This window comes from Mytilus trossulus, chromosome 10 (assembly GCF_036588685.1).
Source record: "Mytilus trossulus isolate FHL-02 chromosome 10, PNRI_Mtr1.1.1.hap1, whole genome shotgun sequence".
NCBI classification, from domain to species: domain Eukaryota; kingdom Metazoa; phylum Mollusca; class Bivalvia; order Mytilida; family Mytilidae; genus Mytilus; species Mytilus trossulus.
In genome coordinates this window covers 74,577,950-74,650,038 of record NC_086382.1, presented here as the reverse complement: position 1 = coordinate 74,650,038, position 72,089 = coordinate 74,577,950, and the positions used below count along the sequence as shown (strand labels likewise).

The following is a 72,089-nucleotide window of genomic DNA, read 5'->3' as shown; positions in this document are numbered from 1 at the left end:
ATGGAAATTGAATGGAAGAATATGGGCAAACAGGGGTATATGTCCGGACCAGTGAGAATACGTTTATTTTTAGTTGGGATTTTCCATCTGACCTATGACGCAATTGGGGTTACACTCAGAATTTATGATGGTAACGTATTTATAGCTATAAAACCAATGTGTTTTTAGACAAAGCAGACGATGACAATAACATCATACCATTATACGATCCCCAATTTTTTTTGGGGTCGTTAAAAATGGTGATAATGCCATAATGCCATGATATTTTTTGAACTTTTTTGAAAGTACTAGTAACTTATCCTAGCCATGTAAGTTAACATTTGATAAATAAACTATCAATCTGAATGAATTCTCAAATAAGCTCTTGATCAAAATCAATTTAACTGACTGATTTAAAACAAAATGGATAAAGAATGTACTGTAATTGTGTAATTATTTCATCAATTAAAAAGTGCTTTTAATTCTGGTGACTAGTTACAATGTTTAAAGTCCAAAAAAAAATGACAAAATATCAGATTTTGATTGCTCATTAGTATTTGTTCATAAATTACCAATAAACAAATAAAACTATAAAATGTCAAGATATATGTAAATGTTTTAGTTTGTTTTCTATTTTGACCTCCAACAATAATTTACAGGAAACCCAATATCTCAATAATTTCAATATTTTAAAATTTTAAATAACTTAGATAATTTTAAATCAATATATCAGTAGTACTAATTATAAAACTCTGGCTTTCATAGCAACATTTTGTGTGATAAGAGTAAATTTTGACCTCCCACAATAGTTTACAGGCAACACCATATCTACATGATCTAGGAACTTACTTAGATAATTTTAAATCAATATATCAGTTCTAAATTATAAAACTTTCATATCAACATTTTCTGCAAGAGTAAACTTTAAATGGTACAGAAATAATCAATTGTACCGCTGTCATTAATAATATCAACAATCATGACAATCAAATAATTGAGTTTGTCAATAAACAATTAAAAATCAATAACATACTAGAGGAAAGATATAAGTTAATTGTCAAATGATTGTGTGTGATGTACAGTGATGTACTGTGAGTGAGTGAGTGAGGGTAAAGTCAAGGTTTTATACTATTAACAACACAAAAACAGGTAAATAATTGTGTGTGATGTACAAGGATTGAGTCAAGGCTTAACACTCAAATAAATAATTGTGTGTGATGTACAAGGATTGAGTCAAGGCTTAACACTCAAATAAATAATTGTGTGTGATGTACAAGGATTGAGTCAAGGCTTAACACTCATATACTCCCAATGCTCATTTTAGCATACCAGTAGGCATAATTTAAATTGCAAATGCTAATTCCTTTTCATGACATGCTCTATGCTGATTTTAGCATACACCATGTATCAGTAAGCATTATATTTGTCAATGCTAGCACTAATTTTAGCAATATCAGTAAGCATTATATTTTTCAATGCTAGCACTAATTTAAGCAATATCAGTAAGCATTATATTTTTCAATGCTAGCACTAATTTCAGCAATATCAGTAAGCATTATATTTGTCAATGCTAGCACTAATTTTAGCATACACCATGTACCAGTAGGCATTATATTTGTCAATGCTAGCACTAATTTTAGCATACACCACGTACCAGTAGGCATTATATTTGTCAATGCTAGCACTAATTTTAGCATACGTCATGTACCAGTAGGCATTATATTTGTCAATGCTAGCACTAATTTTAGCATACACCATGTACCAGTAGGCATTATATTTGTCAATGCTAGCACTTGTTTTAGCATACACCATGTACCAGTAGGCATTATATTTGTCAATGCTAGCACTAATTTTAGCATACACCATGTACCAGTAGGCATTATATTTGTCAATGCTAGCACTTGTTTTAGCACACACCATGTACCAGGAAGCATTATATGTGTCAATGCTAGCACTAATTTTAGCAATATCAGCATCTTTCTTTAACATTGGTGTCCAGTCAGTGGGATTTTCAGTCAAATGTTTACATAAAACAGGAATTAGGATGAGCTCAGAGCAAATTATATTTGTTATGTTCTACGATGCTCATTTTATATTTGTTAATATTTTAAAAATCCTAAAAGCTCTGTATATAATAGACGACAATAATGATATATATACAAATGTTGATATGAGCATTATGACATGGAGGTATATTTTCTTCATATATATCATTGATGGCGATCCGATGGATACATCTGTTGTAGGGTTGTCACTGACTCAGACGTACTTATATATATATATATATGCATAATTATTTTTCTTATCCAATCAACTTAACCTAATACTTACAATAGCTTCTGGTCTGAGCTTCACATTTTTTAATTCTACTTTTCCTACAAAGCATAACAATGAAATATTAAGCACATCAAATTTTTTTTTCAATTTTTTTTTTCAAAATTTGGATGTTTAGGAGACAAACAGATGTCCAAGAAAGTAGAATTATACCTTTAATATGAATAAAATTTAATATGAATAAAAGGAGACAAAAACATTGAAACATGAGAAACAAAACACATCAATCATGATAATGTGTTCCACAGAAAACGAAACCCGTCAAAAATTTATAAACATGGGAGACAAAAGTCAGTAGTATGAAAATGGTCTATTGTCATAAACCTTCATCATGTTCATTGTAAACTGTTTTATTCTACTTTAGATTGACATACATGTACTGTAATTTTGAAAATTGAATTGTTTCATATTTTTCATGCCATGTTCTTTTTAGCTGACAAAACTGAATGATTTTTAAGCCCTACATAAGATAGTTCATGTTAAATTTTTTGGTCAAGGTAGTTTTTGATGAAGCTGAAGTCCAATCAACTTGTAACTTAGTACACAAGTTGCTTATGATATGATCTTTCTGACATGTCTAATTTTAAAGCCAAATAAGACTTTTGACCCTAATTCCACGATCCACTGAACATAGAAAATTAAAGTTTTTGGTCAAGGTAGTTTTTGATGAAGTTGAAGTCCAATCATCTTGAAACTTAGAACACATGTTCTCTATGACATGTATGATATGATCTTCCTAATTTTAATGTCAAATTATATTTTGTACCCAATTTCACGGTCCATTGAACATGCAAAATGATAGTGTGAGTGGGGCATCCATGTACTTTGTTGAAGCCCATACAGTTGCCTATAGTTGTTTACATACACTTCATTTGAACTCTGGTGGATAGTTGTCTCATTGGCAATAATACCACATCTCCTTATTTTTATATCGTTACATACCTTGCAAAAGACTATACTCTATTTCATCTTTGTTATAATGTAAATATTTTCCTAAATAGGTTTTAATGATCTCATCTAGTTTTTTCTTGATCATGTTGAAGCTAAAGGTCCCTTGACCCAATATATTAAGTTGTCAACATGGTCACTGATAAATAAAATAAATATATATCATTATATGTTTATCAACATGTATAATTTATAATTTTGAATGTAACATGGCTTCTGATTGGCTGATGTTGTTTTGTTATCAGCTCATAGACATAATTTAGTTATGTGACCGTCACATGATGTCATCAGTGTTTTTTTATGCCAATTATGGTATGTATACTCAGGTTTCAAATGGAATTTAGCATTAACAGTGATTAAATTATAAGAAATAACTGTAATATTTTATCTGTCTGTTGGAAATAACATAAAAAATATGGTGGACACCTTAAAATAACCCGCTACAAGAGTTATTCAGTGTGTAAGTGTAATACCACCACTGATTTTCCCCTATTAGTCTATGTTAAATTTGCACTTTTCAAAAAATTGTGCAGAATTTATCTTTGTTTCAAATAAAGAAATACTTGGCATGAGTAGAGTTTTATCCTGTCCAGTTCTAGAAAATTTTGCACATAATATTTCATTGCATATAAGAAAATAACCATCATTGGAAGTTAACCAATCAAATTTATCCCCTTATTCTATCTGTGCACAAGGTTTAGTCACCATGTAACCTCAAGATTACAAAATTTTCTATAGAAATCAAAAATAAAAAATAATGGTGTTTTGAAATACCCAAGATATATGTTTATGACACAGAAATAGTTTTACTACAATAAAATGTAGGATAAATAACCTACAACGGTCAAATTCAAGGGAATATTTTTTTCGACCTACTTTCGTATACAACCGGATGTGACATACCATGATTTGGTGGTATTACACCTGTACCACGTTTTAGATGTTATTTCTTCATAGACAGAAAAAATATTACAGTCATTCCTTAAATACATACATTAAATACAATCGTAAATTTCAGAACTTAAAAGAAAATCATGATAATATATGCAATTATTTTGTGTGCGCCACAAAATATTATTTAATTCACATTTTGTGTGAATTTCAAATTTTCAAATGATTTTAGAAGCCTTTAGTTTAAAGGTTAATTATTTGTTTTCTGTTTAACAATTGTTTAATGTTACGTATTATGAAATAATCTTGTTTTGTTCTACAATGTATGTCAGTCAAATCTAGTTCATAAATAAACAGGAGCATATCATACATGTATGCTATATAAAGATTGCATCATATTATTTATATTATAAACAAACATTATTTATAAACAAACATTGCATAAGTTCCAAATGTTTGAAGTATTTGTTATCTCATTTGTATACAAATCACTGCAATTTTATCATTTATAAACAATTCTACTGTTTATTCGTTATTTGTAATCATACACTGTTGACAGATAGATATGACTTGTATGCATTTATGGAGTTTTGATAGTAAAATGCAAAATTAAGTTAATACAAATGGCAATGATGTGCAGATGTAGCATAGGCAAAACTTTCAAAGCCAAATTATGGAAATGCCAATGCTATGATACAAATGCAAACTTGTATTAATTGTTTAATTTCATTTTATTTTTCTCTTGAAAGATCAGATTAACTTTGCCAATTAATTGTAATGATCAAATGATGTAAGAGCAAAACAATCCTAGAAATTTATCCAAATATTATATACATAAATAACATGAAAAATATTTAATTTTCTTGACTGCTGCTGAACTGCTTGTAAACATCGAAAAGATGGACATTATGAAAGGCATGCATTACATAGTATATTTTAAGTCTGATGAAATTTGCAAGTTGGAGTACTTAGGGACGACATTAAAAGTTCAATGTACATAATGTAGGATAAAAAACTTAATTGACATAGTTTTTTCACTGACCCCCCTCTTAACTTAATTTGGGAAAAATTGATTGACCATTCAGGGATAATATACGTGTAACACTCAGAAACGTGTCCTTCCCCCCAAACGTGTCCGATACTCCCAAACGTGTCTACATCGACGTCACTGAATTGCAAAGCATGTCTAGTTGTAAAAAGGGCGTCAAAGCGTGTCATTTTTATTATTTAAACGCCTTAACGTGTCCATTTTTTAATAAACATCCAAACGTGCCCAGTCCGTCAAACGTGCCCAATCCCCCAAACTTGTCCTATAATATAAAGGGAACTTAAAGATTGTTACACTGATTTTCCATAAAAATAAAACTGTCCTTTTCCGCTCCAAAAAAAAATATAATTTAATTCCGAGTTACGATTAGTGTAGATACCTAACAATATTCTTCTGCATCTCATTATATAACTTATCCAAAGTATGTTGTCGTCCTGTCCATGCATGAAATATTTGCCACTGGACGTAATGTCTCTTGTTTGCGTGTATTTAAGTGATGCTCGAAACTAAAAGTTCATGATAAAAAACCTTACTACCAGTTTATAATTTGTAAAGCTTTTTTTCCATTTTTTTGAGAGAATCAAATAGTTTCTTAGTGAAGTTTTTGAAAAAAATCGGTCTTTACTGGCTCTTTAGATTTTTAAGTTTAACTAAGGTTTATCCCGAATAATCGTAAACAAATTTAGCCCCAATCCTAAATCCCCGGTATGATAATAAAACTTATGGATAGTATTTATTGTTAATATGATATCGTTCAAATAATGCATGAAATATTTGGCACTGGACTTATGACTTGTTTGTTACGTCTTCACTTTAGTAGTGATGCTGGAAATCTAAAATTTATTTAAATACCTGAAAACCAGTTTATGATTTGAATATCTTTTAAAATATCAGAACTGTTGAAAAAAAAAGGAAGTCAATCAATTCTTTTAAAATCCTACCGTGCAGTATTCGCGGATTACAGCTGATTTCCTAATGCTTGCAAAGTAAAACTTTGTTTGGCTTGCTTGCTTTGTTTGTGTTATTGTTAAAGCAAGCTTTGTAAATAAGACTGACATCTTTAAACAATATGTATAGGCATAGTTTAACCTGAATATATCATATTTGAACTTATTTGGTGTTATCCTATTGTAAACGCTTAATCCAACTGAACTAGAATTGTTTGTACATGTATGTGCGCTCTAAACGAGCATAATACTTGCAACTGGAATATAAGCAATTTCAGTCAAAAGTTGATTTATATGTTACAGATTAAATTTGCAATAACAACCGGCATTGAACCAACTAATACTAATAAATGATCATTTCATCAATTGTGTCCCCCATTATAGAATTGCCGTAAACGTTATTGATTTTATTCATGTATTAGCGCTAAAAGACGTGAGACGTCCTGGACACGTTTTGGCGAATAACAATTATCAGACACGTTTGGGGGTTATAAAATCAGACACGTTTAGGGAATATTGGATATTACGGACACGTTTAGGGAGAATAGACACGTTTGGGGGAATCGGACACGTTTGGGGGACAGGACACATTTGGGAGTGTTACATACGTAAAATCGATTTTGGTTTAACAAAACTTGCAGCAATGTTGACCCCCACCCCCAACCTATTTGATTTAAGTTTTTTAACCTACATCCATCTTTTGATGTCGTCCCTTAATTAAAAGGTAAAATAATGTACTTGGCCATGGCCTGGGGTCAAATGTTTAATTTGACATTCCTATTAAAAAACAGAAGGTTTAAACTTTACATTGACATGTTCATAATGTAGTGTTATATGTTTCTGAAGCTCCCAAATGTGGGGGTGGGGCAGGGGAGTTCTATGCAATAGGTTGTGGGGGAAAGCAGCTGGAAGAGATCACTGAATTCAAGATGCATTATGTAAGACAAGGTTAAAACCATCAAACATTAGATTAATTAATATATGATGGAAATGACTACATGCATATTATTTTCCTCTTCTCAATTAATGCGCTGCAAAATACTTGTACATGTATGACTGCAACAAGTAATTAAAATTGTTAATCCATGGTCACACATTCATGATGTTACTGCCTTTCTTATTAGAACCACCCAATTTCATATGGAATCCATAATTGCCACTGTGTGACAGCCACGTTTATTCAGGTGTGTAACTTTAAAACTTTTATTATGAATAAACCAGATGCTCCGCAGGGCGTAGCTTTATATGACCGCAGAGGTTGAACCCTGAACGGTTGGGGCAAGTATGGACACAACATTCAAGCTGGATTCAGCTCTAAATTTGGATTGTGATTAAATAGTTGACACAGCATAGGTTTCTGACACAGAATGAATGTGTTCTAATGAACTTAAAAATTTTGTTTTCTCTTAGAGCAATTCACTATGCTGTTGAATATTAATCCTCTCAAAAAAATGTTTGAAGAAATTTTCTTTTTATTTATGAAATTTCAAATGAGAAAAATTTAACCCAATTTTTTCAATCACATCCCCCTTTCCCTTATTCCAAAACTAATCTCAAATAAAATTTCTAATGGAGTTTGCAACAATAACTACTCATTTAAATACATCATAAAATATTAAGATGTAAAAAAACTGCTTGTTATCACTGAATGGTAAAGATTATTTTAATTTATCAGTTGGTAGTAAAAAGTGAATATACATTGTATATTGTATATTACAAAGATTTAAGTTGATTCTGGACAAAGAAAGATAACTCCAATTAAAAAAAATTCTTGCTATTGCACAATATTGTGCAATAAGATATTTCTTGCTTACTATCCTGAACAAAGAAAGATAACTCTAATTTAAAAAAAATTGCTATTTCACAATATTGTGCAATTAGATATTTCTTGCCATTGCACAACACAGTGCAATTGAAAAAGACTTGCTATTGAACAATACTTAATATAATAATTTTAGATCCTGATTTGGACCAACTTGAAAACTGGGCCCATAATCAAAAATCTAAGTACATGTTTGGATTCAGCATATCAAAGAACCCCAAGATTTCAATTTTTGTTAAAATCAAACTAAGTTTAATTTTGGACCCTTTGGACTTTAATGTAGACCAATTTGAAAACAGGACCAAAAATGAAGAATCTACATACACAGTTAGATTTGGCATATCAAAGAACCCCATTTATTCAATTTTTTATGAAATCAAACAAAGTTTAATTTTGGACCCCGATTTGGACCAACTTGAAAACTGGGCCAATAATCAAGAATCTAAGTACATTTTTAGATTCAGCATATCAAAGAACCCAACCGATTCATTTTTTGTCAAAATCAAACTAAGTTTAATTTTGGACCCTTTGGACCTTAATGTAGACCAATTGGAAAACGGGACCAAAAGTTAAGAATCTACATACACAGTTCGATTTTGCATATCGAAGAAAACCCCAATTATTCAATTTTGATGAAATCAAACAAAGTTTAATTTTGGACCCTGTGGGCCCCTTATTCCTAAACTGTTGGGACCAAAACTCCCAAAATCAATACCAACCTTCCTTTTATGGTCATAAACCTTGTGTTTAAATTTCATAGATTTCTATTTACTTATACTAACGTTATGGTGCGAAAACCAAGAAAAATGCTTATTTGGGTCCCTTTTTGGCCCCTTATTCCTAAACTGTGGGGACCTAAACTCCCAAAATCAATACCAACCTTTCTTTTGTGGTCATAAACATTGTGTTTAAATTTCATTGATTTCTATTTTCTTAAACTAAAGTTATTGTGTGAAAACCAAGAATAATGCTTATTTTGGCCCTTTTTTGGCCCCTAATTCCTAAACTGTTGGAACCAAAACTCCCATAAACAATCCCAACCTTTCTTTTGTGGTCATAAACCTTATGTCAAAATTTCATAGTTTTCTATTAACTTAAACTAAAGTTATAGTGCGAAAACCAAGAAAATGCTTATTTGGGCCCTTTTTGGCCCCTTATTCCTTAAATGTTGGGATCAAAACTCCCAAAATCAATACCAACCTTCCTTTTGAGGTCATAAACCTTGTGTTGAAATTTCATAGATTTCTATTCACTTTTACTAAAGTTAGAGTGCGAAAACTAAAAGTATTCGGACGACGACGACGCCAAAATGATAGCAATATACGACGAAAATTTTTTCAAATTTTGCGGTCGTATAAAAAAGTAATTCTTATTGCAAATTTTACCATTACATTGTCACATGTTGGAGGGACCTAATGAGAGTACCTTCATGACCAATAACGGTAAAAAATCTTGCCAAATGGCGTTAACAGTAATTTTTGGTGGGTGACATTAAAGTGAGACAATAAAATAATTGACTAATCATGTAGATTTATAGCTGCGGAACCCTAGCTCATAATGTCCTTTATGTTATTTTTTTACTATTTGCGGACCATAGATCCTTTATGTTATTTTTTTACTATTTGCGGACCATATATGATGGTCCGCAAATAGTAAAAAAATAACATAAGGGCCTATGAGCTACGGTTCCGCAGCTAGTAGATTTAAACAAATCAAGTTGAATTCCTCCAAAAAATAACTGTTTAAAATGGTTAAATATATTTGAGGCATCTGATGAATCACAATAAAGATATTTTGACAATAATCACAATAAAATTTAAAACCCTTTAGACATTAATGGTAGATGGAAATAATGGTTTATAATGACTGATGTTAACGGGTTTTCCTACACTCATGGAGCATCAGTTATGGATCCAAGGTGGGGGGAAAAGGGGGGTCTAGTACTTGGAATCCTCCTTTATTGGCAATCAATTCTTTTGAATGGGAAAATATGCAAATGGTTAGAACCCCCTTTTATAAAAATTTGGATCAATCCTAGATCCCACTGAGAATGTAGATGAATATGTAGCAACCTGAACCATGAGCTCAGTCCAATGACAGTCTAAATACTGTCCCTGGTTAGTCTGGAAACCAAACAGACATTTATAATGATTTTATAGATTATGCAAAATGAGCCAAAACATATGGAGATTTTTAAATGATAACATAACCCTTTTATACTGTTACCTGCATTAACCTAAACGTTGATAAGGTGCTTCTTTTCATAACACTCAAAACGAAACCACACAATCATCTGCTAAATTTGGCAAACGTCACGTGATAAATCGGAAATCAAGTTACGCCACCTATTGATTTTTTTGCTTTTAGTGTGCAAGGTAAAGTCAAGTTAATATTGCTTTTATTCAATTAAGAAACGATGCATCGCATACATTACTAAGACTATAAGGACATATTTATACTAAGTTTAGGAATTTTCAATTCTAAAGATATGCCAATCGACTAAACGAGAGAAGTTTGCACATAACAGATATGGAATGCTAAATTTAGGGGAGACAACCACGTAAACAAATGCACGTGTTCATTTGTAAACATGCACATCTAATATTGTGTTACATTACATGTTATAAAATATTAATATTTACATTTATTTCTTTAACTATTTTTCATAGTTATATATATATGTATGCCCCTTGAGGGTACCTCTTATGGAAATAAAAGATATTCTATTCTATTCTATTCATTCACAGGCACTTGTCTCAAAAAAAAATTTCCTATATACCTTAATATAACACAAGGTACTTAACTGATTTTTTTGAAAAATGACACCTAGCTTGTTGCCAAAGCTTGAGACGAATGCAAAAAAACATCCTGTTGACCGACTTCTGAGGCCTGCTTCTAAAGATCCCGACAACAATGATAGTCGTGTCATATACCAATGTGTAGATAAATCAATAGATTTACGGCATATTAAGTTTTAAGTAGATTTGACAATCGAGCAATAAAAAAATAATGGGAATTCGGGACTGGGTGTCATTTTTCAAAAAAAATTATTAAGTACCTTGTGTTATATTAAGGTATATAGGAATTTTTTTTTTTGAGACAAGTGCCTGTGTATTCATTCTATTTCTATTAGAACATTGAAATGTAAAATAGGGTATTTTACATTTCATTTACATTTGTAAATTGTGTGTTTGATTATAAAACTGGCCTTTTGCCACGAAAAATAATGATGATAATGATAAATTATTTATGTACTCAAAACAAAAGTAGGCACATATTTTTGTAATCCAAAAGTAAATACATAATATGACCAATTTTATCATATCAGAAGAGGCAGTGTCCGTGTGACCAAGCATGTGGGGAGTTCAGTGTCCAAATTATCATTTGCACACTATGTGTACTCTTTTCACACTTATATAGATTTGATCTTATTTCTTGCTTTCACACTGTTAAATGTCTTGTTTTTCAATTTCAGTATAGATTTTTTTATTTAATTTGCCTTTACATTAAATTTATAATTTTTCATCATGATTATTTTTCAGGGACTTTACAGTTTTTTAGTGTACATCTCTAATTTGCTATGTTTGTTATGTATTTTTAACTACTGACTAACTGTACATGCATGACATTTATGTATGAATAAAAACAAATTAAAAATTATTTGCCATTACAATATCTTCATCAAAGCCACAAAATCTACCAATTATAGATAATTCCTGTGTATTGTATATTTTGTGTTTGACATTCCCTATCAGATGGCATTTTATTATAAAACCAAATGTGGGTTTGTGTAGCCTATGAAGGCCAATTTGGCTTCTTCATGTTCTTGTCCCTGCATGCAGGGTCGCATGCAGGGTCTATAGGGATATTTTTCCGAAATCATGAAGTTTGTTTTCTTGTTCATGTGCTGTTTGAATTGTTATATATTTTTTTTTTATTTTGCCTGCATGTTTTAACTATTTTTCAGAATGAGAATTTTGACTTTGAACAGAAATTTTATTAGATTCTTATCCTATGACTCCAGCCAAAATATAACAAATTTGTAGTGTACGTAATGTTTTGGGTTTTTTTTCAGAATGAAAATCCTCCTAGCTCTACACCGACACTGCTATAAAGATGTAATTTTACCAACACTGACAAGAAGTGTATTAAACAGAATTCCCAATACCAAGTTATCATGTACACCTGTATGCTCATATTCCAGTTTAGGGAATAATAATAAGAAAAAATATATCCCACGCAGATCTGTACTGTATGTCCCTGGCAATGATCAGAGGAAAATCCAGAAAGTTGTCTCCCTTGATGTTGATTGTGTTGTTCTAGACTGTGAAGATGGAGTAGCAGCCAATAGGAAGGTAATTTGCTAATTAGATTAGAAAGTTGTCTCCCTTGATGTTGATTGTGTTGTTCTAGACTGTGAAGACAGAGTAGCAGCCAACAGGAAGGTAATATGCTAATTAGATTAGAAAGTTGTCTCCCTTGATGTTGATTGTGTTGTTCTAGACTGTGAAGATTGAGTAGCAACCAACAGGAAGGTAATATGCTAATTAGATTAGAAAGTTGTCTCCCTTGATGTTGATTGTGTTGTTCTAGACTGAAGATGGAGTAGCAGCCAACAGGAAGGTTATATGCTAATTAGATTAGAAAGTTGTCTCCCTTGATGTTGATTGTGTTTTATTAGACTGTGAAGATGGAGTAGCAGCCAACAGGAAGGTAATATGCTAATTAGATTCGAAAGTTGTCTCCCTTGATGTTGATTGTGTTGTTCTAGACTGAAGATGGAGTAGCAGGCAACAGGAAGGTAATATGCTAATTAGATTAGAAAGTTGTCTCCCTTGATGTTGATTATGTTGTATTAGACTGTGAAGATGGAGTAGCAGCCAACAGGAAGGTAATATGTTAATTAGATTAGAAGGTTGTCTCCCTTGATGTTGATTGTGTTGTTCTAGACTGAAGATGGGGAAACAGCCAACAGGAAGGTACATGTTCATGTAATACATGTATGTATGCTAATTTAATCAGGGAGTCATGGTAACAATCACAGAACATAATTAACTAGAATATACATCATGAACATTAAACAACTAAAAAGAATTAAGATGTATATAATTGCTGATGAGTTTAAAAGAGGGACAAAAGATACCAGAGGGACAGTGAAACTCATAAATGGAAAATAAACTGACATGCTGGCATGGCTAAAAATGAAAAAGATTACTCTCTATTAAAATAAAAAAAAATATCCTTAATTATAATAAATATGGTATACATACACTGATACATGACATATATGTAAATGTACATTTGTAACTTTAGAAATTGGTAAAAGTTTAATACATTATAATCCAATAAGTTTAAACATGTTAAAGGACAAAAATTGAAAAATTACAGTATAATCTTTAACAATAATAAGTAACTAGTTTCAGAAGGTTGCTGAACAATATTAAAGTACAATTAACTTCTAACAATAATAAGTGGCTAGTTCAAGAATGCTGCTGACCTAGTTACAGTACAACCTTCTCTTCAACGGCAAAATATTTTGTAAGTTGCTAGTTCAGAAAATTGCTGATCAATGTTACAGCTGAACCCTAGATAGTTCCAGAATGTTGCTGTCAGACCAATGTTACTGTACCTCAACAATAAGTATATATATACCATAATCTCTATGTATAGTGTACATTTGTGTATAATATGTTCCCCCTTATAATCCCCCCTCTGCATCATGAAAACAATTCTAGTTCACTGTTAAAAGAAATGCCATTCCCAATTGTCTTAGATCTAATGAATATCTGTTAATTTCAGTCTGAGCAAGGAATTCTATTGTCAATTATCTGAGAACTAATATACATATGTTAATTTCAGTCTGAAGCCAGGAATACTATTGCCAGTTGCCTGGGGTCTTTGGCAGGATGTAAGGCAGACATCACAGTCAGGGTAAATCCAGTCAGTAGTGGACTGATGGAGGAAGATTTGAAAGTGGTGTTTAAATCAGAACATCCACCAAAAACCTTGATGTTACCAAAGGTTGACACACCAGAAGAAATAGAAAGAGTTTGTATATATGATGTTGTTTTATAATTTAATTTATTCAATCTTGATAATCATGATAAAGAAGAACATAAAATTTTCATATGACATGACATAAATATTGATAATTTTGTGAGTAAGTTCCTGTATCTTATAATATATATCTAATTTAACTAAGTAAATTGATTACTTGTTTTAAAAGTCATAAAAGTGGCATTAAGAATATATATTGTGTATTATTTATAATACCTGTTACATGTTCTAGTCTATTGTAATGTGTCACCAATACATACAAACATGATAAAACAGCTGTCAAAGGAGTAGGTCTGGTAAGGGCCTATTTTGGCCTCAAATTTAAGGTTTAACTATCGAAAGATTTTGAACACTTTTTTAACACTTAAGTATCTATTTCAGTTGATTCAATTAGTGTATGTGAAAGATTTTAACTGATTGAGTCATTAAAACGCTCTGATTCGAGCCTAAATATGAAAAAATCTATCAAATATGCTTAAAAAATGTCACTTTTCAGATGGTTTTTGTCAAAAATGAAAGTGGCCGCATCCCTGTTCATTCTCAACCTTTATATATATGCTATGTATTATCATCAAATACAACTTACATTTCAATATTAAGAATGAACACAAAAGTGGCCACATTCATTTAGGACGGAAACAGTCTAAAATTTTACTAAAATGCTAAAATAGTGAAGATTTCAGTAATTTAGCATGACTTAATGATGCTAGTATTCGATATATGTGCATTGTATTGTCAAAAACAGCCCATATTTATGTAGCAGAAGCCTTCTACTTTCCAATAAATAGCTTAAAGTTTACATTTTAACATTTTTGTAAAACTGCTATATTTTGGGGCCAAAAAGCAGTCTTACTGGACCTACTCTTTTAAAGCTTCACTGTAATTTTCTGCAAAACTATTGTCTTTTGCAATGTTTTATATCAAATTTTAATGATCTTTATACAATGTTATATGAAATATCAAAGACTCCTCCCAGAATATCTATACAATTCAATATGGGCATTCATGACTTTTTGCTTAACACAGCTGAGCAAGATTGAAAGCGTGAAGTTTTTTGGGTGCATTAGTTGGAAACAACTATTCAATTTGGTACTCTTGAGCAGTTATGCTTTCATAGTACAAAGTAACGAGTGAATACATCATTGAAATAGGAATAAAGTAACATAAATCACAAAAATTTAAACCTGAAACAGAAAGCATTTCTCATTAAACTTGAACATATAATGTAAATAACTCAATGAATACCATGAATTGATGCAAAATCATAAATATGAAAAAAATAATCATGTGCAGATATATATTCCTTTTTTCTTTTAAAAGTTCACCAAAAGAATTAAGGATATTCTGTCAGAGAAACAGAAGGCCGAGAAGTTCAGTTTGATAACAATGATAGAAAGTGCTGTGGGTCTAATGAACCTTAAGGATGTGATTCTCCAGGCTTCGTCACTCGCCAGGTCGGAGAAGCTCTTTACCTTAGAAGGTGTGGTGTTTGGATCCGATGATTTCTGTGCTGATATTGGTAAGGCTATAACTTTTATTGTTGGGTTGCTGTCTCATTGACCCTATGTCTGGCAGTAGTAAGGCTATAACTTTTGTTGTTGGGTTGCAGTCTCTGACACCATATCTCTGTTCTATATCTATGTAATGTATAATGTACATGTGATCTAAGAAGTAATATTTCGTGTTAGAGAAACATGAACTCTTTAATAACTTGGTACTGGCATGAAAATATAGATTCGTTTGTGTTATTAAAATTTGCTGTTACAAAATGCAAAAATTATTATAAATTAAGGAATGTATCTCCCTCAAAGTTCAAACAAAGCTCTTGATTCCTTTCACTGATTTGGCTATACTTTTTGAACCTTTTGGATTACAGCTCTTTATCTTTTATATAAGCTTTGGATTTCAAATATTTTGGCCACGCGCATCACTGAAGAGACATGTATTGTGGAAACGCGCATCTGGTGCAGAAAAATGATACTGTTAATGTTATTATTTAAAATGATGTTTCATATTGTAGCACACAATAGCATCTGTATATCATTCTTTATTTAGAAGTATAGAAACATGTTTCATTCCCCAAATTACCAATGTGTAAAAAACAGTATCATATACACTAATTACTCAATGTGAGTAGTTATTAACAAATTGTTTGAACAGGTATACTCTAGCTATAGCTAAGGCTAAACAAATAATGGTTTACTTTTACAAAATGCGACTTGGATGGAGAGTTGTCTTGTTGGTACTCATACAACATCTTCTTATATCTATATCATGCTGTTTCATACCAAAAAGTTTATATTTATATGGTACATAACTCTTTACAGTCTTCATATTAACTCAGGCGGAAATAAACTAATACATTTAAAATATTTGTTCAGGTGCTACAAGAACTAATGATGCAAAAGAACTGTTATACGCTCGTCAGAAGATAATCACATGTGCTAAAGCGTACAGACTACAAGCCATTGATCTTGTCTACATAGATTATAAAGGTAAATAGATTCCCTGTTAAAGGGTACCAGAGGTACACATTGGGGAAATATAAATTCACTTAATGGCCCCTTTAATTCAGAATAAAGAAGTTTGATTTGATTTGTAATAAAAGGCTGTATATATATATATTTGGTATCAAGGGAACTTTAATACTAAAAGTGGAAAGATACATTTATGTTATCTTCACAAGCCTTGGAAAGTTATTTCTTTTGCATTCTAAGTATTTGTCTTTTAATCTTAAATTTATATAAAGTTCTAGCCTTTCTGACCATGGTAATTTATTTTGAAGTTCTTCAAGCTATGTGAACAATATATAATTGTAATGAATTCCATTCTCAATTTTAATATAAACTCTTATTGTGACAAATTCATAAACATGCAACAAGTGCTTGAATTGATCTTTTTATGTTTATTAAGCCTCTTTCAACAAAGCTTTAAATAAGTGATTTTTTTCAATTCAGAATGTAAAATCTTAATTCATGTGATCTTCTGTTGAACAAAAATTGAATAAGACTAGAAATTATTACTTATCATTATTGTTGGGCGCCAATGAAACCAGAGAGCACGCATTTCATTACAAAATTGCTAGTCTCCATAGGGACTCGAACCTGGGACCTCTGTGTTACAACGCAGCGCGCTAACTGACTGAGCTAAAGAAGTACTTCCTTAGCTCAACCGCTTATTGCTGTCTACATGGTCTAAGTATCTACTAAGTTTTTCTAAGGGAAGCAGTCCCTTCACATTTGTGTAGTTTGTCCTGACTAAAAATGTACAGACCTTTAGACTAAGTATGTCTTTCAATATTTTTTTGATTATTTTTTCCAATGTTTAAAAATGCCACTTTGTGACTGAAATAAAACTGATAGAATAGTTTACTCTTCCTCATATTTTTCTTTAGTATAATTGTTTAAGTTGTACTTTTTTTATAAATGAATCATCTCCCCTTGTTTGCATTGCTTAACACATAACAACGATTTATTTCTAGAGAAGAATTAACTGTTAAAGCTGTAATTTAGATTTAGCTGGGTTCCAGCAGCAAGCAGAACAAGGAGCTAGGATGGGATTTACAGGGAAGCAGGTGATACATCCAGGTCAGATCCCTATCGTCAATGCTGCTTTCTCTCCGTCAAAGGAGAGAGTACAGTGGGCCACAGAAATGATCCAAGCTTTTGATGAGTATCAGAAATCTGGACAGGTGAGAATTTATTGGATGTTTTACAAGCATTGAATCTGTTTATCTTAAGCATGTTAAGAGTTAACTTTCAACTGAATCTGTTTATCTTTAGAATGAACTTTCAACAATTGGAATCCCTACACAATAGCTAAATCACTTCCTATAACTGAATTTAGGCATACATTTTAAAAATTGAAGCAGTTAAATTAGGTAGTGTGAGATTGAGAGTAATTTTGGTTTATTTTTGTTTGTTTTTAGGTCTGATAAATATATATAAATACCTTATATATTTTCACTATAAGATTCCATTTACCAAATCATGCTAATAGCAGTGATAACTTGCAAATATTTAAGAACTTATTAGCTATGATAAAGCCCTGCTGTAAGAATTGTTTCCCACATATATAATGTAAGCATGAATGGGCATACATTGTCCGATTATAAATTATATTAACCATTCTTATGCCTATATGAAGGCAAGGTATGTTGTTGATATATATAACTTATTGAATCATTTCTTATATTTTAGGGAGCCTTTGTTTTTGACGGAAAGATGATTGATATGCCACTGGTGTTACAGGCCAGAAATATTGTCAGCATGGCTCAAGCAGTATCAATCACATGATCACAGATCACATGATACCTGTCACATGAATACAGATCATGTGATTCTAGTCACATTTGAAGAAAAGACAGATTTTTATTCATATCACATATTAGTGCTAAACAGAATACTGTTTGCAATCCATACTTATGTCACCTGTCCATATGTAATCTCGGTGAATATTTTTCTATCAGTGCTATTCTAGGTCAGACTTGTCACTTTGCTTTTGTCATTTGACATTAAGAGTATGCTGTCTTTTATCAGTATGATATATTGTTATTTTTGAAAAAAGGAATCAACACTGTGGATTCATTATTATTCGTTTGATACCAATTTTTGTTGATTTCGTGGGTACAGGTAAACCATGAAATTTGATGTTCAACTTATAACAATTTTCCTATAACTTCTGCAAAACCAGGAAATAAAATATTGATGAACATGCTAGTTTTCATCAATCCATGAAAATTGGTTCTCATGATGAAAAAAAAACAATGAAAAAAAAATAGGTTTCAAAGGAACATTACACATCTTAAGATATTCTTTCAATTTGAACTTATTTGTAACAAATGATAATGAATATTTCTGCACAGGATTTTTGAGGATGGGGATGTAAAATCATCAATATTATAAATCTCTTGGGCATAGAAACAAAATAATAATTACTGTGATAGTGCCCATTAGGAATCTCACTGAAGCACCCAGCAATGAATTTTCATAAAATCTTTAAATATAAATCCACATTTTTCTAAATGCATATTTTATAAATTTTAGACATCTTTAGATGGAATAGGCTATTCTAAAGTCTTTTATTATCATTTTTTTCTTTACATTTTCAGGTACTTATTCATATTGGCTCATTAAGGTGGTACCTAACACTACAGGGAGATAACTCTGTAATATCAGCTAAACGTTTTAATTACGTTGCATTGTGAAGGCAATGTTAAGCTTCTCAATGATCAAAATTAGTGTTTGTTAAAATGCTATATAACCAGTGAAATTTGTGTGATAAAACGCTTGGTTCAAATTTTTTGATTTTTTTATATTTTTTTTAAAGGGTCAAAGTAAATACTTTGTCAAATATTTATAAAAATTAAACAAGCCAAATCAATTTTAGGGAAAGTGTTGGGTACCACCTTAAGAGGAGATCCAGCCTCTTCCACTCATTATGGAGCTTTATATGATAAATGTATAGACTTTAAAAAGTATCACTCTCTCTCCCTACAACCTATTATTATACACCCTTCAAAATTTTCACGGGACATATTATGTTATACAAATCAGGAGCCTCTGGCCTTTGTTAGTCTTGTATGATTTTAAATTTTAGTTTCTTGTGTATAATTCACAAGAGTTTAGTATGACATCCATTATCACTGTACTATTATGCATATTTTTAGGGGCCAGCTGAAGGACACCTACGGGTGGGGGAATTCTCGCTACATTGAAGACCCATTGGTTGCCTTCGGCTGTTGTCTGCTCTATGGTAGGGTGGTTGTCGCTTTGACATATTCACCATTTCCTTTCTCAATTTTAAATGTCCAGTGTCCGTCCATCTGTCTGTCTGTCCAGCGTAAACATGTAGCACAGTAACTTGAGAACCACTTATCCAAATTTCATGAAACTTAACGTAGATGTTTCTTATGATGGTCAAATGATCTGTATACTTTTTGGTGAAAATAATATTAAAACTTTTTGATTTAAGGCACTTTGTAACTAAAACAGGGGGGTGGGTTTTTTTTCACATGTCGCACAGTATATCAAAAACGATTTTTGATTATTGCTTAAAACTTTACACACTTCTTAGTTTTATTAATCTTAATAGCTGTATACTTTTTTGGTGATGATTCAAAATTTCATTTTTTAGCTTGAGTATTTTGTTAAAAGGGGAAGTGGATTTTTACATGTCACGCCGTACATGTATCTCAAAAAAAAAATGGTTATTGCTTTAAACTTTCTCAGAAACTATTTATGATTATAGCATAGAACTTCCACACAAAATGTCGGGCTTATCATGCGCTCATGGCACAGCTGTTATATTCATATATGTATGAATAATGTCAGTGGGTTTTATAATTATCAATTGTGTGATAATTATTTATTTACTGTGTAAATGAAAACCTTTTCTGGAAAAATTAATATTTGCACAGTCAAAATGCATTATTAAAGATGGCCTTTTATATATTATACCTTGTTGTAAGCCTTGAACAAATAAGTTTTAAATATTGAGATTTAGTTATTATTAGTGTTTCAAATGATAGTTTGAATAAAATTGTTATGATAACTGTTGAGTTTACGTAGTTACAGTTTGTTTTGTTACATGTTATTTTAAGCACCACCTAGGGGCATTTTGTTTAGTCTGTTAGCTATTCATCCATCTAACTTTTTGTTTGTACTTCAGTTTGTCTGTCCTGCTTCCGGTTAAAATTTTTAGACAATGTAGTTTTTGATGAAGTTAGAAGTCCTAACAACTTGAAACTTAGTACACATGTTCCCTATAATATGATCTTTCTAATTGTAATGCTAAATTAGAGTTTAGACCCCCATTCCATAGTCCACTTAATAAAGAAAATGATGTGTAATGGGGACATCCATGTACTATGGACACATTATTATTTATGTATATATGCTTATTTACTAGATACTTACTTGCTATAATACTCCTGTTTTACACTGGTGTTGGAATCATTGGTCCATGATTTGTATTGAGACGATAGCATGATATACCTACATTTATTATCTATTTATACTTGGTTATGGTTTATGAGGTGAAAGTTTCTGCTTTAAAGAAATTTGAATCAGGACACAAGTCTGGTGATGCTGGTGTATATTAAACACCTTCAATTTTCAACCCAGATTCCTAAAATCCCCAAAGGATTTGACATGTTGAATATGTGCACCTAACAGGCTATTATTTGAACTCGGAATTATTTTTAATTATGGAATTTGCTTGATTTCTTGTTATTGAATTTTTTTAATAAATTCCATATTTATTCTGTACTGAAATGTTCTGTGCTGCGCACAACACTTTCTATTACAAAGAAAATAGTATATTTTCAATAGAATGTACTGTGCCGCAAACAACTCTATCTAACCAAAATACATTGTATGGAAAGTGTTATTAACCACTCAAAAGATTACAATTACAAATAAACATAAAATTTATTGTAAAGTTTAATACAAGAAATCATGCAATTTCCATAATTAAAAATAATTTCAAGTTCAAATAATAGCCTGTTACCTGTGATTATTGAATTGTTTGAGATTTTTTGTCAATCAAAATGGTCAATGATAATATATATATAGCTCTTAAGGTTGTGCACCTTCAATCCTGAAGAGACTATACATTTAAGTTTAATATTCCATATATTTGTAAACTGTTTAGTATTAGGCCATATTTGTTTGTTTACCATTGAACACTAGTCCAGGGTTCTCACTAAGGCAAGTCCATGAGTCCTGGACTCATCAAAATCTGTCTGGATTCACCATTTTCAAAACTGGCATGTCCACAGATGCATCAAGATTGAAATATTTTGTATAATCTGAACACAGTAAAACACAAATATCAGCATTTTATAGCAAAAGTTTAAAAGTGATCTGAATTTAATGTCATTTCATTGGTCTTTTAGGAAATGGAGACTAAAATATTACATTATAATGCAATAAAATATTTTCTTCTTTCTGTTGGACGCATCATGGCTAAAATGACGAGTCCCTGGACTCACCTTCAAAAATCCTTAGTGAGAACCCTGAAGTCTACTCAGCTGCAATTTGAATATTTGGTCCCTACATGTATCTCTTTGTGATTCAATTTTTCTTATATTAGCACTGAGAAAATGTTGATGTAAGTAGCATTCATTGTTTGATCAGTCTTTAAGCAGAAAAATATTATTTCTAAAGATAATTTAGATGAATACTGTTCTATAGTAACAGGTTATTGTTTGAGTGATACAAAGGTAAAAGATTATTAACAATTCTTGAGGAAAATGACCCCATTAAGTAATGGTCATCGATAAATTACACACTATGTATTAATGATTTTATATTAAAGAGCTCATCTTTGAATATGTAAATAAAATTCTTAGATTTATTTGTTTGTTTATTTTTGTTGTTGTGTGCATCTAAAATGTAAAATATAATAAAAGTACAGAACTGTGAGGAAAATTCAAACAAAAAGTCTGTAACCAAATTGCAAATCTAAAAGTTCAAACACACTAAACTAGTAGATAACAACTGTTATTCTCCTGACTTGGTTGTGAAGTGATTGCTGTGGTACTTTAATAATGTTGTAATATTGTTTTACTGTTTATGTATCATTTTCTTCATTATTTACAAGTGTCTGACCATTTAAATTAAACTCTTTACCATTCACAACTATCCAAATGTTCCTCATAACTGTATACCAGACTTCCGAAGTATGTTTTAAAACTTTATTCGGCCATCTAAACAATGTGTTGGTCCTTATCGTTTTTCTTTGTTTTTATATAAAATGAGATTGTCATGATTGCCGCCAGAGTTAAAAATGAAGTGAAATTAAGCAATTATAGGCCACTGCACAGTCTACAACCCATATAGTCACAATGCAAACCAGAAAGTTATGTTTGATTTTTGTTAGGAGTCAGGTTAATGTGATTGTTGTACTGTTATAGTGTTGGTGATATATAAAGCAAACAGTAGTATATCGCTGTTCGAAATTCATAATTCGAAAGAGAAAAAAAAATCCGGGTTACAAACTAAAACTGAGGGAAACGTACCAAATATATATGTTATTCTTCTTAATTTTCAATTGATGTGATTACCACTTGGAAATGACAATGAATTAAATATTACTAACAAATACGAATGAAGTGCTTTTCTACCTTACACAACAATTTCAAAAAACAAACCATCGTATTAAGCAGATAAGATCTATATACCCTCGTGGTAATGTGTTTGTCTTACATGCAAGAGGTGAATGGCTCAAAACCCTAGACAATCAAACAGATTCCTCGCATATTCCTTACTTGATGCAGACATTTTGTTATGTTAAAAAATGGTGGATTAAACCTGGTTTTATAGCTAGTTAAACATCTCCTTTGTATGATAGTCCCATCAAGTTTCACTTTCCAGTATAAAAAAGAAAAATGTATATGATGTGTATGTCTTTACCGACAGAAAGATAAGTTTTTCCGTCAGAATTCCAATTAATCATTTGGAGAAGTAGATTTAATCAGGCTAATATGAGCAGACGTCTTATTTCAATGGAACTTTTATTATAGTCAACAATTGTATTGGTAATGAAATATAACATTATCAGAACTATAAGCTTTGTAGTTGTTAAAAAGGCAGCAGTAGTATACCGGTGTGCAAAAATCGATTGAGAGAAAACAAATTCGGGTAACAAAATAGAATAGAGGGAAACACACCATATAAAAGAGGAAAACAAAAGAACAACAGGAACACTAAAGTCAAACTAAAACAAAGCCCAACGTACATAAAAAAGAACTATTTGATAACAACTCGGGCCTTTGTTAGTCTTGTATGTTTTTGTTTTTAAATTCTAGTTCATTTATATGTTTAAAGTTTAGTTTAACGCCTATTTTCACTGAGCTAGTACACAATTTTATTTAGGGGCCAGCTGGGTTCAAACTCCAGGTGCAGTATTTTTACCGCTTCTTTGAAGGCCCAAACGTTGCCTTCGGCTGTTATCTGCTATTTGGTAGGGTCGTTGTCACTTTGTCATATTCTCCATTTCCATTCTCTATTTTAGATTAAATAACAGCTGTTATATTCTTGACTTGGTACACATTTTAAGAACAAATGGTGGGGTGAACCTGGTTTAATTATTATATCTATAAAATCTATTTTATTAAAATGTCGCTGGAATGACAATAATACGAGACAGAAATACAACACGAACACAATTGAGAACATTAACAAGAGAAAAGCACAATCATTCGCTTGCCCTGCATTACATGTAACAGTATTCGTCCATACCAATTTTAAGCAAATTAAGTCGTCTTGCAGGCCTGCAGATTTTTTTGAAAATTTAGTGTTCACCCCAAGAACCGGTTTGGCCACAACATAACAATTTCAAGTTTATTTACAATTTACACAATGTGTATATATAAAGTATGTTTAAATGAACATATGTTCTCATAGTTTATGACTTTATTCATTATAGGTTGAAAAATACAGGCAAAGTTTAAATGTTTATGAAGTGTCCTATATTTTGACTTTAGTGGAACCTTAAGAGATTTTCTACATTAGGGTACGAATGTGAGTGATCGAGACGCCATACGTTTATTGTTTTTAAAAATGTAATGGCTTAATAGTTGTCTGTGTAGCATGAACTATTTTTATTATGGTCTGTTCCAGCTGTGACTACTGTGTGTGTTATAGTAGTCTCAGATTTCAGACAGTCAAATCCAGTATTTAGCCGTATTTGGCACAATTTTTTGGAATTTTGGATCCTCAATGCTCTTCAACTTTGTACTTGTTTGGTTTTATAAATATTTTGATTTGAGCGTCACTGATGAGTCTTATGTAGACGAACGCGCGTCTGGCGTACTAAATTATAATCCTGGTACCTTTGATAACTATTAACACCACTGGGTCGATACCACTGCTGGTGGAAGTTTCGTCCCCGAGGGTATCACCAGTCCATTAGTCAACACTTCGGTGTTGAGATGAATATCAATAATGTGGTCATTTTTATAAATGTCCTGTTTACAAAACTTTGAATTTTTCGAAAAACTAAGGATTTACTTATCCCAGACATAGATTACATTAGCCGTATTTGACACAACTTTTTGGAATTTTGGATCCTCCATGCTCTTCAACTTTGTACTTGTTTGGTTTCATAAATATTTCGATTTAAGCGTCACTGATGAGTCTTATGTTGATGAAACGCGCGTCTGGCGTACTAAATTATAATCCTGGTACCTTTGATAACTATCGGAATAGGTAACCAAACAAAAACTAAGCAAAATGACAATGATACATACATTCATTTTTTTACATAAATAAGGCCGTTTGTTTTCTCGCTTGAATTGTTTTACATTGTCTTATCGGGGCCTTTTATAGCTGACTATATGCGGTATGGGCTTTGCTCATTGTTGAAGGCCGTACGGTGACCTATAATTGTTAATGTTTGTGTCATTTTGGTCTTTTGTGGATAGTTGTCTTATTGGCAATCATACCACATCTTCTTTTTTATATTAACAAAGAACTACAAGCAGCTACTTACAAGCCTGCATTTGCAAAAATGAAAGACAAGCATACAAAATTTCCTTTAACTAAAGGACTGGATGTGCAAGTAAAGAGTCACGTCATATGCATCTTCGCTAGCCAAGGGTTACGATCCACTACCGCTCTCTTCACCCTTGGCGGATTGAGCCAACATTTGTGATAACAATGTTGCGCCATCTATCGGAAGATAAAAACCACGCCAATTCCGAATACATTAGTCTTGACCAATGGTAGCACTTGAACTCTTCAGCTTGGAGGTAAAAACACGGTAGCGTCTAGATGCTACACACTTGGTAAAGTCGGAAATGAAAGCATACGTCAACATTCATGCATTTGTGCATGAAACATACACAGGAACTTCCATTTGTTGATTAAAAACATTCAAGTTTTCACTAAATATAGTCGTATGTTTAGGGATGTAAAGGCTTGTTGCGCAAAAAACACGTGGCAATTGTTTACAAACACTTTCTACATTTACACGTGATCATGTTACAGCCGCATTTTGATTGGATGCAGCGAGTTTTGACTGCAACCAATAAAAATCCTTACCTTGTGTCTCCGAAATTTTATCTCAATCCGCCAAGGGTGAAGAGAGCGGGAGTGGATCGTAACCCTTGGCTAGCGAAGATGCGTCATATGTAACAAAGAAACAATAAAAGGCATATAAAAAAGCACATAAGCAAAACATGAAAGACAAACATTCACTATTTTACCATAGCGCAATAACACATTAACACATCGATGGGATGAGCTACAAAGATCAAAGAGGTACTTGAATAGCTGCAGCAGAAAAATGATTCAGCAGAGGAGAAGCAAAAACATAAAAAAGACATAAAGTGATAGTCAACGATATATGCAAGGTCAATAAAAGATATGTTTTTGATATTTTTTTAAATGGGTTTGCACGAGGACGCATCGGTCTTTCTACTGCAAGACCTCTTTCATATATACAAACCAATAATATCACTTCGATCTGAAAATGGGATGGTTTTATAACGCGACGTGTGTAAACCGAAACATAGATTCGACAAAAAAGCAGCCGTTTTATGAAAATATTTGCCAAATGATCAATGAAACATCCATTCTGGGAACGTGTTCAAGAAAAACCAGAAAACTCATTTATTTAGACAAGTTTTTTCATAGTTCCTACTATATTTTTTATATCATTGTAATTTCTAAATATTGAGCAAATGTGTTTGAATGTATAACTCACTTTTATTTGTATGGATTTCTCCTTAATTTTACCATGCCAATTTTATATAAAATTTATTGCTCATCATTAAGTTTAAAAGTATTTTTTTTGGCAGTTTACTTTACATCTGTTTGTTTTAGGATTTTAAAACATGGGCTTTCATGTTTTATTGTTAATACTTATATGTGAATCAATATATTATGTTGTAAAGTGCTCAGGTTATTTTTTTTATATATTATGTAATGCGCTTTTAAATAATCGTAAATAACAATGATGCGCTTTTAAATAATCAAAAATAACATCAATAATTATAATAATAATATAGGTTTGGCTATGCATTAAATCAGGTTCAACTCACCTTTTTATCTTAAATGTCCATTACTAAGTCATGGAATGGCAGTAGTTAACAAATAGTTCATTTATATGTAAGTTGTTGATTTGCTTTGTTGCACCTCAGTGTTCATTTGGTTCCGTTGTTTTCCTCTTATATTAGATGTGTCTCCCTAGGTTTAAGTTAGTAACCCGGTTTCTTTTCTCTCAATAGATTTATCACTTTTGCCTTTTATTTTGTGTTTATTTCGAGTGTGAAAATGGCATTACGATGTTTTGAATTTCCGAGGAATAACATTTACAATATTTTAGTATTTGGATAAATGATACCTTCAATAGTGTGTGTGCTGTTGTTTGCCTTTCGACGCTTATCTTCTAATAGAATCTTTGAATTTTGTATTGAATTTATCTCAGAATGAAATAAATTTAAGAAGCTTTCCTTTCACTGTATCCTTTTTGACAACATATAACGTACTAACAAACGTACTGTAAAATACAAGTACCTAGATATTACAATAATTTTAAAGTAAAGAAATAGTATTTAATATTAAAAGTAAATTTCCAGTACTACATATTTTTAGTACAGAAATAGTACCTACGCAAAAGTAGCTGTGTAGTACACAAATACCCCAATAGCATTATCATTTTCTATGTTCAGTGAACCGTGAAAATGGGATAAAAACTCTTATTTGGAATTAAAATTAAAAAGATCATATCATAAGGAACATGCATACTGAGTTTCAAGTTGATTGGACTTCATCTTCATCAAAAACTACCTCGACCAAAATATTAAACCTGAAGCGGGACGTACGTACATGCGGACGAACATACAAAATGACCCACAGACTAAAAACATAATGCCATAAATGGAGCATAAAAAAATTAACAAGTACGACAATAAGAAAAGACAATGGTCAACAAAACTCCGAAAAAAGCAATCTATATTATGGCTTGTTTGGTAACAGAAGATTTTATCTGTACAAGTACAGGTACAAATGATGCAAACAAATTAGTATTTGTGCATTTTTGAACATGTTGTTTGTATAATAGTGGGATAATTGCTGGAAGAAGGTTTTTATTGTCATGTGAAGTATTCACTTATCACGAGTTATAGGATAACTATATCTTGTAGATATTGGATCCTATAATCTACATGTCCGTCAGACATGTACAGGAGTCACTTACCTCATTTCATGGATGAAAACTAGTGCAAGGTTTCAAATAACATTTAACTCATTAGCAGTCATCACTTGGAAATGTTCGTTTTATGTTGTTTGGCCTTTTGCTTATATACCTGTATGCTATAGGGTCACGGTATTTGGTGTATCCCGCACATGTCTCTCTGCATGTTTCATATATGACGTCAACTGTCTTTGATATATTGATTGAAAGACAGATGTATCAGTTGAATTTTCCTCAAAGTTTAGTATTGTGACTTTACTTTTAAGCGATCATTTAGACCTTTTAATTCAGGATTGTTTGGAACTTAATGGAGACATTAATGTATCGAACTTAATTAAATAGTTGAAATGTGTGCAGGACTTATTTTCATATTAAACAAATGCTAGCAAAACATACAAGTGAACAGAAAATCCCAAATTGGCACCAATAACATAAACCAATAATCAATTCTCTCGTGTAACAGGGTGACTTCTTTTGACCAAAATAAATAGTTAACATTTTTTTTAAATTTGAAAATCGTTCCAGAATGAGAGTAAAACGATAGTCTGTTTCCATTGGAAGATAAGGTGGGACACAACTCTTGTTCCATTTTTTATGCAAGATTTTTTTCATTCTGAAAATAAAATAAAAATATGTCCCCCGTTTTTAGAAAAAGATAAAGATCTCGTAATAATTGATTTTATAATTCACATTTAGAAATTATTGTTCGGTCTTAGCAAAAAATGCTCGTTGAATTATGTCTTGAATACAATTAATAACTTATTTCAGTGGTCATACAGGTAACAAAAAACGATATAGTTTTTATACTTTAGGAGATGACCCCCACATCTTATTGTATTCATCTTTCATCCAACATGATCGCCAACAGTTTTCAGGACTGTTAACAGCATTGCAACTGAAATTTTGTTTTTACATTTTAATAATTACAAGATTTGAAAATTTTACTTTATGAATTATTTTTCAAATTTTAAACTGCAGTTTGTTTTAAATTTGTGCTTCATATATATGTATTGGTATTAAGAAAGATACATGTATATGTTAGAGTTAAATTTGGTGCTGCGTTTTATTATTTATTTGCATGCTGCATGCCTTGTTTTATTTGTTATTGTATTTATTTTTATTTTCGATGAAAAGCTTATTAGAGCTTATGTTTGTAGTGCTTGTCAATATGCCGAATCAAAATAAAGTTTTACTTAATTACTAACTTAAAGTAGTATCGCCTTTTCTAACAAGTTTATTTAAACGTATCCATCAATGGCGACACTGTTGTATGTTATGTATCAGTGAACACTGTTAATAATTAACCATATCAATCGCTTATGAAAAGAAAATGATGAACGCCACGTATTACTTTAACTTTTATTCCATAAATACATAGGTTTCAAGAAAACAAAACAATTATATTGCCAATAACCCAGACAGCTAAAAGGACACCGGATTTTAATAAGTTAAAAAAAATACAATTCATAAGCATAAATAAATCAATACAATTATAAATGATGACTGAATGCTAATATGCTGTATATACACGGAACGTATCAAATAATGACAAAGTCTCTTTCATCGACGATATCCTGTCGGCCAGGAACAACCAATTCAAACAAATTAACTCGGTCAACCTACAATAAATATTAAATATGTAGCGGAAAAAGTTTGAAACCTGTGTCCAAACCCTATGCTCGGAAGAACGTCTTAAAGGTATGCTTGGACAGTATAAAACAAAATGAAATATACATCATTATTCGGAACACAACATAACAAATCATGAGCAGAAACATGACTTTTAACTAAACAATGTTACATACATGTATCTGAAATATCTTACAATAAACTTGACACTACGACTGTTAGGTAGAAAGTGACGGCTTTCAAAATATTTTTCCGCACAAGAACATTTTCACGTGACTTAAATGAGGACATTTGTACGCATCGTTAATACACATGTTTCCCGCTATCATTTAAAATGCGGGAAAATGTAATTATTACTTTAACTTCATTTACATAAATACACAGGCTTTTATTAATCGAAACAATATACCACATTGCCGATTACCCAGACCGCTAGAAAAATTTTCACGTGACTAAATAACAAAATTCATATTCATCGTCAATACAAATGTTTCCTGCTTTTCTTTGAAACACGAAAAAATGTAATTAGAGGTTAACAGGTCTTGTCATTTAAAAAAAAAATGATATGCATCCTTAAATTTCGTAGTCGCCCGATTTTCACCTTTCTGTTTTTTAACTTTGCGATATAGGATAGAAAGTAATAATTGATAAAGATCACAAATCACAAAAAATGATCAACAAGTCAAGATCTACTAACAAGTCAAATGTTGCCGATATTGTTTAGTAGACTGTCACTCTTTATAGGATTGATTGCCCTTAAATAACTATTTGTTTATCCTCTTTTGTGTTTTGAAAAAAAACTACAAAAGGTAGACAGAAACTAAATAGGCAAAATGATTAGCAATAGAAGACCAACAAACCAGATGTTTGCCACTGTTAGAGAGTGTTCTTTGTTGAAAATGTACAAAGACCCAGGTGAGCGATACAGGCTCATTAGAACCTCTAAAGATATGAATTAATGTGATCAGTCTTTTATTTCAGATCTTTGGTATGTCGCCTTTCATAATTACCTGGTTGAAAAGTTTGATAAGGGTTCCAATTATACTGGTTTACCATATCAAATTATTTAATTAGAAGTTCATCCATTAAATACATGTAGTGGTATACCAATTTAAATGTTTTAACTGCCTTTAAAATTTTAACTTGCTGAAATGCTCGATTAAATTTGTTGTCACAATTGCAAGTTTTTAGTGTCTTTTAAGGCATTTATCTTTTGAATAATTTTATCATGGAATTTATTGTTTAGAATATTAAAAGATATGTTAATTTGTTTGAAAAAGCTTATACCTGTACAATGTACATAATTCTTGATTAAAGTGGTTTTTGTCGAATCTGCGACTTTTGTAGTAGAAGGTCGACACAGGGAAAGTGAGGCGGCGGCGGCGACAACTAACATATTAAACGCTTAATATTTTAGAAATTAGAAGACCTGGATGCATTTTACTTTGTAGAAAGATGCCTCATGTTACGAGGTTTCCGTCTGTCACATGTCAATTGTCCTTGACCCCATTTTCATGTTTCAGTGACAATTTAACATTTTTGTAATGTCAATTTTTATCTTATTATAAGTAATAGCATAACTATCATTGGTATGTGCGTACGTTGAAATGTCATCATGTCCGTCAGACAGTTTTAACTTGACCTCGATCTCATTTCATGGATCAGTGAACAAGGTTAATCATTGGTGGTCAAGTCCATATCTTAGATACTATTAGCAATAGATGTAATGTACTGTAGATATGTTTGGTGTATGGAAGGATTGTAAAATGTCAAACAAACATCAAGGTCAATCATGGTTTGGTCAATTAGTTCAACGGAGATGCTTACAAAAACAAAGGAACATATGTTTTACGGTTTGCATGGACACTAGTTTTATACTTCTGTCCCTATATCTTTTGACAGTGGACAAATTACGCAATAGTGATTGGATGATGAAATCAGGTCAGCAGGTCATGGACGTCAATAAACATAGTGATGCAAATGGCGGCGATTGCGATAGTTGACATTCTGTCGAGTCGGAATATGGACAAACGGGACTTATATAAGCTTACTCTTAGCATGGTTAGGCCCCGGTTACAATATTCAGGCCTTACGTAAATAAAACAGCAAGATAATAAAGCGGGAACGTGTAAAATAAGGGTAAACAGATCTAGAAGGTGGGTTAAGTCGTTCAGTCAGAAAACACCCCTGGTCATACAGTGAATACGAACTGTATTATATCATATATCACCGAAATATTTACATATGTACAAAACAATAAAAATATATACAGTGTCATTGTATACGCGTTAGCTAACAGTAAACGACGAATGTGAAAGTGAGTGTTTTCTGGGTAGCTAGAAAAAGTCATATGTACAAACCTACAGCTTAATACCCCCTAAACCGTAACAATATGTCTGTCTAGTTTGTACCATCTGATCTTGACCTATTTTTAGTAATACATTGGTCAACGTTAAGTTTTCATCAAGAAATGTGAATATAGCACAAAAATTATAGAAAGCATTTTTATGATTTCAAGATAGTTTTGATATACCTTTATATATAGACACACCGAGCAATTCAACCAGAACTGCGCCTGGCTCTTTTGTGTTTTTCCCTGGGTACTGTTGCATATAAAATCAAATCCAGGTTCATTATCAACAGGTTTACTACTGTCACTCAAAGTTTCAACAAGTTTAAAAATTTACATTTTTGATACAAAATGTATGTAGGTATTCACTATTTTTTTCAGGGATTTAAACCTTGAATATTCCACATGTCAATGTTAAGGTTATGTTCAGCAAAATTAGTTTTCGGCATTTTTTTAAGTAGAAGGATACACATTTTTTTTAAAACTTAATTAAAAGGACAAAATGGAAGATGCTTTTTGGATGATCCTTTGTCAAGGAAATGACCATTTTTATAGATTTTATGACTTCAATGAAATGAATTATCCCTTTTCTTTGTTTTTCCTTTACATGGTTTTAAACCATAGAAAAGAATGTTCATGAAATTTTATTATAATTACTGACTGTAAAGAAACTTTTGATATTTTCTTGATAGAGGGTTACTGCTCACAAGGAAGCTATTAAACCAAGAGTTCCAAAATGGTGAAGTTGAAATCATCCCTTCGTAGATTTTACGGACGCCATCACGAGTTGGTTGACCGTTATGGAATAACCGTTTCACAAATGATATCGGATATGTTCCTTACGTCGTAACTACAACCCCCTTCCCTTTCATGAATGTGTCCTACCGAATTAGACTATTTACCGGATTTGTAATCACATAAGCAACACGACGAGTGCCACATGTGGAGCAGGATATGCTTACCCTTCCGGAGCACCTGCGATCACCCCTAGTTTTTGGTGGGGTTCGCGTTGTTTATTCTTTAGTGTTCTATGTTGTGTTGTGTGTACCTTTGTTTTTCTGTTTTTTCTTTTTCATTTGTAACCTTGGCGTTGTCAGTTTGTTTTAGATTTATTAGTTTGACTATCCCTTTGGTATCTGTCGTCCCTCTTGTGAATCTATATTCGTACTACGGAATGTTAGGGCCATGTTAATTTACCGTAATAATCCGATCAAAACATGGCAATAAGGAACCAACAATAACCCTAAAAATATTGTACGAGGAAAAAAGCCTACAAAAACGAAATCCAATGAATGACTAAGACATACTGGATCCCACAATATTATGTAAAACAATAATAAAAAATGACAATGAGAATATGCGTTATTTATTGTTCATAATCTAGATTCATCTATCTAGACTTTGCGGATCATCATGATTGTTTCTTTCAGTGAGTAGTAATAGCCCTTCCAGGTTTCCCAAATGACGCCATCAGCAAATGAAGTATGGTTTCCTTTCAGATAGAGGCCATTAAGGTTGCTAAAGTGACATGCATTATACCACCAAGCTCCCTTGTAGACGACTGCACAATCAGTACTACTTTTATCGTTATCCCTATCTTTTGTGGAGAATTTCTGTCCGTTCTGAAAAGCCATCGAATCTCCTGTTAATATATGTAACACGCTGCAATAGGAAATCATGTTACTATCTTTTCGATTTTAAACATGTCTTTGACACTTTGTTGCAGTAAATGATCAAGCCATTACTTTTGCCGTTGAAATGTCGGATGTTTGTGTCTGTCCCTTAGCAATTTTATATTAAACTAAGGTATTTTAATTTGTAATAAATGTTTTCGTTTTTTTTCTGAATTAGCATACTGAGATTAAGTATCGACACCATTGAAAAAATATGAAATTTAGATCTTTCCTATGAGGGCGTTGACTTGATGTGAAAAACGTTACTGCTTGGTTACACAGGCAAATTTCACTCACATCAATTTCACGTGAATTTAAATTCATGTGAATCTCACGTGAAATTCAAATCAATTTCACCTCAAATGAGCTTATACGTGAAACTCACATGAAATCAGTTTTTGTGAGTTTCATGTGATTCTCAAAAATATGAAATTTAGATCTTTCCTATGAGAACGTTGACGTGATGTGAAAAAACGTTACTGTACGCAACAGCTTGGTTATAGAAAAAAGAAAAAAAAGGTGTAAGACACCACCAAAATTAAAAAAAAAGAAAAAGTAAATTTTAATTTCAATAAACATTTTGGAATTATACCCTTCACCAGTATATATGTTATGTAAAATGAATTTAATTGATGTATGCTCTTTTTCTTCCATCAACTTTGAGATTGTATGTCTAAACACTTGCAATATATAGACCCTAACAATGTTTTTGAATATTTCTGACGATATATTCTGGGTATTTTCTTTGATGATAGTGATAGCATATACTGATAGTAACTGATAAAACAAAGAAGACTATATGAAGAAAAAGGAGAAAAAGAAGAAGATGAATACTTTTATCGTTCTAATTGCAATAAATAAATAATTGTATCATAATATTTCGGGTTGAAATAACTATGCTTAGAAACTTAATTAATTGTATGCACACTTATTGCCTTGATGATTAAAATAAAGAAATGTGGCAAATGAAACAATGGGAAACAGCCATTTGATTACAATCTAAGCTTAAGATCTGCAAAATTATGTTAAAATAGTACATCATAAGACCAATTGGTTGCATTCTTTGACACATTGCCCATTTCCATTTTAAATATATTATATATAACTTTCCTTTTATCAAATTTAGAAACAAAGAAGAAAGTAAATAAGGATAAGGGTAAATAACAGAATTAAGAGAGTTACAGAGATGGAAATACAAAATGCTGACCTGCATAACCAGAATAATCACTAACACTCAAAATGTAACCAGAACTTTCACTACCAACGCTGAAGTGGTCATAAACTGCATAAGTTTGGCGGTTTTCGAAGTCTTCCATATCAATCCGCAAGCTGTAGTGTCCTTGAGAGGTCAGAAGATGCAGATAGTCGTTACCTGATGTAAGTAAAATAATAACCAAGTAATCACATAACCAGAAATTGTTTGCCAATATAATCACAAATTCATTAATTACATTTTAAAACATGAAACAAGATAATCAAACAATCAAAAATACAGTCCTAAATTATCAACTAATCATGACATATTGGGTCTAGTAATCAACTAATCATGATATATCCAGTCGGGTAATGAACTAATCATGACATATCCAGTCTGGTAATCAAATAATCATGACATATCCAGTCTGGTAATGAACTAATCATGACATATCCAGTCGGGTAATGAACTAATCATGACATATCTAGTCTGGTAAGCAATTAATCATGACATATCTAGTCTAGTAAGCAATTAATCATGACATATTGGGTCTGGTAATCAATTAATCATGACATATCCAGTCTGGTAATCAATTAATCATGACATATTGGGTCTAGTAATCAATTAATCATGACATATCCAGTCTGGTAATCAATTAATCATGACATATTGGGTCTGGTAATCAACTAATCCTGACATATCCAGTCGGGTTATCAACAAATCATGACATATTGGGTCTAGTAATCAACTAATCATGACATATCCAGTCTGGTAATCAATTAATCATGACATATCCAGTCTGGTAATCAATTAATCATGACATATTGGGTCTGGTAATCAACAAATCATGACATATCCAGTCTGGTAATCAACTAATCATGACATATCCAGTCTGGTAATCAATTAATCATGACATATCTAGTCTGGTAATCAATTAATCATGACATATCTAGTCTGGTAATCAATTAATCATGACATATTGGGTCTGGTAATCAACAAATCATGACATATCCAGTCTGGTAATCAACTAATCATGACATATCCAGTCTTGTAATCAATTAATCATGACATATCCAGTCAGATAATCAACTAATCATGACATATCCAGTCGGGTAATCAACTAATCATGACAAATTGGGTCTGGTAATCAATTAATCATGACATATCCACTCTGGTAATCAATTAATCATGACATACTGGGTCTAGTAATCAACTAATCATGACATATCCAGTCTGGTAATCAACTAATCATGACATATCCAGTCTGGTAATCAATTAATCATGACATATCCAGTCTGGTAATCAATTAATCATGAAATATCCAGTCTGGTAATCAACTAGTCTAGTAATCAACTAATGATGACATATCCAGTCTAGTAATCAACTAATCATGACATATCCAATCTGGTAATCAACTAATCATGACATATTGGGTCTGGTAATCAATTAATCATGACATATCCAGTCTGGTAATCAAATAATCATGACATATCCAGTCTGGTAATCAACTAATCATGACATATCCAGTCTGGTAATCAATTAATCATGACATATCCAGTCTGGTAATCAACTAATCATGACATATCCAGTCTAGTAATCAACTAATCATGACATATTGGGTCTGGTAATCAAATAATCATGACATATCCAGTCTAGTAATCAACTAATCATGACATATTGGGTCTGGTAATCAAATAATCATGACATATCCAGTCTGGTAATCAACTAATCATGACATATCCAGTCTGGTAATCAATTAATCATGACATATCCAGTCTGGTAATCAATTAATCATGACATATCCAGCCTGGTAATCAACTAATCATGACATATCCAGTTTAGTAATCAACTAATGATGACATATCCAGTCTAGTAGTCAACTAATCATGACATATCCAGTCTGGTAATCAACTAATCATGACATATTGGGTCTGGTAATCAACTAATCATGATATATCCAGTCGGGTAATCAACTAATCATGACATATCCAGTCTGGTAATTAACTAATCATGACATATCCAGTCTGGTAATCAACTAATCATGACATATCCAGTCTGGTAATCAACTAATCATGACATATTGGGTCTGGTAATCAATTTATCATGACATATTGGGTCTGGTAATCAAATAATCATGACATATCCAGTCTGGTAATCAACTAATCATGACATATCCAGTCTGGTAATCAATTAATCATGACATATCCAGTCTGGTAATCAATTAATCATGACATATCCAGTCTGGTAATCAAATAAGCATGACATATCCAGTCTAGTAATCAACTAATCATGACATATCCAGTCTAGTAATCAACTAATCATGACATATCCAGTCTGGTAAGCAATTAATCATGACATATCTAGTCTAGTAAGCAATTAATCATGACATATTGGGTCTGGTAATCAATTAATCATGACATATCCAGTCTGGTTATCAATTAATCATGACATATTGGGTCTGGTAATCAATTAATCATGACATATCCAGTCTGGTAAGCAATTAATCATGACATATCCAGTCTGGTAATCAACAAATCATGACATATCCAGTCTGGTAATCAACTAATCATGACATATCCAGTCTGGTAATCAATTAATCATGACATATCCAGTCTGGTAATCAATTAATCATGACATATCCAGTCTGGTAATCAACAAATCATGACATATCCAGTCTGGTAATCAACTAATCATGACATATCCAGTCAGATAATCAACTAATCATGACATATCCAGTCGGGTAATCAACTAATCATGACAAATTGGGTCTGGTAATCAATTAATCATGACATACTGGGTCTAGTAATCAACTAATCATGACATATCCAGTCTGGTAATCAACTAATCATGACATATCCAGTCTGGTAATCAATTAATCATGACATATCCAGTCTGGTAATCAATTAATCATGACATATCCAGTCTGGTAATCAACTGGTCTAGTAATCAACTAATGATGACATATCCAGTCTAGTAATCAACTAATCATGACATATCCAATCTGGTAATCAACTAATCATGACATATTGGGTCTGGTAATCAATTAATCATGACATATCCAGTCTGGTAATCAAATAATCATGACATATCCAGTCTGGTAATCAACTAATCATGACATATCCAGTCTGGTAATCAATTAATCATGACATATCCAGTCTGGTAATCAACTAATCATGACATATCCAGTCTAGTAATCAACTAATCATGACATATTGGGTCTGGTAATCAAATAATCATGACATATCCAGTCTAGTAATCAACTAATCATGACATATTGGGTCTGGTAATCAAATAATCATGACATATCCAGTCTGGTAATCAACTAATCATGACATATCCAGTCTGGTAATCAATTAATCATGACATATCCAGTCTGGTAATCAATTAATCATGACATATCCAGTCTGGTAATCAACTAATCATGACATATCCAGTCTAGTAATCAACTAATGATGACATATCCAGTCTAGTAGTCAACTAATCATGACATATCCAGTCTGGTAATCAACTAATCATGACATATTGGGTCTGGTAATCAACTAATCATGATATATCCAGTCGGGTAATCAACTAATCATGACATATCCAGTCTGGTAATTAACTAATCATGACATATCCAGTCTGGTAATCAACTAATCATGACATATCCAGTCTGGTAATCAACTAATCATGACATATTGGGTCTGGTAATCAATTTATCATGACATATTGGGTCTGGTAATCAAATAATCATGACATATCCAGTCTGGTAATCAACTAATCATGACATATCCAGTCTGGTAATCAATTAATCATGACATATCCAGTCTGGTAATCAATTAATCATGACATATCCAGTCTGGTAATCAAATAATCATGACATATCCAGTCTAGTAATCAACTAATGATGACATATCCAGTCTAGTAATCAACTAATCATGACATATCCAGTCTGGTAATCAACTAATCATGACATATTGGGTCTGGTAATCAACTAATCATGATATATCCAGTCGGGTAATCAACTAATCATGACATATCCAGTCTGGTAATTAACTAATCATGACATATTGGGTCTGGTAATCAAATAATCATGACATATCCAGTCTGGTAATCAACTACTTACTTTAAAAACTGCCAAGTATTCGCATAATAAAAAAAACAATGAGAAGGCCCATATGAGCAGGAAGGTGTAACTTTTCAGTAGCCACGACCATACTTCGATCAGGTATGATTTGTTATTTTTTTTAAATTTTTTTTGTCTATTGTATAGTTATTACTGTACTGATCTTTTATGATCTTATAGGATATTCTTTTATACACTCCTAATTAATCTAGTGATCGAGACTAAAATGTAGAAGGGTTGAGATAAAACAAAAAATTAACTAGCTTAGTCCTGACACAATTTGTATGCTGCTGTCCCAGGTCAGGAACCTTGTCAGAGGTTGTCAGGATTTAAATGCAGAAAAAGAAACGCATAAAAACGCTGTTTCTTTGCTTCTTGTGTTGTTTTAATTTGGCTGTGCATGAATAAACTCGTCATAGATATGTGATGTTATGGCAATGATGGATACACCATATCCTTTGGTTTTCCATTGTTTTAGACGTTTGAAAACTGATTTGTAATAAGATTGACCCTTGATTATATCGTGTCTGTCAGCCTTTTATTGACGAGGGAACCCAGAGTCACCGGAGGGAAAAACCTGAATAAATAAGAAATAAATAAGAAATGCATGCACAATGACAGAAAAGCAACATCTTAAAGATGCTCGCTACTCCGAATCAAAATAACATTTTTTTAATAACTTTGTTATACATTTATAGTAAATACATAAGGGAACTAAAAACTAGAAAAAAAACAGAACAAGGTTCGTGTCGTTCTTTTTTCATACATTAAACATTGACACCTTTTTTTCTGTCAAAAACTATGAAAAAAAAATAACCAGGATTTTATAATATTTTCAAATATAGTTTTTGAACTGTATGTAATGAACTAATGAAAAGAAAAGTAGGGGTTGGTGGACAACATTTGCAATAGCACAGCATGGATGAAACCTGAGGATTCCACAAATCTGAACAAAAAAATCAAAAACAATAGTAGCAAAACATCCTTAATAAGTTTGTATAGCTTTTGACACAGGAATGGACAAAGAACAATTCGATAACTTTCTGAATTAAAGTACTGTATCGGATATGTCATAGATGGCCCACAAAATCCTAATATATCTCCCTATATATGTAAAACTTTGTGTTACCCAACCAAAATTCTTGACTCTGGTCACCAAATCCTTGCTTATAAGCGTTCCATTCTCTATAGAAGTTTGTCTCACCATTCATTCTACGTTGAAAAACCTGAAAATCACAGTATATTACAAATATGCCCATTTAGTCGTACAATTCATTCTAAAAAGCAATGCCAAGAAAATATAATATCTTTTGAATATATAGTCTTTGAAAATACAATACATGATAAAACATAACTAGCCACAGGGAAGCTATCTTATAGGTCGTCGGTGAAATATACAGAAACGTCGCACGATACTGGTGTTATTTTGGCGAAATCGTGGACGAGACACATTCATGTCACTAATTTATAAACAATAGAAATGATATGCTGAAGTCTTATATATCATTTAAAAGCTTTTAAAGTCTGCTTTTAAAATATTGAAATTTTGTATATGTAATTGACCATTTTTATTAAGTAATAATCAATAAAACCTTCATTTTGGAATATTTTTCCTTGTCCCGCGTTACACTTTAATTTTTTGAAATTCTCAATATTGTAAAAAAAAGCATATAAAATATTCCACCAACCATAATTAAAAAATTTGTCTTAAACAAATAAGTCATTATTGGTCAATGATGTAATGTGGATTTCTTTCTTTGAAAGGACTGAATTTGTAGTAACGGGATGAATATGAAACAAATTAAATGTCCAATGCACGAACAATTGACGTCATTTTTCTAAATTGTCCCCAAAAAGCTGAATTACAGAGCAATCACCATGTCGTAAGTAAATAATTTTCATACTAGTATTTTGTGCAAAGCTCACACTTTCGCCTCATGCAACTATCTTTTTTTTTAAAATAATTTCTTTTTATTCGAGTTGAATAACAATGTCCGACATTTTGTTCCCTTCAAACCTAATTGATATAGGGTAACGTTTTAAAGTTTTTTCATGAAATGTTTTTGATACAGTGCTATTCGCTACCTAAAAAGAGTAAAGGGGATGAAAGTACAAATAATTCTCTCTAGTTTGATATTAAAAAAATCTCATTAATTTAATTTAAAATACAAGATATAACTATAATGTCCGATAAAATGCCCAACATACGATTTTGACGTTATGTACGCGTAGTTATTTAACAAATTATACAAATGTAACAGTTACGCCTAATTGTCATTATTGCAGTATTCACATACTATTTGGAATACAGCAATATTTTGGTTGCTCGTGAAGAAAACTTAAATTTTTTAAATAACCGCTCTACCAATTCATTGGAGGGGCAAGATTTCCTCGCAGAACTGAAGTGGATTCTTGACATTGTTATTATGATCGACAGACCAATCCAAGTTAAACTCTTTGATTCGCTGTTTTACGTCATGCCCGCTAACAAATTGAAAACTACCTATACGCCTGATTTCCAAGTGCAGATTTTTAATATTCGTATGGTCATCTTAGATAATCTTACTGATCAAAATACTATAATAGGGAACAAATTGACTATGATTGAATTTAGTAGTTTCAATCCTGTAATTATGATCCGTCTAATACATGTTGCATCCTAAATACAACTTTTTGTGGTGCGCCTGTCAGATGCGGAACGTACAGATAAGGTAATAGGTAACAGGTGAATATAATTATATTATACTATTGGTATAGGTATCTGATTCGACCCGAAACTTGTTAATTATTGGCAAAACTAATTATGTGGAAAACAAAAGGGTCTGGAGTGGTGTAATTTTTAATCCACATCATTATCCTATATTAGCTATATATAAAGTTGAATTATTGAATTTTTCGCTTTTACCTGATGACGGCTGACAATTGGATCTCGTTATTTTAATATTATAGATGTGTATTATTCTAATGATTTCAATTTAATTTACATTTTTTAATTTAAATTTGCTGATAAAATGCTTAGTATCTATTATCTAAGAAAAAAAACGAAGTTCTTGAGGTATTTCAGTAATAAAATCCGTTAAAATTTATTTAAGAACTTGAGCCATCGTAAAAACGTGCAATCTAACGTTTTTGTTTTGGCAAACGTCTTCAAGTGTGTAACGGTAGGTGACACCAGTATCGTGCGACGTTTCTATTACATATATATAATTTTGTAAAGTAAAATTTCTAACCGTATATTAAACCGATTTAATTTTGATTAATTAAATATACCATTAACCAATCTATTTAAATTTTTATTTAGTATTCATTTCAAACTCACAGTCCAGCCCCCGCCATGTTTCTCCATTTCACAGAAAGCCTTGAAACAAGACAATTTATCCGGGAAGATCTTGTAAATTCCACTTTTGCTAGTTGATTTGTCTAGGTCACCACAGTCAGTTGGTCTTTTTACTGAAAGCAAAATACATATAGTTATATACATATAACGTTTTGTCCCAATATAACTTGAGGCATATGATGCAAAAATGTAATCAATTTATTATTTTGTAATTTAAAATCACTTAAAACCTGATACATCAAATTACAAAAGAAATTGTTCTATTTCAAGGCAGTTTCAGTTTTCAAATACTTGGACCAGTTTCACGAAGCTGTTTTAGGACTACGACATTTATTAGGATGGTCTTATGACATATCTTAGTCCTAAATGGGTTTCACAAAGTGGTCATAACTTAGGGCTTCTCTCAAAGTTGGGTCTTCACAAGAGGTGTCTTATGATAGTCTTAGGGTAGTCATACTTATTTTTATATATATTAAAATTATTTATCTATTATCTCATTAGCACATCTCCCTTTATTGATGTTAGCTAATTCTTTATAAGTTGACAACAATGATTCATAATTTAAAAATACATTGATTTCGATATATGTTTAGAAATAATGCACGATTTTATCCGTTACCCTTATTCATTTACTGTAATCGATTGAGTGACAAAATGAATTCAACTCACTTTTACCAACTAAAAGAAGATCATCACTTTATAAATTTATTTTTCTTAAATATGTATTTGAATATTTGCCTTTTAAGTTTTGAAAATTGGTGCATTATTAATAGATTATTTTTTATATATTACAATACTATTTTATATTAGTTTTACAAATACTATAATGATGGAATATAAATCAATACGTTTAGTAATTAATGGGAACCAGAAACTACATTTACTTGAACGATTCAATGATTTCAAGTTGATATTTGAAAATTAAAAGTACTTGTGACAGGGTTAGCTAAGATCATCATACGATAGCTTCGAGACGAGGTCTTAGATATGTCAAAGGATAGTCAGAAGGGATCATAAGACATAACAAAAGTGTAGTTTTATTTCTCAACTACTGGTAAAAATTATAAAACATGTATTAGAATATAAGTTCTTAGGAACTCTTTTAAAGCACAAAGGTAACCATATATCAAGTCTAGAAGACCCAGAAAAAAAGTCATGATTGATGTTAAAGCCAATGTAGCTTCTTTGGGAAATCTTCTTATAGAAATATTTACTAATCTTTTTTGATAAACAAGTTCAAGCGGTTATAATTTTAACTCGGGGATAATATCTTCTTAGACAGCTATTCTTAAATAGGACACAGTTCTAAGATAAAAGCTGAACGAAATAATAAAACCTTTGATATGATTTGATTTATTGATAAAACTCCTTCCGAAAAGGTTCACATTTATTGTCGTAATGTTTTGATGAACACAAGAACTTTGGGTGAATGTTAATTATGTCGTTATATCATGAGAGACGGAATATGATATACATCTGTTCGACCATAACGAGGATTCATATTATATTCATCCTAAATATTGGCCACATGATCCTTTGGGAAAAACAAGGATTTTATAAATCATTGGGTAAAATCAATACGTCGTGACAATTATATCGGCCCTCGCAGATTTTGACCTTTCAATTCAATTAAAATGCATATTAAATTGCAATGTTGGCGTTTTACATATTTTAGTATTAAAAATGCTGCTACATTATGTATGTATCAAATTGCATAATATTTCATATCTGAAAGCTTGACTGGAATCGGTAAATTCATAAACAATCGAGCACGTTTTTACCATTCAATAGATTTTCATCAACAGTTTTGAAATAACAATCATGAATTATTGACAAGCATTACCTACAATTTTAATCAGATGTTATTGTGGGATGTACGAAATACTTGATACCAACTGTATGAATTGCTAAATGATTCCCTTGTGTAAAATTTTCAACAAAATGTATAATATTTGAAGGTATTTTTTTTTTACTTTTAACACTTTCAAAGTCAAAAAGTATGAACAAACAGTTTTTGTCTGAATTTGCATGAATTTTTACTTGACATTCTTAATTTGTCTGAATATTGTTTTAACATTTCTTCATATAAAATAAATTTGTCTAATAACCTTGATTTTTTCTTGACAAGTGTCTTAACAGTATGGACATTGTCTCAACACTACCTGTATCATCCAATAAAAGTTTGGATTAGGCTAGACCAATTCTTGACTGTCTTTAATTTGTCTCGATCTGTCTGGACATATTCTAGACATTCTAAATAAATTCTGAATACGTCTCGACACATTCTTGGCAGTCTTAGATATGTCTTGAAACTATCTCAACAGCATAAATTTTGTCTGAAATGTGAACAGACTAATTCTGCACTGTTTAGTACATTATTTTGCTGTTAATTCTTTACTACTTTTTATTATGGCTAAACTAAACTTTGAAGAATCAAGGATTAATTTGGTAAAGTAAGATACCCTTTTGGTGCAACTAAGTTGGAATACCCTGAATTATCCCCAATATAGTTTAATTTTTAATTATTTTTTATTAAACATATAAATTAATTGTTTCACTTGGAATATAAGTCGAAGTTACTGACCAGCAGCATTTAGATTTTCACCGTTCGCAAAACTGCCAGTCAAATTTGCTTTACTAAAAGAGATGTCTTGCATGCAGTTTTAAAATGTGACCATGTGTTTCTTGTGGACCTCACAATTCATCTTTTGGGTTTGTGTGGCTAAAAAAGAGGGAGGGGGTTGCATTTTATATTTTTGTTTATATCAAAAATACATATTTGTAATATTCACTTCTTCCTGGAAAGAAAAAAAATGTTTAGATCTATATTATGCATGTCTGTTTGAGATCCATTTCATTAAATCATAAATACATTTTTTTTTTATTATTTCTGGAGTAGATAATACTTTTCTTTTAATCTTTGGGAGTTATTGATTTTGTCTTATGTAAAATAATTAACTTCATAATTTTGATGATGAAAATCCTTTTTAATCCATTTTTTTTTTCTTCATCAAAATGATAATTTCCATTTTCATCTATCAATTTTTTGTGGCTAAAAAAGAGGGAGGGGGTTGCATTTTATATTTTTGTTTATATCAAAAATACATATTTGTAATATTCACTTCTTCCTGGAAAGAAAAAAAATGTTTAGATCTATATTATGCATGTCTGTTTGAGATCCATTTCATTAAATCATAAATACATTTTTTTTTTATTATTTCTGGAGTAGATAATACTTTTCTTTTAATCTTTGGGAGTTATTGATTTTGTCTTATGTAAAATAATTAACTTCATAATTTTGATGATGAAAATCCTTTTTAATCCATTTTTTTTTTCATCAAAATGATAATTTCCATTTTCATCTATCAATTTTTTTAAAAATTGTAGTGGCAACGTGGGTCAATTGATAAGTTATATGGCTAATTACAGGTAAAGCAGTTATTTCTATTCGATATGCATCGAGGTGCATGTACGCTGGGGTGTGGAATACCTCAATTTTATGGGGAACATCCTGTCCATGTGTATTCCAACAGATGACATTACACAATTTTTTCTTCTGTTAAATGAACGATTTGTATATCATCATGATCTGCTATTTATATAAACCACCTGTTGGTACAATACTTTTGTACCATATTAACATTGAATGTTATGAATGTTGAATGAAATATGTCTACAGTAGGATTGGTTTTAATCGTTTAATTTATAAGATTTGGGAATCAAAATTTTTAATTATTTAAACATGTCAAAACCCCACATTTTAATTATTTCATTAATTAGATTTCATAGCAATATTTGCATTTTTAAAACTATTGATATATTCAAATTTTTAATTATTTTACATTCCCAAATATTTTCTTGTTGTAAGAAGTGTTACTTGAAACAACAGTATATAATATTGAGAGAAATAAAGATTAAAGTTATATCCTGAATATTGGTCATGATTGGTAGAGCTCAGAAATGTTAAGTAAATTTAAAACACAATTTAAAATGTTTAGAATATGTCAAGCCATACTTAGAAAAATAGAAATGTCGAGAATATGTCGGGAAATTCTGAGACATTATTGAAATGTAAAGAATTTGTCAAGAAATTTTAAGACAATATTCAGAATGTTGAGAATATGTCGAGTAAATTTCAAACAAATTCAATATTAATAAGAATTTGTCAAGAAAAAATTAGACACAAGTCATACTTTTGGAGAATATCGAGTGAAAGTTCATGCAAATTAAGACAAAAACTGGTCTTTTCAGACTTTTAGACTTTTGAAGTGAAATCTGTCAAAACAATTAAACAAAATTAATTTCGGTATACTTATATACTAAAACATCGAATTCGCAATTGCTAGAAATATTAAAAGATAATTGATATTAGTTTCAGTTTGTATGGTTTATTTTTGTATTTAAATTAATAATGATCTATTACGTAAATGTTCTGTACATGTAGTTGTGTTACTAAGCTTGATCTAGTTGATGTATGTGTGGTACCATGGTTCTCTCGCCTCGCAACTGCTTCAATTATAACAGTCCGATCTAGGAAGACCACTTCTTATTTTTCGCAGTCTCTATCTTACCTTAGGCTTGTTCTATAAGGTCGGTCATTTAAAAACGTATCAACCGTATCGTAAACGTTGTCGTATCCGCATCTGCAGATATATCAAAAAATATTTTGTGAACCCGAGCTTAAGACTATTATACGCTTTTCTTCATTTTCTTTTAACAACTAATTAGAATTTCTTCGAAACAGTCCGTCACTTTCAATATTTGCGATTGTGGTGTTTTTAAAAGAAAGTTATTTTTAACCACTGTTTCATGCCCTTATAAAAGAAGCCAATTTAGGTAAAGTACGCATATATCGTACATAATCCTCAAATATATTTAAATTATCTTACATGAATAAACACGACAAAAATCAAATGTACTACATATATATACATATTATGAACTTTGAATATGTTCATTTGTAATTTTGTCATAAAAGGTTATAGAAACACGAGTTGTCTTCAGATGTCATATACATACATTTGGGAAAATGTACTGAGTATCATTATAATTGTCAAATAACAACTTAATTGGTTCTACATGAGCACAAGTTTATACACAAACAAACGATTTTACCGTATACACTCCTATCATGCCTGTAACTGTAAACTGATCCAACTATCCGGAATATCGATTTACATGTTCCACAAAAACTCGATGTGTGTTTTTTTGCATTAGAAATAAATCAGTTGTTGATTTGCATTATTGAAAGACCATAAAATTAAACCTCGAGATCACAAACTGTTTTATTCTATATATCTGCGGTTTCGGATACGTCAACGAATATGATACGGTTGATACGTCTTTAAATGGCCGACATCTATTACTGGTTTATAAAATATCAGTGACCGACGTAGAAAGTAAACTTGGATTTAGTCTCTCGTGTATAAATTTGAGTTTGGTATGACGTCCATTATTTCTGAACTAGTATATATCTTTGTTTAGAGGCCAGCTGAAGGACGCCGCTCACTGCATTTAAGAGCCATTGGTGGCCTTCGGCTATTGTCCGTCCTATGGTCACGTTGTTCGTATTGCTAATTTAGTTGTCTATGTTGTGTCGTGTGTACTATTGTTTGTCCATTTTTAGCCATGGCGCTGTCAGTTTATTTTCGATTTATGAATTTGATTGTCCCTCTGGTATCTTTCGTCCCCCTTTGTTGTCTCTTTGACACATACCCCATTTACATTTCGAATTCTATTATTGGAATTTGATAGTTAGAATTATCCGATACTGAAAGTAGATTATTGTACGATTGTATACTTTTTGTAGACAAAGTGAGATTGGATGAATATGTTGGTGCCAGTTCGTGTTTAGATTTATACATTAATAATGATTTGTGGTAATATATTCTCTAAGTAATGGGAACAATTCCAGAATCCTTACATAGTTCAATAGATGGTTTATGAATATCGTGTTCGTTAAAAAATAATTCTAGCGATATTGTAGCTACTTGAAATACAACATAATCAGGGTAACTTGAAACACAAAAATGTTGGTTCATGTAGCGTTCTTGTGTCTTCTTGAAAACAACTATGACATGATTAAGCATTACTCGAAAGCAAATTTTTGACATGCTTTTATTTCCCATTTCCATTCTCAATTTTATTTTGCTGTCATATAAGAACTTGAAAAGTAAGCTACATCATGTACATGTAACAAATATATGCAAGAAATGACATAAAACCACAAAACCGACTCTGAATTTAATAGTACCTGATATTGATGTAGAACTAACAAACTGGAGATGATCAGAAATACAAATGGTTTTTATTCTTCGAGTCAGATTTTTATTACCGAAACCCTTCAGCGATATCAATTAAAATAATTTAGTCACAATTTAACACTAGTATTAAGGTTTATCATAACAGTCAAATTGGCAAATATGGCCTTAATAATAATTTTCCTTTAAAAAAATACTGTGTACAGACTGACATGTGCGGTTTGGGAAGTTTTTATGTTTTTAGATATATAAAAGTTAAATTTATTTTGAATATCTGAAAGATAAAATCATTTTAGATAAAGATCTGGATTCAAAATATTTTTTTTGTCCTATGCTTGAACAGATTTTTTATTTATCAATTTTGGAATCAGATAATTTTTTTTAGGAAAAATAGCATAACCCTTCATGCCTTTTCAAGTTCTATGTTTGTTCCCTAAACATTTTCCATCTGAACTTTATTTTAGACATAAACAATACGTTAATGTAGCCTTCGACATTCGTTCTGAACAATCATGCATGAAATATTTGCCACTGGACGTTAAACAACAAACAACCATCAATACATAGGACATTGTCTTAGTATAAAGCTGGCATTTTAGGTAGCGCCTTCCTCATATTATGTGAATGAATATATGTTGTTAAGTGCCTAAAGGTTATTTTTTTAATATTAAATGATGCGCTTTTAAATACTGAATAATAATAATAATAATAATAATAATAATAATAATAATATAGGTTTGGCTATCCATTAAATCAGGTTCAACTCACCTTTTTTCTTAAAATGTCCATTACTAAGTCAGGGAATGGCAGTAGTTATCAAATAGTCATTTATATGTAAGTTGTTGTTTTGCTTTGTTGCACTTCAGTGTTCATTTAGTTCCTTTGTTTTCCTCTTATATTTGATGTGTCTCCCTAGGTTTAAGTTAATAACCCGGATTTGTTTTCTCTCAATCGATTTATCACTTTTGCCTTTTGTTTTGTGTTTATTTCGAGTGTGAAAATGGCATTACGATGTTTTGAATTTCCGAGGAATAACATTTACAATATTTTAGTATTTGGATAAATGATACATTCAATAGTTTGTGGGCTGTTGTTTGTCTTTCGACGCTTATCTTCTAATAGAATCTTTGAATTTTGTATTGAATTTATCTGAGAATGAAATAAATTTAAGCAGTTTGACTTGCACTGTATCCTTTTTGACAACAGTAATCGTACTAAAAGCCTTGGAATGGCACAAACGAAACAAAACAAAAATGATATCGTCTTCCCTTCAACCTAGTTGGTGTTTCGTTTGCGTTGAGAAAATTTCAACTCCTGATAAACTTAAAGATTACAAATCAACAAAACGTGCATTACATGTATGCATAAGTGTTCAAAATTTGCCTTTTTTTTTATCCCTAAGAAACATGATGGAGCATTCCTCAATTTAAAATGGAAGACAGTCGAAAGACCTCGCTGGTATAGTTGTTGTATGTCATATCTTACAATTTTGAGAATGAGTTTTTAATGACATGACTATTACTGTTGATATCAACTCGAGTTTTCTGTGGTAAATTGATAATAAAGTAAAAAAACCATTTCGACTGAAAAGAACGTGTGTTAATAATTAAATTAATACAAAATCTTTACTGAAAATGAGGATCAACTCTATTTAACCTCCATAACCATGGTAGCATACCTCTATAACATAAAATAAACTTCATGACGCGATAATTATAAAAAAAACTTTTGCTCTTAATCTTCCTAACCAAGTTTTTTTTTTATTTTAATTAAAACTTGCTAAAAAAAGTTAGATTTAAGTTTTTTTTCAAAATTTTATAGGTTTGTACATCTGTTATAATTAACGGGAAATAAATGTGTAACTAACTGTCTGTTTGATATTAAGCAGATTAAGATATAATGGGGATCTCAACATTGCCATGTGTCCTTTGTCCTGACATTTTGACCTTTTTTAGCAGAAAAATGACAATCTAAGCCATTATTCTGGGAAATCCTTTTGGTACAATCTTTATATATATACAGAGTCTACGAATTCGTCGAATGTTTGGACATTAAAAGAACAGGAGGATCTCATCGTCATTTAAGCGGTCCCGGGTAGGTTTTCGCTATATATTTATTTATTTGGGCTTTTCATATATATTTCTATTAATATTTCTAAATGTTTCTAGAGTGTTTCAGTTTTTGTTTTAAGAACTTTTAGATATAAAATTACATTTTTGATGCATTTTAATGTTTTTTTTATAATTATTGTTTATATAACATTAAGACAAATATGTAACTTACATAATATAAGCATTGATAAGGGTTTATATTCGCAGACAACTTGAAGAGGTCATAACACGATTTCCTACGTATCTTGTCACAGCTCCTTTTAACAATGAAAATCATGCTTTTAATGTTGTCAAATATAATATTTTTTTTATGATTTTCAACTAAATTTGAATATCGAACCGACTAATAGCACCCGGTTGGATATTGAATATCGAAAAAGGAACCGGCCGCTAACTTCACAACCATTATTTAGACGTTTAAAGACATTCAGGATTGTTTGGAACCTAATGGATACATCAATGCATCGAACTTCATCAAATAGTTGAAATGTTGCTTGACTTATATTCGTATTAAACAAATGCTACCCAATCATACAATGCTTATCTTATTAGGCAAGTAAACAGAAAATCCCAAATTGGCGGCAATAAAATAAACCAATGATCAACTCTCTCGTGTAATAGGGGGACTTTTGTTTTTCAAAAATTGTTTAACTTTCATTTTTATTTCGAAAATCGTTCGAGAATGAGAGTAAAACAATGGAAGATAAGGTGGGACGAAACTTTTGTTCCATTATGTTTTGCAAGAATATGTTGATTCTGAAAATAAAATGAAGACATGTCCCCCTTTTTTCGCAAAAGATAAAGATGTGCCTTATTATTTCATTAGTATTTGCACAAAAGATTACAATGACATGGTTATGATTATATTCAATATACCACGTAATTGATTTTAAAATTCACATTTAGAAATTAATTTTCGGTTTTTGAAAATGCTCGATGGATTCTGTCTTGAATACCTTTTATATCGTATTTCAATGGTCAAACAGATAATAAACGATAAGAGTATTTATGATTTTGGAGATGACCCCCACATCATATTGTATTCATCTTTCATCCAACACGAGCGCCATTGGAGATGACCCCACATCAAATTGTATTCATCTTTCATCCAACACGAACGCCAACAGTAGTATCGACTTGTCTAACATGTCTATTAAACTTAGCCTTTAATGGCGACTCAGGGAAAACTAAATAAAATATATTTCATGTATTAGTCAAAATAATATGTTAATAATTAACCATATCAGACAATCGCTTGTAAAACGAAGATTATAAACGCCACGTATTTCCTTAACTTCTATTCCATAAATAAATTGGCTTAAATAAAACAAAAAATGATATTGCTGATAGCCCAGACAACTCGAGGACACCGGATTTTAATAAGTTGAAAATACAATAATGTATAAGCATAAACAGATGAATAAATCAATGCAATTATAAATGATGAGTGTATCCTGATATGCTGTATATTTAAGTAAAATACCAAATAACGACTGACAAGGAACAACCAACACAAAAGAGTTAACTCGGTCAAACTACATTCATTACTAAATATGTAGTAACAAAAGTTGGAAACCTATGCTCGGAAGACCGTCTCAAAAGGTATACTTGGACAGTATAAACAAAATGAAATATCTATTTAAGGTAGCACAATACAAAGATTTTTTTACTTCCAATCACTAACCTTTTAAATGCTGTAACTTTCTTATGAATGCATAGAAAATAATAACAAAGGTATATATAGATAGATAAAAGATTAATCTTTTAAATGAATGCAATATTTTTATTATGCAATCATTATGTAATTAATTATTACGTAATTAGTGGCAACATCTAGGTAAGTTCACTTGAATGAATTTAGCTCTATCATCTCTTTAACTCTACAGAAAATTTTAAGGAAATCTTAATCAACACATCATGGGCTTCAAAAGGGTGTCTCAGATTGTCTCTATGGTATTCCATTCTCTCATAAATCTCTAATTAGTGTAAACATCCTAACCACATAAAAGAAGATAATGTTTAATTAGGTGTAAAATTTGTTCTATACATTCTATCTGAAATCTGAGACACCCTTTTGTAGATAATGCCCATAGGAACAACATGTTATAAAATCAACCCTCTAGGGATACCTATGCAGAAGCTAATTTCATTTGAAAGTGGAAATTTGGTGAAAAATATTTTAGAAACAGTTAACATTATAATTGGTTACATAATTGTTTTCATAATACTAACATTGCATTAATTTGAAAGAATAATCTGTTAGCTATCCAAAACTCTTTTATAAATTTTCAAGAATTATTAAGAAAGTTACAGCATTTTAAAACTTGGGAGTTGGAGTTATAAAATCTTTGTATTGTGCTACCTTAATCATGAGCAGAAATATGAATAAAAAGTAAACAATGTAGCATATCTGAAATATGTAAAAAAAAAAAAAAAAAAAAAAATGGAAATTTTTACATGACTAATTAAGAAATTCATTCTCATCGTCAATACTAGTGTGTCCCGCTATTATTTGATACGCGATAAAATGTAACTTCTTCCCAATAAATACACAGGTTTAATTAAACAAAACAATATAAAAATATTATTCATATTGCGATAACTCAGACAGCTAGAATAATTTTCCCGTGACAAAATTCGGAAATTCATACGCATCGTTAATAAAAAAGAGAGAGACCAAAGATACCAGGGAGACAGTCAAACTCATAGATCAAAAATAAACTGACAACGCCATGGCTAAAAAAAAAGGCAAACAGACAAACAATAGTACAGAAGACACAACATAGAACACTAAAGAATAAGCAACACGAACCCCAAAACATAGGGTGATTTAAGGTGCTCCGGAAGGGTAAGCAGATCCTGCTCCACATGTGACAAACGATTTCAACTATTCTTTGAAACGCGGGAAAATGTAATTATAAAGAGGTTAGCTGGTCTTGTCATTTTAGAAAATAATCATTTTCCTTAAATTTATCAGAGTTATCTTTCTTAATTTGTAAATTACACATTTGCTAATCACATTTTAAAAGTACAAAAAAAAATAGCATTTCGTAAATGGTCGCGCTAACCTACAACAAAAGAAAAACATCTGATTAAAATCTAAAACATAAGCTTCAGTAAAAAGAGTATCACTACTCACATCCAACTGTGAACATTACATGATTAAACACACCTTTTAAAACGAGACCGGGATACTGTCTATAAACCCTAAACAAGAGTTTGTATCTCAGAGACAGCGACCCAAAACTTTTCCTTCAATCAAAGTCTATGGTAGGGTTCGGCATATGTTTTCACTCGAGGACTTCCATATTGTTATGCCCGACTTATGTATGTTATAGTGTTATTGAGGAACAACCATTTAACTATAAGGGGGGTTTAGGTTTTTTTTTCTTAAACTATATTCTGCTCATCGATTAGACGACAACAACTATTCTGGTCAATCAGATGACCAAAAAAAACAAATAATTTCTGAATGCAGATTTCCCCATACATTTTCTGACTCACAAAATAAACACCATAACCGCCCTTGAAGTTAATTGTTTCTACCTCATGTATCATTTTTACCGATAAACAAAATGTATGGAACACCAGAGCTGCCTTATGATGACGATAATTATAACATTAAGGGTTTATATATAACATGGATATATTTTTTTTTATATACGACATCTGACTATTATACACTGTCAATTTGCAATATCACTGAGATTAATGTACATACTATAAATACATTTGGATATTACATAGAGCTACATTTCCATACTATTCTGTCATTTTTCTTTGTCATGACGAAATTCTATTATATACCATAAAAAGTAAAATCACAAACATACTGAACGTAGAAGAAAATCAATTTGAAAAGATCATTATCATATTTCAAAATCAAATAACAAAACACATCAAAAACGAATAGACAAGAACTGCCATATTCATGACTTGGTACAAATGTAGAAAATGGTGGATTAAACCTGGTTTTAAAGCCCTTACCCTCTCACTTTGATGAGATTCTCATCAAATTCTGTTATATTTACAATGATGCGTGAACTAAACAGACACAATAAATATAATAGTCAAAGTATGTGTACAGCAATCATCTTCGTGTAACAATTTTAAAAGGAACAATTTATCAGAACACAAAAACATCTATCCACAAACACATTTATTGATTTGCGCGTCTGACGTCAGAATTTTTTACGTCACATACATTTGTCGTTAAATGTACATACACACAATTTTAAAATTTCACATAGGCAATACTAGCATACAGGGTTAGAAAATCAAAAGTATGTAAGAATAAATTTCAGAAATACACCGAGACTTAAAATAGTCCAAAGGTTATATAGAATTTATAAGAATCCACAAATAATAAATTCCACTACGCGGTTGAACAATTTTGACGTTTGTGGTTCAACGTATTATTTGTAATTCATAATAGAAAAATATCATAATGACATCAAATAGAAAAAATATCATACTGAGGGGATCTTTTAAAGTACAGAGTCACATTAAAGATATCTTACAAAACGAAAGAAATCCCTTTCCCTTTCATGAATGTGACCTACCGAATGAGACTATTTACCGGTTTTGTAATCACATAAGCAACACGACGGGTGCCACATGTGGAGCATGGTGGGGTTCGTGTTGTTTATTCTTTAGTTTTCTATGGTGTGTCATGTGTACTATTTTTTTTATGTTTTTGCTTTTCATTTTTAACCATGGGGTTGTCAGTTTGTTTTAGATTTATGAGTTTGACTGTCCCTTTGGTATCTTTCGCCCCTCTTTTCTTGATATATCACGGAATTTTGTTTTCATACTATATAGGATTAAACACATTTTTTCTACAGGTCTAGAGGTTATTAATGTGTAAAAGGGGGCGATTAACTAATAGATCTTAATTTTTGAATCTGTAATCAGATCAAATCTTGGCAATAAGGAACCAATAATGACACTAACAATATTGTACGAGAAAAAAGTTTACAAAACCGAAATCTAGCGAATGACTGAGACATACACGATAATCTAAAAAAAATAACAATACAAATCACAATGAGAATATGCATTATGTTTTGTTCATAATCTAGATTCATCTATCTAGATTTTGCGGATCATCATGGTTGTTTCTTTAAGTGAGTAGTATAAGCCTTTCCAGGTTTTCCAATTGACGCCATCAGCAAATGAATCATGGTTACCTTTCAGATAGAGGCCATTTAGGTTGCTTTGGTGACAATTATTATACCACCAGGCTCCCTTGAAGAAGACTGCACAATCTTTACCACTTTTATCGTTATCCTTATCTTTTGTGGAGAATTTCTGTCCGTTCTGCTTAGCCATCGAATCTCCTGTAAATATACGTAGTTATAGGAATTCAAATACTCTAGTAATATCCAAATACATAACAACGATGGGATTTTAAATCTGGTTGCAATGTTATTGATTTTCAACATAGCATTGTGTTGCAATAAATGAACAATTTATTTCTTTTTTTCGTGAAAATATCAAATGTTTGTGTATATCCTTTAGCAATTTGGTATTATACTAAAGTATTTTGGTATTTTCATTATCTAATATATTTTCTTTCTATTTCATGAATTAGCGTACTGTCAGAGATTAGGTATAGACAAATATCATTGGAAAAAATCGAAATCAAGATCTTTGATATTTTGATAATAAAAAAAAACCAAGCGTAAATCACCATAAATTAAAAAGGAAAAAGGAATATAACCTAACTGCGGCCTACCTTAGCGAAAGGTCGTGAGAAATAATCAGTCAAACAAACTTTATTAGATTAACTCTCAATGGAACGACCGTTTTCATTGGTAAATTCAAACCTTCGACCTCACACCTGCAAATACAGAACACGCGTACTAGAGATGACCAGGATATTGACGAACGAACCTATCTCGACGAACAAACGTACTAGGAGCGGTAATTGTATGTTTACAAACGAACTGAAAACTAAAAGGTTTAATATGTTTGAATTGCATTCGGGTGCAATCACGATAATAGAGAGAAAAAAGTAAAATCACAAAAATAAATCAATAAAATAGTCAAAATATGGGAACATCAGTCATCATCGTATAACAATTTAACAGGACACAACAACATCTACTGTCTACGAACACATGGATTGATTTGAGTGTCTGACGTCAGAAAAATTATATACGTCACATAAATTTGTCGTTCAATGTGCATACAATAGTTATCAAAAGTACCTGGATTATAAACAATTTTAAATTTTACATAGGCAATGAGCGCAGACAGGGTTAAAAAATCAAAAGTATGTAAGAATAAATTACAGAAATCAAACTAGTCCAAAAGTTATACATAGAATTTATGAGAATCCAAAACTTTTAAAAGGAACAATTTAACAGGACACAAAAACCTATCCACGAACACATGGATCTACTTGAGTGTCCGACGTCAGAAAAATTATATACGTCACATAAATTTGTCGTTCAATGTGCATACAAACAATTTTAAAATTTACATAGGCAATGTACGCATACAGGGTTAAAAAATCCAAAGTATGTAAGAATAAATTACAGAAATAGACCGAGATTCAAACTAGTCCAAAAATTATACATAGAATATATGAGAATCCAAAACTTTTTAAAGGGAACAATTTAACAGGACACAATAACATCTACTGTCTAAGAACACATGGATTGATATGAAATGCATTTAAAAAAATTACCAATTTAAAATGGTTTTCATGATTTACCGATAATAGTGTTACGTATGTTACGATATCATATAGTTGTTTATTGTTGAACGCATGATGAAATGTACATCACGCACAGGAGTATTCGAGTGCATCGACAACTTTTACTTTACTCATATTTAGATGCTCTGTAACAATATGTAAATGTGATGTTATGGGATCGTGTCTTTGTCTGTCTTTTTCATTTGGCATACAATTTGTAAATGTAATCTCATGAATGAGTTTATATATGACAAGAATGTATTCCCAGTACACGGATGCCCCACTCACACTATCATTTTCTATGTTCAGTGGACCGTGCAATTGGGGTCAGAACTCTAATTTGACATTAAGATTATGATCATATCATAAAGAACATACTTATACTAAGTTTCAGGTTGATTGGACTTTAACTTCATCAAAAACTACCTCGACCAAAAACTTTAACCTGAAACTGGACAGACGGACGAACGAACGGACGGTACGACGAATGAACGGACCCACAGACCAGAAAACATAATGCCCCTCTAATATCGTAGGTGGGGCATAAAAAATATATTGTTTTAACCCGTTCAAGAATGTTTTTTTTAAAGTAGGAAGGGGGGGGGGGGGCTAGTATGTTAAATGTTGTCCTGCATTTCTTTAAATGTAATCTTTGTCCTTTTGTTATTTTTCACTCTAATCGGTCCTGCTTTTTTGTATAAGTCTGTCCTGTTGTTTTTTTTACATAAATTGTCATCCCTCTTTTTTTACTCCAAAGTCATGTCCTCCTTTTTTTAAATTTTATCCTCGCCCCCTCCCCCTCCCGTTGGTGGAACGGCTCTTGAGGTTTTCCTATGTATTGTCCAAATATTGAATGACTCTGGTCTCGATCTTATATTGCAGTCGATTGCAAAATTTGAGTGTGTAGGTAAAGATAATATGTTTGGTTAGCTTGCTTGCTAGCTAAACTGTGAAGTCATTATTAGGTATAGGTAAACTCCAGAGTAGACTAGTCCGACAGTTAACCAATCTATCTATATGTAGGACTAGGCTAATTTGAAAGGAGGTTAGTATACCTGCATAATAATGACTTCATTGCTTAGCTACCAAACACGCTAACCAAAGATTCTACTTTTACCTACACACTCAATGCAATCGGCTGTAAGTCTATTAATTATCACAAAATAACAATACAAAAAATAATCAAATGGTCCCTTGAAAGTACAAGCCTTATTGTGATTTTCTGACAGATTCTCCTTTCATCATTAGGCAAATTGGACCGCTGTTACCAAAAAAAATCAGCAAAAGTCATTTCTAAATAAAATTCAAAATGGAAATGGGGAATATGTCAAAAAGACAACAACCCGACCAAAGAGCAGATAACAGCCGAAGGCCATCAAAGGTCTTCAACTCCGTGAGAAATCCCGCATTCGGAGGTGGGCCTTAGCTGGCCCCTCAATACTATTATACATTAGTTCGGTGAAAATGGACGTCATACTAGACTCCAACACATATAAATGAACTAAAATTAAAAAATACATACACGACTAACAAAGACCAGAGACTTAGGACAGGCCCAAACATGCGGCTAGGTTAAACAGGTTTTGTGAGATCTCAATCCTACCTTATACCTCTAGCCAATGTAGTTTTGTTGAAGTGGTCCTCATGGAAGGAAATTTCGTTTAAGAATTTTAGTTATGATCCTGGACACCAATGGTAGAACTAACGGAAATACAATAAACGATTCAAAATCAGAAAGTGCGGTTGAGGCACGAAGTACAAGTGTATGTCATTCGTGAATTGTAAATTCCTCCCTCCATGCAAACGAAGTTTTGTGTATATAGGATAGGAATCGCTCCGCCCCGTAAGTTTGTCGGTTTAAACAACAAACGTAAGGGGCGAGGTGACTGTGTGTGTATCTGGTTGTCCCTCTTCAAACTGCCTGTGTATTTTGTCTAAACTTTATACAGCTCCTGACAATCATGCAACTGTGTTTTGATTATCAAAAGTACCAATACACTAGTAATAAAGTACAATATATATTTTTGTAGCATCCCCTTTTTACGACATGCATGCAAATATTGAAAAAAAATTATTTAGGAACTTTGTTTTTTTAATTTGATCAGGGTTCCTTGTAATCAGCCTAATCTAGCTTGTCTGGGGCATAAGCCAACGAATTTAATAAATTTCAGCAGAGAAAACAAGATTAAAAAATTAAAAATGAATTATATCAATATCATGATAAACTTTTATATCTGTGCTTTCACCCTTTTATACCCCAAACACTTTTGGGACCTCAAATTTTAAAACAGAGTCTTGAATATCGAGTGCACCTTTTTCTATTGTAGCAAACATTAAATTATTTTAAAATGCTCGGAGTAAGCTAATAAAACAGGTAATATTTCTTTAAACTACATGCAGATCAATGCAATTTTTTCACTTCGACGATTGGATTAAATCATTGATATGTACAAACTGCCGCTCCCGCTTCGCACGATTCGTCAAGTTACGCTTTCGTACGTTCGTTCGTCAATATCCTGGTCATCTCTACTATAACGTTAAATGAACTGATTAATATTCACGTAGCTGGTCAAGGTAGTTTTTAGCTTCCATCGTCGTATTCGCATACATCATTCCAATCACCATTCTAGCTTTTATAAATGTGCATGTGAAATTCATTGGTTTTATAATTTTCTGCAACTGGTAGTAAAGTCTAAACTTTAAAATCTTAACAGTTTTCACATTCAAATATTAAATTTAAATGTCTCCTCTAGATCAAAGGACGACATCAAAAGTTCAATGTAGGATAATAAAACCTCAATTCACATATTTTTTTCATTAACTCCACCCAAGTTGCTTATCCTGCCTTTTCTTTTACTCAATGGACTCGATGAATTAACGTTGTACTTGAAAAATAAAACCGTACTTTTAAACAAACACTTCTCATATTATTTGCCAAGTTTTAGGTATTCGACATAGGATAGTGATTTTTTTGGGATTCCGTTTACTTGAAGAAAAAAAATTCCAAAGTTGTATGTAAATTCATAACATGTAACCATCCATGCTTTGTTAAGAAAAAACGGAGATGACCAGTCATGGCACAGGGAATGATTTAATGTAGTTAATAAACGCCAACGATATACTTCATGAGGTTATGCTAATCTCGGTCGATAAACGAACGTAAATTATATATTGTTAATATTAGACCGTTGTTTACCCGTTTGAATGGTTTTACACTAGTAATTTTGTGGCCCTTTATAGATTGTTGTTCAGTGTGAGCCAAGGCTCCGTGTTGAAGGCCGTAAATTGACCTATAATGGTTTACTTTTATAAATTGTTATTTGGATGGAGAGTTGTCTCATTGGCACTGACACCACTTCTCCCTATATCTATGTAAATAGAAACAGACAGTTTTAAAAAAGGTGTTTATTCAACAAATCATTTAAGTGTATTGATAAAAAGGTGAGCTTTCTTGTTGTACATGTTTAGTCATCCATAATTTCTTGATATTTTGTTTATCAGTTTATCATACACGTTCTGTTTTGTATTTCATTTTAAATACGAATACATACTACATATACTTCAGCGGATAGTTCAACAATATTATGCAGCTCTATTCTTACAGTATAAAATTAAAAGATATATGTTCATCAATTTAAAATCGAAAACAGTACATTTATATTGAAAAAAGAAGATGTGGTATGATTACCAATGAGACAACACTTCACAAGAGACCAAAATGACACAGAAATCAACAACTATAGGTCACCGTACGGCTTTCAATAATTAGTAAAGCCCATACCGCATAGTTAGCTATAAAAGGCCCCGAAATGACAATGTAAAACAATTCAAACGAGAATTAATGTTCCTTATAAATTACGACATTTTTCACAAGTATTAATTTATTATTTAGTTCCACACTTGCAAAAGAATAATCTTCGCCGATGTAACATTTCAATTTATTACAACGACATGCCTTCACTGAATCTATTCAAGTGCACAAATGATACGATTAAATATAGTTTGATTCTATATTTGGGGGACAACTTCCTACTGTTTATGGTACGCTTATGGCTACTATGTGTATCTTTTATAACATGAAAATAATAAAAGAGGAATGTCAGTGCAACCCATAATTAATCAATTACAAAGTGGAAAGGGATTAATATAAGTTGCAAAACTTATTTCCCAATCCACTCTAAATAAATATGTTTAAATAAAAAAAAATAATTAAAGTAATGGATCAGTATTATGAGATACTTATTCTAAGTGACTACGACATTGTTAGGATTAAAACCTATCGTCAGAATAAAAAAAAAAGTGGTTCATATATTCATCCGTATAAAAGCGGCACATATATTTTATTTTATCCTTATATTTCTTATCATGCCAGGTACAATATCATTGAGTTGCTGCATGCATAAAGAACTTAGAATATTACTTAATACAAATTATAAGTATACTATTTCGACCCCACTATTTGAAGTTAACAAAACATTTATTTCATTCTTTTGACCAAACGTTTGTAAACTATAAAAATCATTGTTTTTACGTTCGTAGTAACATAGTAAATTCCATTGTTGGTCCCCTATGTCAATTCACGTGCACACTGACTACATTGTTGTTGTATTTAAATCTTTCGGCCAATGAAATGAGACGTTACATTGTGTTTGTGTATGATACGCCAAAATGTTATCAATGAACTATCAAACGCTAAACATCACTGAATATCAATGTATAATAAATATTTGAAATTCACAGATTTTTTCGCATTTTTGTTCCGTTTTTAAAATTACAATAAACATATATATATTTATCCTAATATTTCGGGTTGGAATAACTATTCATTTAGAAGACATTAATTTTGATGCACACTTAGTGCCATGCTGTATTTATTACAAAAAAAGAAATGATGCATATGAAACAATAGGAAAAAGGAAATTATCATAGATCAAATTTATTTGTTCAGTGCATGTTTACATGTGTTAATATATGTCTTTTACTTGAGTAAAAGATATTTCAATTGATGTTTTGTAGTGTATTTTATATGTTGTGATGTTACACTGTTGATTCAAATAGGAGTGAAAGTTAGTACCTATTAAAACAATTAAACCCGATGTATTTGTGTGCATCTATCCTACGTTAGGAATCGAATGTTTAACAGTTGGTTTGTTGATGAAGTTTTTTTTATATATATATATATTAGACCGTTGGTTTTCCCGTTTGAATGGATTTACACTTGTCATTTTTTGGGCTCTTTATAGTTTGCTGTTCGATGTGAGCCACGGTTCCGTGTTGCATACCGTACTAATACCAGTAATGGTTTACTTTGATAAATTGTGACTTGGATGGGGAGTTGTATCTTTGCCACTCATACCACATCTTCTTATACCTTTTGATTACACTATAGGCTGATTTGAAACACTGAATCATTATATTTGATTTTCCTTTTGATCAAATTAGGAGTCAAAGGAGAAAATGGATAAAGACAAGTGTCAATAATACAATCCAAAATTTGAAGGGTTAGAAATACAAAATGCGTACCTGCATCACCATAATAACCACTGACACTCAAAATATAGCCAGAACTTTCATGACCAACGCTGAAGTTGTCATATAGCGCATACTTTTTGTTGTTTTCGAAGTCTTCCATATCAATCCTCAACCTGTATTGTCCTTGAGAGGTTAGCAGATGCAGATGGTCGTTACGTGATGCAAATATAAGTTGAATGCAATTAAACTGAAAACTATAGGTTAGACCCCTACTGGGCATGTTCTAGTGTTAACATAACCACATATATTTAACCAATATAATCACTTGTTCATTAATTAGTTGTTAAACTAGATAATCAAATAAATAAATATACAGTTTTATATACCTATATGGAGTTATTTTCTTTTAGAACGACAGGTCATTCATTTTTAGAATCAACCCGGATGATACCAAATTTCAATGGTATATGCTCCAAGGCATCAAATAATGACCTGTGTTAGGTCATTATTTCCCCTGATAAACATGAAATGTATGATTTGCTTCAAAACTTTATTCGTCTAAATGTTTTCTGTTGCCGATTTGAAAATTTATTTTTCAAAGTTCAATCGATGATAGGTGTAAAAAAACCGTCATTGCAGTCCTGCATTTTAATTTAAGAAACAAATAACGTGAAGTTTTGTTACTTTATCGCTACAATAAAGAAACATTATCATATATGTCAGATGAATTTTAATGAAGACTTTCATAACATAAATCAAGATTTTAACATATTCGTGTGTAAGATTTTGAAAATCTTATTGAGTCAAACTGAAAAGGTTAATTGATTTTTGGTTGCTTGGCTGTACGTCCAGTGGCAAATATTCCATGCATGTTCAGAACGATACACACTAAATAAGAAATCATACTGTGACCTACATGTATTTATATACGTCTTCATGTCAGTTCTTAACTTTTTTATATTTATTTATACCTTTTACTCTATCAAATGATCAACTAATAGGATAATCGTATATTCTATTGAATAACATTACCGTATCTCGCGGAAGGGTCGGTTGCGGAGGGTATATACTTATATCCTGATTATCTTTTAATACAATGTATTGCTACTCAAAAGACAGTCTTTCTGAATTTTTAAAAAAGGTTAAGTTGTTAAAAAATAACCACTTTTCCGCGATAGAAATAACATAAAAAATAGAGAAAGAAAACTTACCTCCTCCCCTTTCCCATAAGCTAAGTGGTACAATAAATTATTTACAATGTGTCTTGTATTTGGCATACACCGTTATCAGATGGTAACAATACATTTGTGTCTTACTTCATGCAATTACAGTAATATTTTTATTGTGTATGGATAATAATTTTTAAAAGGTTTATATCTAAATTATTAGTGAGTTTTATTTAACATTCTGAATGAGCCGGAAGTCGTATTTAAACCTAACGCATAAGAAATGAATATTCCACTTTAGTTTTGTCGGTAAAATAGGATACTAAATTTACAAATCTTTGTAAAATTAATATTTTTTGACGGTATATAAGTCGGTTTTTTATTTGATAAATCCTGACACCCCTCGGTATGTTCAACGACAAGAAAAAGCTTGACATATGCATTATCCTTAACATAGATATAGGAAGATGTGGTGTGAGTGCCAATGAGACAACTCTCCATCCAAATAACAATTTAAAAATTAAACCATTATAGGTTAAAGTACGGCCTTCAACACGGAGCCTTGGCTCACACCGAACAACAAGCTATAAAGGGCCCCAAAATTACTAGTGTGTAAAACCATTCAAACGGGAAAACCAACGGTCTAATCTATATAAACAAAACGAGAAACGAGAAACACGTATATATTACATAAACAAACGACAACTACTGTACATCAGATTCCTGACTTAGGACAGGTGCAAACATTTGCAGCGGGATTAAACGTTTTAATGGGCCCAAACCTTCTCCCTTTTTCTGAAACAATAGCATAACATCACAACATATAAAAACATACGATAAAATATCAATTAGCAGACTTAACTCAATCAAAAAACGTATGATTACACAAAGAACGAATAAATTTGATCTGCGATATCTGAATACAAATGCACAGTTAATTAAATATTAGAGACAAACAGTCATGACCAAAAGGCTATCAAACAAATTCAAACACACTGAGAAATATTTAACCAATCAATGTTCACTTTAGAAAAAAACCGTTTTTTTATAATCTTGAAGTTTATACAAATGTTGTAAGAATAAGTGAAAAATTGAAGATATTACAAATAATCAAAGCTGGTATACAGCCAAGATCCATATGAATACAAAATGACAAAAAAGCATTATAAACAGTATCAACAGGTCGAATTAACAAGAAAATACGATTCGAGAGTACTCGCAGTTACTGACAGCTAGTTAAAAGCCAAAACCAATTAATAGTAAAAAATCATGCATCAGAGACTAAAATCGACTAAAACACATCACAGGGATTTAGTATTTTAACGTCATTAATAGTCAAAGAAGACATGACTTGTGCAATGCCAAAAATAAATATATCGACAGGTAGTAGTATAGTGAAGAGCGACTTCTCTAGAAATAAAAGTTAACGTGGCTGTGTCCCCTATACATCTCGCCTAAAAAGATAATGAAATATAGTTATGTTTTAATTTGCTAATGACAAAATCAATATTAGTGCCAATGTGAACTATATTCAGAGATCTAATTACAATATTGGTACGATAACCCTTACTTATAAGTTTGTTTAAAGGTTTGATGAGTTTACAAGGATCACATAGTGATTTCCTCACTTTAAGTACAATATTACCATAAAATTTAGGATGAGAAATACCATCTTTAATAAGCTTTCTACAGGTATAGCCAAATTTACTAATCAAATCTTTGTATCTATGAAAGAATTTAGTAAAAGTTTTAAGTAATTTATGGTATCGAAATCCCTGACACAACAATTTACCAGTGATGCATTGATTACGTAGATTATCAAAAATTCAAATATACAGTTATAACCGTGACATATTGGTCTGGTTATCAACTAATCACTATAAAAACGGCCAGGTAATAAAACAATGATAAAACCCATGAGATTTAGGGCTTATAGAAGCAGGAAGTTTAATTCTCAGTAGCCGCAAACATACTTTAAATCAGGATAAATTTTTTTTTAATGTTTTTGTTGTCAATTATCTAGCTACTAGAGCTGATCCTTTACTTTATTTGTTTATGAACGCTTCTTTAAACTTATGATCGCGTCTTAAATGTAGAAGGATAAAGATAAAAAAAAACTAAGTACTGCTGTACTAGGTCAGGAACCTTGTCAGATGTTATCAGGATTCCAATGTAGAAAAAGGAACACAAGCAAGCACTATTGCTATGCTTTTTATGTTTTTTTTTCTCTCTTCATGAACTGATTTTGTGTCATTAATAGATACCTCATCTGAGTATATGTTCCCATTTCCTTTGTTTTTCTTTTGTTTTAGACGTTTTAAAACTGATTTAAAATAAGATTGATTGATTACTGATGTTTAAATCCCATTTCACCACTCTTTATAATAGCGTGGCGGCAGCCTTTTATTGACGCATTAAGTCAGAATGAATGAGAGGAAGGGAGGTGTGTGGGTGTTATTGGTTTAGGGGAAAAGGGAGGAAATAGTTATTAAGATAAACGGAATAAATAAAATAATAAATCAAACCAGCATACACAATGAATGATCAATAACATTATAAGGATGCTTGCTTCTCTGTTTCAAAATAACAAGCTCTTTTAAAAACAAAAAGATATCAAAGGAACAGTCAAACTCATAAGACAAACAATAGTACACATGACACAACATAGAACCAAAAACTAGGGGGGATATTAGGTAAGTGAAGAGTAAATAGATAAAGATAAAAAAAAATATAAAAAAGGACCGTGTCCTTGATTTCTAGATGTAAACCATTGAAAATAATTCCCTTAAGATTTTCATACATTTAACATTAACGCCATTTTCCTATCAAAAACTATGAAAAAATAACTAGGATTGTATAAGATTTTCAAAGATGGCCTTTTAAAACAAGATGTTATGAAATTATAAAAAGAAAAGTAGGGGTTCGTGGACAACAATTATAATAGCACTGCATTGATAAAATTAGAGGAATTCGAATATCTTACAAAAAGTCAAGAACAAAAGTAGCGAACATCCTTAATAAGTTTGTATTGCATAAAGAAAAGAAGTTCGCAACTCAGTTTCAAAATAATAAGCTTTTCATAACACTTGTTTATATTTAGAAGGGATAGATAAAGGAACCGTAAAATGAAATAAAGATCATTGAGGTTGTTTTATTATATTTGCCATTGAAAGTTTTGCGGAAAATGTTCTCCCTTGGTTCTTCATAGCTTTATCATTGAACAGTTTTGTAAGTAGAAAATTGGGGGTCAATGGGCATTTTTTTTCAGGATTTTAAATTGATTAAACCAGAGGATTCCGATAATCTGAGAAAATTCCAAAAGACGACAAGCGAACTTCTATAACAAAAGCACAATTTGATAGCTTTCTGAATGAAAGTACTGTATCGGAAACGCCATTGATGACCTGATGAAATTATGATATGACTACTTTTATATGTAAAGGTATGTATTACCCAACCAAAATTATTGACTCAGGTCACCAAATCCTTTCTTATAAGCGTTCCAGTCTATGAAGAAGTTTGTATCACCATTCATTCTACGTTGAAAAACCTGCAAAAGAACAGTAAATAACAAATATGCTCATTTAGTAGTATAATTCATTTGAAATAGCAATTCCAAAAACATATAAAAACTTTTGAATTATCAGTCTTTGATGGGTAATTGACTAAACCTAATACTTATAGTGAAAGGGAAATAATATTTAAATAAATATGTTTTAAGTATTTTTTTCAGAAACAAGACTAAGTTTAAATAATAAAACACTTTGCCTCGCTAGGTGCAAAATTTCTCCTATGTCGGTGAATCTATTAACTCTTAGTTTATTTACAATTTTTCAACGAAAACTTTCTTCCCGTTTATTGAACCAAATAGTTACTTGAATATATCTATTTGTTTATTTTTCATCTAGTGTTGATTTCAAACTAACAGTTCAGCCCCGCCATGTTTCTTCATTTCATAGAAAACCTTATACTGGATATTGAATAACTAATAACACGATTACTGAGATTTCTTTTGAAATGATAATAAAACACGAAAAAAATATAAAATATTAACCACTTTAAGTGAGAAAACTATGGTTTATAATGGAAATATTGAAAAGTCGATAATCATCATCATGTAACAATAACTAAAAGCCGCACAACTTCTACATATATGATAAGCCACTTTTTAATTAAGGCCTATGAAAATAGTGGAATTAATTACGTTTGGAGTGTCAATAACTCGTTGGAAGTACTTGATAAATTGCATGCATATATTGGTGATTTTGAATCGGTTAAAAGTCTAGATTTTTCTACCCTATATACCACTTTGCCTCATATTCTTTTTAAGAAAAAAACTCACATCCCTAGTTAACTGGGTACTTAAAAATTCAGAATGCGAGTACATATGTTCACACTCTTTTAGGATTTTTTTTAGTAGCAATTAATAAAAGAACTATATGTCAATTGAACATGCTTTGATACTATATATGCGCTTGAATTTTTATTTGATAACATTTTTGTTTGCATTTGGAGATTCCGTATATCGTCAAGCTATTTGAATTTCAAATTGGGACTAACTTTGCACCACTTATTGCGGACCTGTATTTGTATAGTTATGAGTTACAATTTATATATCACAACTTGTACGAGTCGCTCGTGTGTGTAACAATGTTTAAGATTTTAACGAGAGACATCTTTTGACATCGGACTCGGACTTCTTTTGAACTAAATTTTAATGTGCGTATTGTAATGTGTTTAATTTCTACATTGACTAGAGGTATATGGAGGGGATGAGATCTCATAAACATGTTTAACCCCGACGCAATTTTGCGCCTGTCCCAAGTCAGGAGCCTCCGCCCTTTATTAGTCTTGTATGATTTTTAATTTTAGTTTCGTGTGTGTATAATTTGGAGTTTATTATCATTGATATATTGTCCATTTTCACTGTATTAGTAAACATATTTTTAAGGGGTCAGTTGAGGTACGCCTACGGCGCGGCAGTTTCTCTCTACATTGAAGACCCATTGGTGGCATTAGGCTGTTGTCTGCTCTATGGTTGGGTTGTTGTCGTTTTGACCCATTTCATTTCCTTTCTGATTTTTATTGAGAGTGTCCTTTGATAAAAATACACATAGACCAGGGTAAACGAAACAGGTTATTTAGGGCCTTTAGTTTTATTTAATTTTGCCAAGACTATACGTCTTTCCGGGAACTGAAACAAAAGAAAGATTATTTTTTGATTGCACTTAAGAACTGTGGAAATGGGTATTGAATATCTAATAACAAGTTTACTGAGATTTCTTTTGAAAGAATAATAAAACATAAAGGAACGTTAAAAAAATTACTCTTTAAGTGAGAAAATCCTGGTTCATAATGGAAATATTTAAAAGTCGATAAATAAAGGCATCATGGAAGAGCAACTTATAATTAATAGCACTAGATTTCTACGAATATGATCTTTTATTTTTTTGTATTGAAATTTGCATTTCTTAAAAGTGGAATCAACTAGTCCGACGTTTTTCTTACTCATAGTCATTTTTCTAACATTAACAAGTGAAAAAAGTAATGCACGTAGAAGCAATACTAAAACAAAGGAAGGTGTGGTATGATAGCAAATGAGACAACTCTCCACAAATGCCTAAATTAATGACACATAAATCAACAAGTATATGTCATCCAACGGTTCCATTTAAAGAATATTCTTCATTCCTTGAACTGAAACATATCTGTGTGCATGTTTTTGTTCTTAGCATAGTATAAGAGTTTCATTAACTTTGGAAAAGGCAAACATTATCTAGAGTGTAGAAACGGAAAAAAATGCTTTGTTTCAAGTTATAAAGATACACATCTCTAGAACGATTAATTACACACTTCACATAATAGTAATTTGAGATCTAAGTAAGTAGGTTCTATTTGTGTTAGATATGCATAAATTGTCGAATTTTATTGATATTGTAAAAGTAAGTTCGAACCACAACGCTGCAAATCAGTACTGAACCAATACAGGCAAATTCCGTAATGGAGAAATCAATACTAAATAAGTACTAAAACAGTTCTGACGAAATCAGTACTGGATTTATAAAATCATTTACGGTATTGTTGTTGTTTAATAATGAACAATACTGAAATAATACAAAGTATTACATTACAAGTTTTTAGTCTGGCCGAATAGTACTGATATGTAAGAGGGTAGAAATGTACCCAAAAAATCATGGGTATTTTTTTGTTACTGTAATATTATACGTAGATGTCAGTAAACTTTTGATTTAGGAGTAATTTCCATGTACAAAGATCAGTACTAGAAAAATTAAAGATCAGGGGCCAAGTTGTTCATCAAGATGTTCATCAACTGTATCAAATATCCTGTCAATACTGGTGTTGTGAAAAGTAAAATCACAAAAATACTGAACTTAAAAGAAAATCAATTCGGAAAGTTCATAATCACATGGCAAAATCAAATAACAAAACGCATCAAAAACGAATGGACAAGAACTGTCATATTCCTGACTTGGCACAGGCATTTTCAATTGTAGAAAATGGTGGATGTTGAGTTTTGCTTTTACAAGTTGTGTTATATATAAACCCTTGTCAATTTTTTCGGTTAACTCCCTTAGAAAGTCATTTTTTCTGTGCTATTTCTTTGGCATTTAAGTGGGTAACTTACTAGAGGAACATGATTTTGTAAAGTTTTGTAAATAGATAAAGGAAAATGAGATATATGACCCATTTGCGCAGAAATCTCTTTATTTTGTCTTTTATCGTTTTGCACGAGACTTTGAGTAAGCTATATATTTATCAATGTTGCAAAATGTAGGAAGGAGCACACATCCATTTCATTAATACAAAAAACACTAACTACTCTTCCGATGCACTGACTTTACCTCCTTCTTTTTGGTTGTATGTGTTGTGGACTGTTGTTTGTCCTTTTTACGCATGTTATTGATTCCTTTATCAGTTATAAATGTTATCTGCGTATTAAAATTTCAATAAAAATAGTAGACTTACAATATGGCAGACGCTTATTTTGTCTTCGTTAGATTCTCCAATAAAGATTGAATCATAACTGTACAAATTAATTTAAATCTTGAAGAACGTTGAACCCGTAAATTACAATTAACTAGACTTATTTTTTGTGTCGCAATACATTTAGTTGGTTCGTTGAGATAGACAAAAAAATCATTTCAATTTCTCGAAATAGCCTAGTGGGGGGTGGGCGAATCTTAATTTGTGAATTCAGAAAGAGTACCATAAACGACGCTTATTCAAATTGAATGACATTAAGATTTCTTGGTTGTATTTGTAACACTGTCTTCTGATTAAAAAGGCTCCATTATATTTAAATTCAAGAAGGTTTCAACACACTAGATTGTTAAGATGTAAATGAAAGAAATGAAAGAAATGATAATCATACATTGTGCGTTTTGTTTTACTGATCCGCCAATCTTTTAAAATGTTTTAATTGTTATGAAACCGGGACATATAAAGAAAATGCGAATAAAATATCACCAGAGAGGATTTACATATTATTTCTTAAATTGCCAACTTCTCATATACAAAAGATAGCAAATAAGCAAAACTTACAATATGCAACCGTATTCAAATATTGTCTTCGCAACCAAAATTCAAAAGAATTCATTTATGACAAGTGAGAGACAAATAAAAGAAAATATATCTCGGCAGTATTGATGTCGTATGTGATCACTTGCCAGTTTGAGTATAAGGGTTATTATTACATATTGTATGGACCACCTATATGTTGTTGAAAACTCCTTATTGTCATCCAAATGTCGTCTATATAGGAAACAGCAAAATACCGGTCTTCCAAAGTCATGATAGAGAGAAACCAAATCATGGTTACAAAATAAAAAATTAAATAAA

General features: G+C 31.4%; 2 protein-coding genes across 2 annotated transcripts; one reads left to right on the top strand and one right to left on the bottom strand.

Annotated features, from left to right (window-relative positions):
- Positions 1 to 10,294: 10,294 nt before the first annotated feature.
- LOC134688564 (citramalyl-CoA lyase, mitochondrial-like) lies at positions 10,295 to 22,384 on the top strand. Its single transcript, XM_063549369.1, has 7 exons — positions 10,295 to 10,344; positions 12,045 to 12,324; positions 13,829 to 14,017; positions 15,347 to 15,545; positions 16,408 to 16,521; positions 17,539 to 17,717; positions 18,226 to 22,384. Exons 2-7 carry the CDS (start codon positions 12,046 to 12,048, stop codon positions 18,319 to 18,321), a joined length of 1,056 nt encoding a protein of 351 aa, XP_063405439.1. The 5' UTR covers positions 10,295 to 10,344; position 12,045; the 3' UTR covers positions 18,322 to 22,384.
- Positions 22,385 to 33,372: 10,988 nt separating this feature from the next.
- Positions 33,373 to 56,219, bottom strand: LOC134688167 (ryncolin-2-like). The gene is made up of 5 exons (XM_063548640.1): positions 56,078 to 56,219; positions 42,500 to 42,630; positions 40,310 to 40,406; positions 35,088 to 35,252; positions 33,373 to 33,849 (listed from the first exon to the last, which is right to left on the bottom strand). The coding sequence occupies exons 1-5, from the start codon at positions 56,217 to 56,219 to the stop codon at positions 33,602 to 33,604; spliced, it is 783 nt and encodes a 260-aa protein (XP_063404710.1). The 3' UTR covers positions 33,373 to 33,601.
- Between the last annotated feature and the right edge of the window lie 15,870 nt (positions 56,220 to 72,089).

Bases quoted from the DNA above. Each gene is read 5' to 3' on its own strand.
- LOC134688564 (XM_063549369.1), top strand. From the start codon at position 12,046: ATGAAAATCCTCCTAGCTCTACACCGACACTGCTATAAAGATGTAATT. The intron at 12,325-13,828 runs GTAATTTGCTAA...TGTTAATTTCAG, and splicing joins GAGTAGCAGCCAATAGGAAG to TCTGAAGCCAGGAATACTAT. The intron at 17,718-18,225 runs GTGAGAATTTAT...CTTATATTTTAG, and splicing joins AGTATCAGAAATCTGGACAG to GGAGCCTTTGTTTTTGACGG.
- LOC134688167 (XM_063548640.1), bottom strand. From the start codon at position 56,219: ATGGCTAAGCAGAACGGACAGAAATTCTCCACAAAAGATAAGGATAAC. The intron at 35,253-40,309 runs GTAACACAAAGT...TACTTACATCAG, and splicing joins GAGTCAAGAATTTTGGTTGG to GTAACGACTATCTGCATCTT. The intron at 33,850-35,087 runs GTCAGCATTTTG...ATATATTAACAG, and splicing joins TGATTATTCTGGTTATGCAG to GAGATTCGATGGCTTTTCAG.